The sequence below is a fragment of the Sipha flava genome, unplaced genomic scaffold, assembly GCF_003268045.1.
Source record: "Sipha flava isolate LNK unplaced genomic scaffold, YSA_version1 521_pilon_pilon, whole genome shotgun sequence".
Classification (NCBI taxonomy): Eukaryota; Metazoa; Arthropoda; class Insecta; order Hemiptera; family Aphididae; genus Sipha; species Sipha flava.
The window spans coordinates 346,077-418,165 of NW_020273477.1; the positions used below are offsets into that span (position 1 = coordinate 346,077).

General features: G+C 28.2%; 6 protein-coding genes and 1 long non-coding RNA gene across 8 annotated transcripts in view; 2 read left to right on the forward strand and 5 right to left on the reverse strand.

Moving 5' to 3' along the window:
* Window positions 1-22,785: 22,785 nt before the first annotated feature.
* LOC112690819 lies at window positions 22,786-24,324 on the reverse strand. 2 transcript variants are annotated; one of them, XR_003149253.1, is made up of 3 exons: window positions 23,903-24,324; window positions 23,621-23,792; window positions 22,786-23,136 (listed from the first exon to the last, which is right to left on the reverse strand). It is a non-coding gene; the product is annotated as an uncharacterized LOC112690819 (long non-coding RNA). The 2 variants fall into 2 exon arrangements; XR_003149254.1 differs by having other exon boundaries at window positions 23,885-24,324.
* Window positions 24,325-24,428: 104 nt separating this feature from the next.
* Window positions 24,429-25,853, reverse strand: LOC112690824. Its single transcript, XM_025564919.1, has 2 exons — window positions 24,963-25,853; window positions 24,429-24,434 (listed from the first exon to the last, which is right to left on the reverse strand). Exons 1-2 carry the CDS (start codon window positions 25,851-25,853, stop codon window positions 24,429-24,431), a joined length of 897 nt encoding a protein of 298 aa, XP_025420704.1.
* Window positions 25,854-25,865: 12 nt separating this feature from the next.
* Window positions 25,866-26,684, reverse strand: LOC112690825 (zinc finger MYM-type protein 1-like). The gene has a single exon (XM_025564920.1). The coding sequence runs from the start codon at window positions 26,682-26,684 to the stop codon at window positions 25,866-25,868; it is 819 nt and encodes a 272-aa protein (XP_025420705.1).
* A 9,573-nt stretch (window positions 26,685-36,257) lies between these two features.
* LOC112690816 lies at window positions 36,258-37,236 on the reverse strand. The gene is made up of 2 exons (XM_025564913.1): window positions 36,885-37,236; window positions 36,258-36,742 (listed from the first exon to the last, which is right to left on the reverse strand). The coding sequence occupies exons 1-2, from the start codon at window positions 36,998-37,000 to the stop codon at window positions 36,274-36,276; spliced, it is 585 nt and encodes a 194-aa protein (XP_025420698.1). The 5' UTR covers window positions 37,001-37,236; the 3' UTR covers window positions 36,258-36,273.
* Window positions 37,237-48,925: 11,689 nt separating this feature from the next.
* LOC112690812 lies at window positions 48,926-65,957 on the forward strand. Its single transcript, XM_025564907.1, has 2 exons — window positions 48,926-49,227; window positions 65,596-65,957. Exons 1-2 carry the CDS (start codon window positions 49,058-49,060, stop codon window positions 65,786-65,788), a joined length of 363 nt encoding a protein of 120 aa, XP_025420692.1. The 5' UTR covers window positions 48,926-49,057; the 3' UTR covers window positions 65,789-65,957.
* The window catches only part of LOC112690809 (nuclear migration protein nudC), a 19,569-nt gene continuing 11,215 nt past the window's right edge, over window positions 63,736-72,089 (reverse strand). Inside the window, exons 5-7 of the mRNA XM_025564905.1 lie at window positions 64,824-65,018; window positions 63,905-64,107; window positions 63,736-63,849 (exon numbers count right to left, since the gene is read on the reverse strand). Of these exons, the coding sequence (XP_025420690.1) occupies window positions 63,798-63,849; window positions 63,905-64,107; window positions 64,824-65,018 (450 nt within the window). The 3' untranslated portion in view covers window positions 63,736-63,797. The remainder of the gene's footprint in view (window positions 63,850-63,904; window positions 64,108-64,823; window positions 65,019-72,089) is intronic.
* LOC112690811 overlaps window positions 69,033-72,089 on the forward strand; it is a 7,147-nt gene continuing 4,090 nt past the window's right edge. The window contains exon 1 of the mRNA XM_025564906.1: window positions 69,033-69,397. Coding sequence (XP_025420691.1) covers window positions 69,347-69,397 — 51 coding nt within the window. The 5' untranslated portion in view covers window positions 69,033-69,346. The remainder of the gene's footprint in view (window positions 69,398-72,089) is intronic.

Here is a 72,089-nt window from a genome sequence, read left to right on the forward strand (position 1 = left end):
AAATCGAGCAAGAAATACATTAGAATCAACGTCAAACATCATAAATGAATGTACAAGTAGCATTTCACAAGCAGCAAATGTACATATATATATATATTATAAGCAAATGGACTTTTTTTTAAATTTTATCAAACATTCAAAATATATTTTTTATTTAATTAGGGAGCATTAACAGCAGATGGAGCTCTTAAAAAACAAATAAGGAGGGCAAGGTGTAAAATGCAAGTTGCACCAGATGCACTAAAAGACCTAAAAACACTTGTAATACCGGAAAGTTTTCAATTATATTCCCCTTCAGGAGGTACCACTGAACAATTTTTGTTACACGATAGCGGCCCAAGTCCAGATAGAATTTTAATTTTTAGCCTTTCTTGGAGTTTAATCGTTTTGCATCAATTAGATATGTGGTACGGTGATGGTACTTTTAAAATTGCTCCACCACATTTTTTCCCAAGTATACATTTTATTAGCAAAATATCTTGACGGTGTACACCCATTATTATACGCACTTCTACCAGATAAAAGAAGCCAATTATATGAACGCTTCTTTCAAATAATTAAAGATATGAAACCCAATTTAAAACCTGTATCGATAGCATGCGATTTTGAACAGGCTGCCATTAATGCTTTTAAAAATAAATTTCCCGGTGTTAAAATTTACGGCTGTCTTTTTCATTTATCTAAAAATTTTAGAGTACAAATGTGTGAATTATATTTAATTTCTATAAAAATAATAATAAATAATAAATTATATCTATAGATATAAAAACTATGCAGATTTTGTAATAACAGTAAAAATGGTTTTAGCGTTAGCGTTTATTAAAATAGAAGATCTAAGCAATGCAATCTATTTACTAACCATCAAAATTTTCCTTCTGAGCTTTGGAACGTTTGTGAGCGTGTACTTAATGATGAAGACAGAACTAACAACTATGCCGAGGCAGCCAACAGACGACCTAATTTACAAATGGGTGTGCAGCATCCAAACTTATGGACATTAATTTCTTGTTTGAGAAAAGTACAATTTGGACGTGATACATTTTATAATCAATTAGAAACTGGAAAAAATCCCCCACGGAAAAAAAGAAGTCTATTGATGTAGATAAAAGAATAAAAAAACTTGTAAATAATTATAACAATCGCGACAAAAACCGTGATGTGTTATGGATAAAATGTATGTTTCTATTTATTATGAAGTATGAATTGTAAACTGTAAATTGTAATATATTATACAATATTTTATACATATAATTATTATTTTATCGGACACGTTCAAAGTTGGACGTTGCTTAATTCATACTAAAAGCAAATACATAATAATTTAGATTAGCCATAAGTATATTAGTATAATAGAAATACATGGCATACGCTCTCGAAATAACTTACACGATCGTAATATAATACCCAGTGGTATAATACATAATCCGGTTTAAATTTTAAAATGTTAGCAAAACCTTTGGTAGTTTTTGTTTAACAATGAAAACGTTGTTCCGAACCAATTTTGTCTGATATATAATATAATACCAATAAACGAGTATGTGTATATTTGTATATTTGTACGAAATCACCGAGATGTCTTTGCCTTATTTATTTAAACGGGCAAGATTCCCAATAATAAATGAATATAAATGCAAATGTCGTACAATTTCTAAGTTATTACTATACACTTATTAAATTAGCTAATACAGTAAATAGTACATTCTTAAACATACATTAACATCAACGTAAATCAATTGATTACATGGTAATTAAAACTAGAAACACCAAGAATTTGAAAAATTAACTGTGTCTAAAAACGTTGTTTACCTCTCTAGTTAGACCTATATTAGACAACTGTTCAATAATTTGGAATTCTTCGTAAATAGGTCTTATGGAAGTTATCGAGCGAGTGCAGAGAAGATTTTTACGTATCTTTGCTTATTAGCTTTAAGTGCATTTTAACATTAACACACCTGAGTTCATATTTTTTTCTTCCATTTAAAATTTTAAATGCTCTTGCTGATAAACGTAGATATGCTGATATTTGTTTTTTGTCCAAATTAGTAAACGATTTGATTTCTTGTCCCGAATTATTACAGTCGTCTTTAACTTCCATGTACATCAAGCACTTATTTGTTTTATGATACTAATATCATAGTATTGTATAAATGTTAGGTAAATTACATTTCCTTACTATACTTGAGTCCTCGTGAACATTTATTTAATTAAATAAATATGTTATTGTATAAGATCAATCAAGTGCACCTGAATTTTCTTGTCAATGTTAAAATGTTCTATATGTAGACAGTGAAAGCTAAAAATCATAATTTTATTCGGGATTGTACTAAAAACGCTATGTCATCCTAAGGTATATAAATGGAATTATTAAAAGTTGATTAGTACATGACAAACTAAAAGTACACCAAAATAATGTATCTGCTTACACTTCTTTTACATTGATTTCGATGTACAGTATCAGTTTAACAACGAGTCCCTTTCTCGGTGAAAATTTTTATCTCCCACATCAATATTTTTGCACTTTTTTTTTAGCATATATTTTATTCGATCCTTACCACCATATCCTGTTGCAATACGAGCTGATTATACATTATTAAAAAGTTTGTCATTACATACCTAAATATTGAATATCTTTCTATCAACTTTCTACTGGATTAATAAGCGTGTCATTATTTCCAATATATAGAACATCAAATCGTTTTAATCTCCGATGGTGAATTGAATTTTTTACATAGACTGTTTTTTCTTCGTTCACTTCTCATAAATACGCATTGTATATTTCACGGGTTAAACAAAAAATATAACTAGAATACTTATTTTTAATTATTGGACTTACAAATATCATAAAACTTTTCAACATAAGTAATTTGAAGAAGTATGCATATATACCAAGGGTGGTGCTGGAGTTTGTTTAAGGGAGGGGCGAATAGAAACATATTTTTAAGTGAAATATGAACTACAATAACGACTTGACCATCATTTGAGCAATTTAAAAGCTCAAGAGGAGGGGTAATCACAAAATTCTCCCCATAAATTCACCCCTGGAATATTCAGTATGCATCTATGTTTTTAAAATTAAATTATGATACTTTTTTGTGACATCATGAAACACGAATAATTAGGTCTAGAATAGTACATAATTAACTAATGAGAATAATACAAAACTATCAACTTCTAAACCTTAAAATAATTATTGGCGTTTAAATGTACAACGTGTATCTATGTGTAAAATTTAAAGTAAACGGCTTTTATAGGACGAATTATGTGAATCACTGCCATTCCCGCATTTGTGCGCATCATGTGTCAACAATACTTCTTGTCCATAAATGTATGGTTATTAATATCTAATATTTCATTTTTACTAATCAGTTCATCATCCATTCCAACCGACATGATCGATCTCATAAAAATAATACAATAAGTATTCACAAAATAGATATTAACTCATCACTATGTTGAATTATGGACAACTCTTTCACTTGTATATTTGTATCTTTGTAGTGTCTTTACATTTTTACGGAGTTTCACTCTTTAAATTCATAATATCGTAGATCTCAAGGCAATATATAACGAAAGACTTATGAGATGTTGATCACAAAACAAATATAATTCATATATTTATTCAAATTAATATCATGCTATAAATCACTTGTTCGCTAAATTTAAAATAAATCCATGTATGGACCCAAATAATTGATTTTCTTGTAACTACCCCGGTGTCTTAATTCAGGTACTACTTTCGACTACTTTACACTTAACCTATTTAGGTCTTTCTATGTGTGATATTCTAAGTGATTTTTCGTTCTGCTAGTTTTATCTACTTTCGTAAATCTGTTAATCTGATATAAAACTTTTCCTACACCAAACTAGTAAAAAGTTTGTCGTTCTACACATCATAGTACTATATGTACATTGCAAAAAAAACTTCATACAAATCACCTGAATCTGTATTAGCCTAGGTTTATTCAACTTTTTTAAGTAAATTTATAAAAAAAATTACTTTCAACTGAACTTGGCATACTTCTTTGAACATGAAATGAGATCAAATGATTGTGATTAATGAACTACATATTTTATTTATTATTGCTTATCTATAAATTTAACTTTTACTGAATAAAATCAATATTTTATTAAGTTATATAATTAAATCCAATACCCATTATTCTTCATCACTTGCGTAGAGGTAAATCAAAAGGTCAAATACTCTCCCCATTTATGGTGTCTATTACTGGTAATTTATATGAAAATATCAATACTTTTTCTATTTTCATGAATACCAACCAACAAAAATATACTTAACTTTAAATAAAGTCATAACAATTTAAATAAAAACCATTTTAATAAATCATTTCTCAGCGCGTTCGAAATATAATCTTATAATACGTATTCAAAATCAGTTGAATGTAGAAAGTCTATAAAAATAAGTATTTTAATACTACCGCTTCGTAAGTTATAAGTCGGCCTGACTACTATTTTTGTACTATAAGGTTAAAGCAGTGCACCTTTTTATTACTTTAATATTTTTTTTGAATTTAAGTGACTAAACTTATATTTAAATTTTAAATTTTCATAAAACAATCGACGAACCATTCTTACGAGGTCAAATGAGAACGAGCCTATACCGTACTACGTAGATAGATAATAGTATCTAATAATGATTGATAATTTTTAAGTATTGGGAACTAAAAGTGTTGCAAACACCATTATTCCTCCACTTTTAGGTAGCGAATTACCGTAAGGTATCTTATAGATAAAAAATATTATACTAAAGTGTTGAACATTGTGAAAACGTGAATGATTTTATTTACGAATCTCGTGTAGAAAACATGGTTAGTCGGTGTACTTTTTGTTAAGTGCACTCGATGACCCTGGAAGGGATCAGTGTACAAACAATGACAGTATTATTTTATGTGACAACAAAAAGGTAATGAGTCCTTTTACTCCAGTCATCCACGTCACGATGGACGAACAATGAACGGATTGATGGATCGTGTTGCTAAAATGAATGTGCATCGTGAAGTAATCCGAACAAAGGACATTCATCCTATACAAACGGATTGATCGATCAAAGCTGTGCTCCATTTTTAAGCAAAGGTATTCTCCGAAAGGCTTTTGATACCCTACCCCATGGTAGGAGAGCATCTCGATTACATCAAGGATAAATGGCTGGTATTTTATTTTCATTTGCTCAACAATTTTCAACGAAACGGTATAAATAACTTCTTAAATATTAATATGTTCACGACTCATAAATATTTTTTCTTTGAATTATAATAATACAAGCTCGTGCGTGACGCTCAACCTTTCTATGAATGGCCTATATGAATCTATAAACATTTCTGGCTGCTTCTGTACTACAAGTCTTTAAACCTATATGACTATAACACAAATTTGATTATTTCAACCCTTTGACTTTGTCTTAAAAATCATAATTTGTGCAATATAACGCATTTGAAATTTGTCTCGGAACATTTATTTTATTGAAAGAATGGGTTACTTTTAAAGTTAAAGCTATAAGTTTTGGCTTAAACATTTTCAGACCCCGGCATTCGCGATTTGCGATTTAGGATAACTGTAGTTTTTAACGATATTTTGTAATTTATCTTTTCTCAGGCAAAAGATTATTTATCCAATTACATAATAACTTCCTTCTCAGTACAATGTAACAAAATAAAAATATACCATTAGTATAAAGTAAATGTATTTTTTAAATTACTTTATACATTTGTTCCAATAAGACTCCTTTTATGAGTGTCTCTGGTTCAAACAAATATAGAAAATTTTTAAATTTGTAACATTTTTCGTATCGTGTAAACATTTTTAAATGTAACTTAAAATAAAAATTCATAAAAGTATTGACAATACTATAGGTTAATAATTTGTCATGTAAAATTTTAATAAAACACCGTGCTTCCAAAATTCTAAATCTAATTAAGTTATATAATATTATATCTTTAAGAATTTTTAAATCAATCCATCCAATTATTTTTCAAAATCTATTTGAAATCACCAAAAAGTATTTATTTGTTGACATACTCATAATAAAACATTCCAATAATTGTATTGAATTAAGTTATTTCTATTAATTATTTTTGAGCTAAAATAATTGCATTATTTAGTGTAGAAATGTAATTAGTTTTATATTTAATAATTTTGATGTCTGAAGAATATACAATAAGTACGTCTAACGAAATGGGAAATAACTCGTTCCACGAAAACTAAATAATTTTTCACTTATGTAATCAAAATTCTTAATATCTTATTTATTTAAAAAATTCCATAACAATCATATTATTTTATCATTGAATTACATTATTTTTTCAGAGGCTAATTAGGGTAGTTTTATGAATTTTAAAACTCGAATAAATATTTTAACTAAATATTGTTAAACTAACAACTCAAATGTATTAACCAAACTTTCATTTTGCTTAATCGTTCATCTTATAACGAATAATTAATTTAAAAATTTCCACTTCATTGCTTAAGTTATCAGCTTAAAGTCTTTATTGACTTTTAATAACAAATATTTATATTCACTCAAACGCATTTAAAAAATTAGAAGAAAGCTTTTGCTATTTATTTTACTTGAATGAACACAAATAATGACTGGTGTATAACCAAGTAAATATTCATCCATAAGGTAATAAATATTTGTACAAAGTATAGATTTATCATAGTTATAATAAATTAGTTCATAATAATTCAATGGTATTTTTTTATTTATCAATCATACATTTTAAAACTAAACTGAAGGTGATGTAAATACAACTGCAAGAAAGCATTTTTATTAACTTCATGGTTCTAATAATCTATGGTTGCATTATCACTTTTGTTTTTATTGTTATTGTTACTACATTGTTTTCTTAGCCGATGTTATAATTAAAAAAAAAATTAAATGCAGAAAAATGATTAATTTTTCTTTTACAACATTTTGATGCACCTACTAAATAAAAATCAAATATATTTTTATTTTGATAAATCCTACATCACACGATTAATTTAGTCTAAGATAATATAGATTCCATTACTGTTAATAATAATATTCATTATAATATGTTTACATAAATATCCGTTTCTGGTATGTTCTTAAATTTATTTTGTATTATATTCTACTAAGTAGTACAAAAACAAATATATAAGTATGTGTATTAATTTATATGAATATTAACGTAGTGAATTATTTTAATGTACAAAACAGCTTGAAATTAGATTTTCCTGTTGTAATAATAGTCTCAGTTAATGTTTGTAGTGCATAAATCAAAACCAATAATAAAATATTCCGTTGTATAGCAACATTTCAATGATGAAGATAGTCGGTCTTTACACAAACACGACCTTTGTTCATCATAACGTGGTCTCAAAGGAACATCATACTAAATGCGTTTACAAAATCATTACTATGTTGCACAGGGAATATATGTCAAACATAAAACTTATTGATATTTTCACGGTATAATAATATTGATGATAGAAAAGCACATATATTAAACTCATTAGAGAAATACAGATATTTCGGATAAAATAATACTCTAATACTATTGATAAGCTTATAATAAACTTCTTGTTAAAGAAATACAAACATTTAGAAATGAGAAAAATGATAGGTACTCCAAAACAATTGAAACTAAAATGCATGTATTGTGATTGAAATAATGTTTTTTTCTCAATTAATTAACTTTAACGTTTTTAAACATGTTTTTTATAACAGTTACAAAAAATTAAAAAATCAATTAATATATAAGTGAATTACAGTGTCCGAATTACATAGTGATCAATGGATATGATGCTTCAAGATTTTGAGATTTTGAGATATTCTAAAAGCTTCGGATTTTAATAATATATTAAAAATATTAAACTGTGATTTTAAAAAAAACGATACAATTATGTACAAACACTCTTTTTTCTAATTTTTTCTTTCTAACCTGGAAATAATAATATTTGAATTATATACATACAAATATGCGAAAGCGGACTGTACGAAGTAAAACTGCATTGATTTATTTTCAAATTAAATTGATTATTAAGGACTATTTAATTTTGATGTTTTTTTAATTCATTAGTATAATCTTTTTTAGTCACATCTTCCCGTAACTTAGACCTTGCACGACTGCATTGACTAGAAACTGTTCAAATATTATAAATATTACAAATACCATGATTTGCCTTAGGGCATGTGGGGCACGAGTCCAAGGTCTCCAAAAAATATATTTTACATCTTTAAGTTGTAACATTTTGGCGCAACCTATCTTAACTAAAAAGTTGACGGTCAGGTTTAAATAATAAGTTATAATTTAAAATAATATTAAATAATATTCAACTCAAAATTGAAATGCTATAAATACGACGGTTATTTCTTTATATTTTTTAGCTTTTACTTTATTGACAAAACTTTATCAACATACAGTGACAGGCGGCTACAAAGTAGTTTATTATTATATTACCGTGGTAAAATAATATCGTTGATATGTTTTTGAACAAAGAGGTAAATCTAAATACACTGTTTTAAATTTCAAATGTTTATTATAATTTGGAAATTATTAGATATTGTGAAATATTAATCGTACTTTTACTTTTACATAGGCTCCTAAAATCTTTTGTGACCAAAAGCCCATGAATAGCTAAAGACAACTTTGAATATTACAATTGCAAAAGTAAAATATAATTTATCTCATTTAGCATATATTACTATAATATATGGCCACCTAACTTAACCATGTAGTTTCAGTTTAATATTTAAATTATTTTCTATTTAAAATCATAATATAAACATAAAACACAAAACCTTAAAAGTATTGCAAAATAGTAGAAAAAAATCTACTGTAATAAAGGTTTCCATTTTAGTTGTATGTACTCATACACACGTATTACCACCCTTTTGTGATTTTAAAAATATTGTATGTACATTATTTTATAGTTAACAGGCACAAGGTCATAGGTTTGAATATAAATTTAATTTTACTTGTTCCAAAGGGCCAAATAACAAGATATAAACTTCCATACGGAAATATTTGTCTTTATTAATTTTTTTTTTTTTTTTTATTATTTAACAATGAATTATACAACTATACTATTAAGTACATATAATAATAAATACAATTTTTTTTTTCTTGACTTGGAAATTGACACGAAATAGGAAGGTAATAATTGGTTTTAAAGTTTGACTGGCGGACAATTTTTAGAACGAAGAGAGAAAGTAATGTAGCTCGATTTGTTTGTATTCATTTTAATTTTCTATTGTTTGAACCATTTTTCAAATAAGTTGAGGTTAGGTTAGTGGTGTTAGGTGGTGTTGTAATTTGAAAATTGCAACTGTGGGATTAGTATCTGAAGCGAAAATACTAGTGTTGTCGACAAAAGTATTGAGAATAGTGAAGGATGATGTAGGTATATCGACTATGTAGATTAGATATAAAAAAGGAGAAAGGTCTCCTAACCTTGAGGCACATCAGCATTTACCATAAATTGATTTGAAAGAGAGTTATTTATATTTATTTGGAAGGAGCGATTATTGAGATAAGATTTGAGTGTTACTAGCCATACTTTGTCGAACGCTTGAGCGATGTCTAGGAAGATAACTGAACAGTATTTACGGAAATATATACAGTAAATTATCTATAATTATTATTATAAACCAATTTTTTAGAGAATAAATTATGTTTTGATGGAATTTTTTAGGAAATGGTTGAAAAATAGAACTACTTGTATGTATAAATGATCAAAATAAAATGTCAAAGAATAATGATTCCTATTTTAGAAACTTGCAAAATCTAAATTTATTATTTTCAAAAACATATACAGTAAAACCTGTCTAATATGGAATCTGAATCATATAGAAACCTGTCTTTTATGGAAAAATTATTCGATCCCGGAGACTCTAATGCATTTTTTAATACATCATGTCCTGAGTAATATGGAACTTGTCTAATGTGGAAATGGAAACAATATTTTTGTCATGTACCTGTTCATTAAGGAAATACCTATTTGAAAATTATCAGTTAATAAATATAATATATATTTATTAGGATTATTTTGTTGCAATATATTTATTTTCTCGTTGGTGTGTTAACTTATAATAGTGATTTTTTATATTTATAACGCCTCGGACTGCATAAAGTTTTCGTATTTAAATATTTTAAATTTATTTTTATTATTTTTTTATATTTTACATATTTTTTTTATTTTTTTTTTTATATAACTCAATATGTCAAAAATCAATAAATGTTTAACTTTAAATGATAAATTAAAATTATGTAATTGAATCTAATGAAAAAAATAAATTATCAGTAAAACTAATTTTTAATTTTTAAATATACAAATATTAAGTACATATGTATAATAAAAAGTTAGTAAAATTTAATAAATAATAAATGAGTATTTATAAAATAAAAATATTTATTGTAACTTTTTTTTTTTGTCGATCTGTATTAAATGGAAACCTGTCTAAAATGAAAAAAATATTCGGTCCAGACCGTTTCCATATTATGCAGGTTTTACAGAATTACGAAAATACCTATAAAACAAAATTAATACATTACATTAATGATAGCGGTAAATGTGAAACGCAATATTTTGTCATAAAATTACATGAATGGAGAATTATATAGTAGGTGCAAATAAATTATAACGTCACACATGATTTATATGATATTAAAATTTACAAGATAATTAAAATAAACAAATTGTAATAATTATGAGCTTTATTCGAAAACCAATCAAAATTGTATATTTATTTTATATTTCGAAAATCGATCAAATGTTCGCAAAAAATGTTCAAAATCACTACCAAATAATAAAGCAAGTGTATCTATATCATTAAACGAGTCATAAATTATAATAGTGTAAAACACGTTTTATACAAAGACAAATATTTCACTCTATTATTATTATATAGTACAAACTAGTAAACTCACTACATAATATATCCATTATCCACTTTCTTATAATAGCCAATTATTATAAAACTGTAAACTATAAATAATTCAAGAGCAAACGACATTCCGTTGGATATGTTTATAATAGCATAAAATGCGTACATTTTCGATTAATGATGGGAAAAAAAACATTTTAATCGTCTACCAGACAATCTTTTATACACCACGTGGTTTATAATTTAATTTAACGTTAAGTCTCGATATAAATTACTGCGTAACGCAATTAAGTCCGTATTACAACTCCTAGACCTAAATTTAATTACCAATTATAATTATATTTACACTAAGAAAATGGTAATATTTTATATTTAGCATAGTATTCAAGTAGGAACACGTGTGTTTTATTATTTTTGATACAAATACTTACATTTCTTATTTACTTTGTACTAATTAATATACTTTAACTGAACGTAATCAACTACCTTTATAACCATCTATACTTCTGTATTACTTAAACCAGATCATTATTAGAAAATGTAATATCTAACTCTATACAGCTAACAAAGTTCGTATCGTGACAATATAAAAAAACAAAGCAATTACAATAACACTATGGTAAAAACAAATTTAAATAAGTTTACGGATTTTAAAGATGTACAGTTTTAGGAAGTAAAATAAAGATGTTGTGAAAACGATTAAAACAAAAGAACTAAAATAAAAATAAATACTTTTACAATGTATGAAGTATAAAAAAGTTAATCCATTGCATATCACGCCATAACAATAACATTAAAATGTATACAACGCAACGATACAATCTTTTTCTCCCATGAATTTGTATAAAGTAGTCTTATTCATTGCAATATTTTTATTTTAACAATATTCGTCTTATTTGATTCATATCAAAAATAAACATACTAATATTTATCCATCTACAAAATTTTTGTGTAATGTGTAAAATATTTTTACATAAATACAATTCATGACCACTGCATTTTTACTTTAGACGAACCGCGATGTTTTAAAGTTGCAATTTACGGCATCCCCATCTAAGTTATGGCTAATAATATGCATTTTGTTAGTTTGTTATAAGACAGAAAATATATTAGCCCAAGAGATTTTAATTTTTATCATATTCCTCATTGAAAAAATAAGATTAATTACCGTCAGGCCCGTATTTAAAAATTTGGCGTCCCCGGACATATTATTTATGCGCCCCCCCCCAAATAAAAAAAAATCAAATAATAATAATATAAAACTTACTATTTCGTCTATAATCGAGGTTTTTTAATATTAAAATATAACTTATAAATGAAAGTCGTTTAATACTTTTTTTAATCAACAAATTAAACAAATTATACCATAATAAAACATACAATTTTCTTTTTTCTATTGTTTTATTTTTTTTTTTCATTTGGTACATAATTTTTAAAATAAATTTTGCTAAAATATTTTGCCACCCCTGAGACTTGACACCCCCCGGACATGTGCCTATCCATGCCCCCTCTAAATACGGGCCTAATTACCGTTATTTTGAAATAATTGACTATTGACTATAGATTGACTATTGTCGATCATTATCATTTGACCATACAACACAAAATTTAGAGAAACCGTCAATCATAATGTACCATTGTAAATAATATTATATCGATTACGTATATTTACTTATTTTTATTTACTGATAATAAGCAACTTACAAACACGCATTATTTTTACGAAGTATTGCCATCACAGAATTTCAAAAATTTGAATTTTAAGTACCAATACTTTTTAGAACGTTTGGAAAATTACGAATTATTACAAATTCATTTTTCTTAACAAAACATTTTTTTTTCTAGTATATTTTAATCGTATTTTGAACAATTCATTTTTTTCAGGTACATAAGGTAGGATAACTACGTTTGAAATTAATCATCCATTCATTTCGGGGGGGGGGGGGGGTAGAACCTCCAAAACCCCTCCCTACGTTCGCCACTGACCATTTCCCGTCGTCCGAACTATGTTTATCGAGAATCCTTTAGTTTCACACAAACGTTTTATAATTACATCGGATAATACAGGTGATATCGTATTTTCTATGAATAAAGTTATATTTACACCATGAAAATAATAACGGTCTATGAGTTGTATATTTGCAAACAAGGTAGATTATACGATTGCATTAATGTTTTATATTTTCGATCGCCTAAAATTTGTAAAAGTTTTTATTTTTAAATTTGAATCATTTGTCAAAATATGCAAAATAAGCACAAAAAAAGGTACAAATAAGCACTTTCCTGTAAAATCTATGAAATATGTAAAAATATGCACATTCAAATTTTAGATTTAAAATCATGGCATCGTGAAATAAATTTATTTCGTACACTGCTATACTTTACAATAAATAACAAAAGTATGCAAATGCTATAAGTCCCGAACTCCAGTAATAAGTCATTATAACATTGAATTTGGAAAGTATCTCAATCGTACAGTGGTGTAAGTATATTTTTATACTGTAAAGTAGGTCATAGATGAAAAATCTAGACCACAAAGCGGATATCAATATCGAGTAAGAATTAAGGTAACTAGGAAGTAAATACCCAAAACATTTCTTGATAGCTGGGCGAGAGGTTCGGTTGGTTATCGTAAAAACGATAAAGCTGTGTAATACGAAAATCAAAACGGTCTTATTAAAGTATAAACCGTACCTATATGAAAAATATTGTCTAAGAATTGCGTTTTTTTAAATCGAAATTCGAAATTTAGATTGGTGCTACTGCATGGACTAGTCATAAAACTGATGCGATTATGAAATATGAATTAATTTTTTTTGTATATGAATTACTTATACTTTAAATAATTCAAAATATTAAATTATAAAATAAAACAATTATATTTATTCGTAATTTTGAAATATTTTACTGTAAAAACCTGATTATAGTTGGTGATACAGAATGGTACTTTTTTTTTTAATATAGTAGTTATAATGCAAATTTTTGAATAGAAATAAAAAATATGTCAATTTTTTTTATTAATTACATTAATTAGATATATATTATGAACCTTAGTATTAAAACACATGAAAAAAATGTAACGGAGTGGAGTGTTTTGACCCGCACATCACTCTCCTTGTATATACTTTTGAAATTATATGACGACTGTTTTTTTGTTTTTACTTGAAGAATTTTACAAATCGAGTTTTTGCTAATTTTTTTTTTTGCCGTTTTTTCTTGCTATTGAACCAACGAAGAAAATTTGTAATTTATCATTTAACTTTTGTCGAAATCACGATTTGTAAGAAACACATAACTTCAAGCACAGTTCTATAAATACATGGTATATCTTAATTATAAATGATAAATAATTAATGTGTGCACGCACCGATGGAATGTACCAGACAAGTCGGTATTTAATTATACGTTTTATTTCTCCCCAGGTGCAAACTTATGTAGTGCAACTGAAATTCTTAAGGATTTTAAATTACACCCTTTTATTCCATCTTTAAAAATACAATTTTACTTAATACGACGTCTGATTACTTTTAATTATAATTATTATGCTTCAACAAAGTCTTTTTAAACACTCGGTAATGTTAACATGTTCATTATTATACATCGTGTATATGGAACACAATAATCTTGTAAAGTAGATACATATGTTTAACGCAATGGTCTTGTAAACACCTACGCCCATTATACTTGATTGTCGTGCATGTTTTACAGTCGACTTATGATTTCAAAAACAAAAACTGCCTCAAAAGATGTTTTCTGGTTTTTTTTTTTCAAATTAAATATGTTGTAGTCAAAACTATTTTCGAATTTTTCAACGTAATACCATTATAATTAGTTTGATAATTACACATAACACTACGTATTAAAAATGTACATAAGTGAGTAAATAAAACCTTAACTAAATATTTTTTCATTTCCCGCTAATAATCAACATAAGTTACCAATAGTTGTTTAAACAAATCAGTAGAAATACCAATGATTCCATACAGTAAATTTGTTCAGAAATTTTCTGTACAAATCCTTACTAAAATGATGAAATTGATAAAAATATTTTTTTTACTTTTCAAAAAAATGAAACACACTACATAGATATAAATATGTACCTACTATACGCGATGTATCTGATCGAACGGCCTTTTTACAAATTAAATAAATTCTTAGCTATGAAAATGTATTTCCACAATCCTACCGATTGCAGTGTATACAAACTATATATAAATAACTGACTTTCAATCTAAGCACTAAAAATTTTAACGATTGAAATTACACTGTTGAATATTATTATTGTATTTATATTTTAACTTAAACTTTTATATTGTATACAAATATTTTACATCGAGCAATACCTATATTGTTATGTCAAAACGATCATCACATGAAACCCGGGACTATACTCATTTTTATTGTTGACATAGTGTACTATTGACTTAATTAATTTAATTAATTGACTTAATTTTTGACTATACATCAAAAACGTTTTACAACACTCTTCCAAAAAATTAAATAATTAATTTCAATTAAACATGTATTTGAATATAAGATGAAATTACAAAAATCTATGAAAAATGTCCAGAAAACCAAATATCGATTTTTCTCGCCGATTATCTTAAATTTTAAAAAACTAATTTTGATTGAGTTAAAAACGTAAATAATTTTTATAGTTAAAAGTCGCTATACGTAGGTATTTGTTTACTCAACAGTTTAGTTTCAGATGGAGATATAAACGATTGCATTCTGATTAATTCACTGACTTAGACGTCACGAAGTTTTATCCGCACAAGTCCTGGGGATATATTTGTGCATATCAATAGAAACTACAAAGGATGTACGTATTTTACATAATCATTAAAACATTTTCACAATCGTACTAAGCATTTATCCAAAAATGTTTAAATATTTTTACATTTTTATTTTCATTTAATGCGCACATTAATTCCTATATTTATATAATAAATTCTATTAATTTTCCCCGTCAAAATCTTAGTTTCATAAGTTAAATTAATTTTAAAGAATTATAGTTTGAATTTTTTTTCTAATATACTGTAGTAAAAAAAAAAAACTAACGAAACATTAATATGACAAAACATAAATATTTGTCCTTTGTAGTGTGATTTTCTAATGTTCCCCTTTATAGAGGACGTGCTGTATATATACATTAGATTTATTATTTTCTTTTAAGATACTTTTTTCTATCTTTTTTCTATCTTAAAATTTGCATTTTAATTACGTTTCTTGACACGCGTACTATTAAATCAATACACGTATATTTTATATTTTAATCAAATAACTATGCAAATTATTCGATATACGTTCACACGGAAACACAATCGTTATTATACTTATTTATATATTTAAAATAATCTACACAAACTATACACATTTAATTCCGAGTAAATATTAATTTCAACGTATATTCATTACTCAGCATTATTGTTTACATTATTACTTTTATCGTTGAATTAATGAATCGTATTTGTTTCCTGAATTCAAATAAATATTTGAAATGCTTTGGTGATAATACTAATTTTTATTTTTTATTTTTTTCGTACAAAAAAATAAGAGCGTATATAAATTGTGCTATAAAAACAATAAAAAATTTGATAAAATCAAACGTATGATAAATAAAAATAAACATTACTGAAAAGAATAATAGTCATGTATTATTATTGTTTAATGTTAATAAAGTGAATGAATGAACGGCTATTATCAGTCATCAAGAGAAAACAATTGGATAGGTATCTGGTTTTTTTTCGATTTTTTTTTTTTTTAGTTGAAATACAATAAAATACTCAAAAATGATGTAAAATGATGAAAAAAACTTTTCGAATTTTCTTGAACGATGAATGAACATGGTTCGGGCGTCGCACAGCGATTACTAACTTGCTAACAAACGCGCGTACACGGTTCGACACGTTTTAATTTACATACACAATACAATATTGTCTGCGAATTTGTCAGAAACTACATGAGTTATCGGATGTCGTTATGAAAACTCGCTGTCTATTAGAAATAATAATAGATACATAATAACATTCACGAGGAATGGTGAAACGAAACAACCTGGTTAAAATTCATAAAAATCGTGGTGGCTTGTGACTTACTAACATCTCCGGAGCTTAAATCGTATAGGATTATAAACATTTCGTTGACGTTCCGGTACGCGTCATGATGTGCTCGTAATACCTTATTGATTACCTATCCAATCAACCGAGTACACTTTTTTCGTGTATACGCACATACAGACTTGAAAGTTATTCTAGTAAATGCATTTGAATAATTATTTTTTATTTTTGTATACATCACTGTTCCAAACACATATTAATATTCGCATACGTATTCTGAATATAAATAATTAATATTTTTAATCAGCTTTTAAGTGTTGTATTATTATCTTATCTTACATAATATTAATTTATAATGTTAAGATAACCAAAGTATATGGTACGTACGGAGCATCCGACTTGGGACCCAAGTACTAGGAGCTAATCGTAGATAGTATACTATTTGAGCCCCGGATTTTTATAGGTAGATACTACACTAGTTGGGTCTTGAATTTTTATAAGTACAACACTAGTTCCTAAATATTTTTTGATAAGTACTACATTATACTAACAATTTCCTTCCCATACAGACTTAGGACTGTCTATGATAAATTTAGACCACAAGTATGGTTAAAAATGTTTTTTTTAATTTTTTTTTTTTTGTTTTTGTTTTTTAGTTTCTTTTCCATTAAAATATAAATTATTAGAATCGTGTTGGTAAAAATATTAAAAATGTTAAAATCATATAATATAAATAAATATTAACGTAAAAAAACTAAAAACCCAAAAAAATACTATAAAAACATTTTTAACTATACCTGTGGTCTAAATAGATCATTGACAGTCCTAAGTCTGTTAAAATGGAAAGGAAAATGTTAATATTATTAGTATAATATAATACTTGCCAAAAAATATTCAGGAACTTAGGAATTTAGTATTTATAAGAATCTGGGTCCCAACTAGTGTGTTACCTATAAAAATCCGGGACCCAACTAGTGTAGTACCTAAAATAATTCGGAACCCAACTAGTGTAGTACCTAAAATAATTCGGGACCCAACTAGTGTAGTAATTTTAAATTCAATACCCAATTTGGATGCAGCCAGTAAGTAGTACATGTGAAGATTTTTATAATTATTGTTTTAATTCAAAGTACACGTTCTCCCTATTTAAAGGATATTTTCCAAAAAAATTTTCAAACGTTCTATGTGTATAGAACTATTAACTGTATCCAACATCTTCCAAGGTTAAGGCTTAAACAATTTATCAAATTTTGAATTCTTCTTTATGGAATAGATTTTACTTATTTAAATAAATATTTCAAATATATTTATTAGAAATTATTTGAATGCTTATTCCGAATAAATTTTAAACAGCTATTCGAATGAGTATACTAAAAATAATAAATGCCTTCAAATGTATACATATATATATATGATCGTGTCGTCAAACATGACAATGATTATTGTATACATATTTTATACAAAAATCGATCTTAAAACCTTAATATCAAAGTTTTATCTACTCGACGACGTGAATTTTGAATATAATAAATGTTAACAATGATTACCGAATTTAATCGGCTTTAATTAAATTATAATACTGCAACGGATAATAACACACGGCAAACATATGTAAAAATGACGTTCAAGATAATATCATGTGTTTTTATGAAATAAAAATTGGAGCACGTCTCATTTGATAATTTTTCAGTACTCATGCTAAACCGGATCTTTTTCAATTACTTCATTGTTGTGCGTTATCACTTTGATTTTTTGCATTATTATCAATACTATGGTAATATTAATATCAAATTGATTCAAGCAATCTATGCGGATCAATTTGATTTAACACATGCATTGTTGATTTTACCTCTGCAAAGTTTGTAGCTATACAGATTATGTATTTGGGTCTTACAAATTGTTTGTAGCAATTTTAAAACGGAAATACATGCACCATAATAAACAATTAATTTTAATTTTAAGTAATTTGAGTAACGGCAGAATTTTTTTTACGATAATAATTTATACAAATTCGTTGTTTTAATTTAATTGTTGATAAATAATGTATCCGTTATGGTTAATTTTTTCATTTTAAATTTGAAATAGAGAAACTATTAGTCCCAAGCAATTCTCATGACATTTCATACATAGTAACGTGTTATTATAACCGTGTAATTATCTAAGGTGATATAACATTTTTATTCAATTTTTTATTCACAATAAAACATTATACATAATGCATGAAATTCAGTATATATGGGATGTACATTAATACTTCCCAAATGTAAATACAAATGCAAAATGCAAAATTTCCAAATCATCGAGAGCAAAGAGTAATATTTAACAATAATTAATTAATTATACATTAAATTATGGAAATTATTCAGATTACTAGGCATTAAAACATTTATAACACTTAATTAGTTTCTCTAATACAATAAAAAGAGCAAACAACTGATAAAATAGTTCTGTTAATCATGTTATTTAAAAGCTTTTGAATCGATATCGATACTTGTAAATACACCCAAAAATATATAACATTTCATAAATTGAGAACGGCTGGGCCAATTTGGCTCAAATTTTTTTCAATTGTTTATGCATATCGGTTAATGATAAGACGCCATCAGGACAACGTTATTCTATGATTTCGTGAGCTTTGTCAACAATTCATGGTCCATATTTATGTAAAAATAGAGAGTGAACGATTTCGATGCTTGCGATTCAATCAAAAAAAGCTGCGTGCGAAAGATTCTCAAAACAATTATTAGATATCGGTGATGGGAAAGTTATTTCAGATGAAACGGGATGCATACAATTATCGACCGATTTCTGCACAATCATTGATTCGCAAAATGCTCTCATTGGCCAAATAATTCCCAATGTACACAGACAATACACAAATCATGAATGACTGGCAGAAAGATCAATTTTAGCAGCAAAAAATGTGTACGTCAACGAATTGAATCTCAAGATACAACATTTGTTACCAGGAGATATGGTGTCATACAAATTTATTGATACAGTTTGCGATGCTACTGAAGCTGTAAATTATCCAACAGAGTTTTTAAACTTATTAGATTTACCAGACAAGCCACCGCATAATTTACAACTGAAGGTTGGATCTCCGGTTATTTTGCTTCGTAATTTGAACCCACCATGGTTGTGCAACGGCACGCGATTAGTCATTAAAAAATTAATGAAAAATTTTATCGAAGCCATAATTTTAAATGGCAAATTCCGAGGTGAAAATATATTATTACCGTGAATCCCTATTATACCCACAGATTTGCCAATACAATTCAAACGCCTTCAATTTCCAATTAGATTGGCATTTGCAACGACTCTCAATAAGTCTCAAGCCCAAACGATGGCTGTCTGTGGCTTAGATTTGAGCACATCATGTTTTTCACACGGATAATTATACGTGGCATGCTCTCGAACCATCCAGTTTGTTTGTGTTGGCGAAGGATGGGATAACAACAAATATTGCACACTTTGCTGCATTAAGGGATTGATATTGTTTTTTACTAATATTGTCATAATTAGCGATATATATAATTTTAAAAGATCAATTTTAATAAATTATTAAAAAAATAAATGTTTGATGTTTTTTCATTTTTATATTTCGTCACCGTTCACAGCACTCCATACCTCTTCCACTTATATACCTTATCCTTACACACCTATATTAAATTAGTTATTTTTTTCTAACAAAATGTTCTCTAGAAATAATTTATATGACAAAACAACGTTTGTCGGGTCAGCTAGTAATTATATATAAATTACAATGCATATCATTATTATTGTAATGAGAATATTATCATACATTTTGTTTTTAAAAATTAAAAAATATAATATAAATCGATTTAGTAATACAATTATACAAAAAATAATTTGACATCTTACTTTGAAATTAGTTCTAATCTGTTGCTATTATCAATAGTATTTTCTACCACATTTAGTACATAATACGAGTACACTCAATCGTCGACATTACTAGATAGTTCAGTGAATGTTCGTAACATTGTTACAACTTTTGCTTGTTCTACTGACATATGAGGTACTAGCATTACTAGCACAGGCATAGCTTCGTCGATGTATTAGCTTCGTCGACGTCATCAATATCAGCAATGCCACGGACGTCTGTCAGAATACCAGAAACAACAACTACAACGACTTCGTCGATTCCAACATGATTTACAAACGTTTCTCCATTTTTTATCCGAGCCCATTCTCTATCCGTAACTGTATTTTCGATAGTAAATTTCAATGTATCATTTCCCTCAGCTTCAAGTAAAAATACGCACGATCTAAAGCATTTGTTGTCATTGCTATGTTTCTCCATGCTTTATCAACTATTCACATAGTTTGAAGAATATTCATTGAAGTAGATTTTTCGTCATCCACATATAACTATCGACTTACAATTTTTCTCACTATTTCCTTTCTGTGAAGCGTCTTGAACGTTTTTATAATTCCTTGGTCCGAAAATTGTGATTTCAAATTGGGATTTGGTGACAGAAATTTTACTTTAATATCGTGAAACTTTGGTATATTATTGTTGGGTGGAAAATTTTCTAATGCATGGAAGTATTATTATTCGTCATTATCACTAGTTCGAGTTTTCAGTAATTTTTCTTACAAATAATCGAGTTTTTAAAAGTACCAGAGTTTATTTCGACTTATTTCTTAAATTATTACTTATTTATACTTTTTAGAATTATCGAGGTTCCACTGAATAGGAATACTTTTTTTGATGACTAGTTCACGTGTATCTGTATGAATTCAACTAAAGCAAGATAAAGGTACCGATCTCTAATTATTATAATAGACTATCAGAAAAAATAAAAATGTTAATACTTCATATATTTTATTATTTTTGTCTTCACTTCTTCTTGAAATTTTCAAATAATACAAAGGAGTTTATCGTTTTTTTTTTTTTTTTAATTATTTAATCAGACTACGTTAAATAAGTTTTAAACTTACAATTCTAAGTTATGATAGTTTGTAACTAATTTATATTTGAAGGTGTGTCACAATTAGGTAACAATAACGTTAATATCAGTGGCATGAAGATTTTTAAATTTGTGTGGCCAGAGCGTTGACGGATGTTTATGGTTATACAAATGTAAAAACAAGAAATGCAAATACAAAACGACCTAATGGCTTTGCGCGTTAAAATGTCATGTCATTTGTATAAAACACCCGATTTTCTACCTTTTCCGTAATATATATATACCTTGTTTATTGTCATAAATAAAAAAAATAATGGGTTTTTTTTTATGATTCGTGTATGTAAAAATGTGTAATATCTGGAAAGTTTGATGACATTAGCATTGCTTTCAATTCTCTACTTGTAAAGTTTATCGATACAACACACGTAATGAAGACTCAATTGATTATCGTTTAACAAATTAGTATCTATGGTCTGTGATAACACAAATAATTAAAATAGATATTCATATTTTATACATACAAATTTGACAACATTAATTGTTTTTAAACAATCAAATACATAAGCAGAGTTGGGCAAAATTTTAAAATATAATTAGTTGAATAAAAAATTACTCGAATAATATTTTATCCGATACAAAATTATTATTTAAAAAATATATCAAACTCTTCATTTTTTTCTATTGATCTATACTTATTTTATAATAAAATGTTAACATTTTCTGAATAAAATAAGATTTATATCATGTAAATTAAAATACAATGCCAATTATTGTTTATAAATTATAATATGTGTCTGTTTTAAATTACGAATCGAATGTTTACTCAAACAAAACGAACAAAAATTATTCGAATTATGTGTGAAAATTATTCGAATAAAACGTTATCTAAATTATCATCTAAATAAAATTTTATTCGAATAACGCCCTACTCTGTACATAAGTATGTTTAATGTCGATGATATAAATTTAATTAATGTAACAAATGTATCTAAATATATAAAGTCGGGCTGTGATTAAAAATCCAAGTACTGATTTATGAGTTGAGTGTTGGCTGTAGGCAATTAGAACGACCACTGAGTTCTAGGACAATCTATGGGTATCTTCAAATTTGAAATCAATGATATCCCAATACCATCCCATCGTATTAAAAACATTGTTCTGAGAAGTTCTATGTATAGTGAACCATTGTATATTGCTTACTGGTCCACCGGGATACCACGAACATTTAGGTCGGCCATTTCCTGTCCGTAAGATTTACAAGACTTCCACATAACGGTACCTATTTGATACTGTGAGTGTATAAATATTGTATATAATGTTTATTTTGTTGACTACATTTTATTTTTTAATAGATGTTTCAAATTAGTTATAATTATACATTATCTGCAAGTTTTATCTTGAATTACCTATTTATTTAGTTGCATCTGACTGCATAGCATAAAATATAATTAAAAATATTTAAAACTGTGAAAAACGATTTTTCTTTAAAAACATAAATTAATTACATCCACTTTAATAAGTCATTATTTAATAATGTATCCGTGCAAAATAGTTACGAGTTACTATATTACTTAACAAAAAAATAATTGGATGATAAAAAAAATATATGTAAATACATTAATTTATGCTCATGTATAGATTCTAGCAGTAAAAAGTGCTACAACTTTTTTACGAGAAATTAACAGCTTTACATTTATTTTAATTTTATATATTTATTTATTTTTATTAATATTATTTTTTATTATTAATATTATATTAATTACCTATAAATATATTTTTTCGGCCTTCGAATGCGATGATATTGATCATGACTTTCAAGTTTATAAAAACACAAAGGAGTAATACAAACTGTGTCTTATCCATTTTCGTATATGTATATATTTAGTGGCATAAACGCTTGAATAAAAACAACGGTAACCAAATTGAGTATAGCACCTAAAAAGGTTTGATAGCTTAGATAATTTTTTTGTGATATCAATATGCGTGATGTATTTCATTGTACTAATGAAGCTAATAACTTTTCTTACTTTTACATCCGTACTCACATGATGCAATCACTTTTTCGCTTGTTAAATTATTGTCAAGCTTTCGCGTTGGTATATAGAAAACCAATGATATGCACAGGAACCCGTTGTTTTGATAATTCAAATAATCCCATGTGGTTGAAGACTTTGGCTTAATGAATATTTCCGTACCATGCTGTTCAAAAATAAATAGGGTACGTACAATAATCACTTGGCAGAGTTGAATAATAACTGTATTATATGTCATCCAACATAATTGATGTATGATGTGATGAAAAATAATTAACATTTGAGCCATAAAACAAAATGAAAGGTGTGAACATTTCGCCAATTTTTTGTTGTATGAACTAGTAATACATAACACTAGAACACAATATACATTAATTAATGAATTAATACAACTTTTCTTTATACGAGTATTATAGTATTTCACTTTCACGTTTATTCGACCTCACAATTATTATTACTGTAATGCAAACAGGTCTACGGAACAAAACGTATACATAGAGGGCCCTGAGGATATTTGCTGACTAAACGGCTGTTAAATTTACCACTGCATGAATAATTAATGATGTAACTATATGCGATAACTGTAATAGGATGATGCCACAAAATGTATACGTCACAATATGTCTACCTATATTCGTATGTAAGCACATCAGACGCTAAATATCAGTGCTGGTGCTACACAAGTTGACATGAGTTCTACGATTTATGGTAACCGTGGAAAATGTATCAAAAATAATAAACGTATCACTGATCATAGGCGCCGACTTTTATATTTTAGCACGGGGGCAAATAAAATATTTATACTATTGTTCATGAATATTATTCCAATTCTCTTTATTGGGTTCAGATAAATGAAAATAAAAATAAAAATTACATGAAATTATGAAAATACAATTTATTTTCTAACTTAATTACAATACATTACATTTTATGATGACAATTTTACAATCTAAAATTATATTTTTTTCAATTTAAAAGTATTTCTTCTTGTCATGCACTTATTTATGAACATATTTCCTATTTTGCTTAGGTCTAAAGATTCTGCTACTGTGTTATGGCAATTTAGAAGTACCAGATCATTTAACCTGGTCTGCGTCATGGTACTTCTGGTATAAGTTTTTAACCTCCTCAACATAGAAAAATATCGTTCGGTAGTACATGTAGTAACTGGTACTGTTAATATCAATTGTATGCATTTCCTGAGCTCTGTTAAATGAATTACTAAATACGATTTATTTTTAAAAATATTTAATATATCTGCGAATGATGAAACAATTAATCCTTGGCCTTTAATTATATCATGAAACATATCTCTATGAAGTTTTAGCTTATCAATATTTATATCATCCTTGTAAAATGTACATATTATTTCGGGTGATATTTTTGGATCAATTAAAAACATTTCCACATTACATAAAAATGATCGAATTTCAGAGTTAAATCTTAGTTGTAAGCCAGAAAGTATATGATCAATGATTTCTTTATATATTTGATTATATTTACTTTCAGGTGAAAATTCAAAGGACTTTGTTACTCCGTCTTCATATTTTTGAGGTTTTTTTCGTTTTCTAGATTCCTTTGGTGCATCTAATTTTAAATCTGACCATTCTTTCTTTGCAGATTTCCATAAAATGTGAAATGTATCTCTCAAATTAGAAATAGTATCTTCTAAAGTATTCAAAATTTGAACAGAAAGTTTAAAATCTAATGATTTACTTTGCAATACTGTATTTGTAGTCTCCATGTGTTTAAAAATACTTATCACTATTTTAAGCATTATATAAGTATCTGCAGTTTTTAATTGTTTGAAAAATCCATTTGCCTTTGAACCTGCATCATTGTGTTCAGTTTTTGAAAAATCTGACAAAAATGTCAATAGCTCATTGTAGTTATCCATAACAGAGCACAGAGAAGTATATCGTAACGTCCATCTAGTAGGACAAAATGGTCTTAGAGATGTCATATTTTTGTCTTTTTAATTCGTTTTAAACCAAGATAGTCTCTTAGGTGATTGTTTAATAAATGTAATTAATTCTCTTATAAAATTTAGTACATCTCTAGCATTTTTTACATTTCGCATACTATCTTGGGTAACAAGATTTAAAGAATGAGCTTGACAGTGAACAAACAATGCTCTTGGTTCAATTTCTTTTATTCTAGCTAGTAATCCTTTATGAATTCCAGAAACATTGCTAGCACCATCAAAACATTGTCCTCTAATATTATAAAAATCTAATTCCAATCTACACAAAATATCTTTCACAATTTTGAAAAGAGTATCAGAATCTGTTTTAGGCGTTTCGTAAAAACCCATAAAATATTCTTCGATTTCCAACGATTCTTTGTCCACTGTTCTTAAACAAAACGAAATTTGTTCTTTGACAGTAATATCACTAGTTTCGTCTAATAAAATGGCATAAAATGTGTTTTCTTTAATTTGTTTGATAATATTTCTAATGACTTCTAATGACAGCATGCTAAGAATTTCATTAATTATATCGTGAGAAATCCACTTATATTTTGTTCTACCTAACCAGTTATTTAATTCAGTCGAATCTTCCGATCGAAGTTTTAATAACTGATTTAAATTTGCAGATTCGTCTGTATGCCTTCTTAATGCTAAGCCTTGTTTTGCCAAAAAAAATACTGAAGATATTATTTTATCAAGAGCTAATCTAGATTCTTCCATAGACTTTTTATGACTATCCGATATTTGTGCATATATATTTGCATTTGTTTTAATAAAAGAGTTTTTAACTACATTAGTTTTGTGCAATTCTGAATTTTCGTGCATATTAAACCTTTCAACAGCTTTTTTTCAGTTATTAAAACCCTCGGAAATAAATACAGAAACATTATTATTACTATTAATACTCATGGATCTACACAATTTGCAAAAAGCTTTATCATCGATTTTATTATGTTCTAACCAGTCGTATTTATTTAACCAAGATGCTAAAAATTTTCTTTGTTTTGAAACATCTTTAGAGGACGAATTATTTCCACAGTCAATTTGATTATCACAATTTAAATTTATGTTAGAAGTGGAAGTAGATGAAGATAAACTATTATCAGAATTAATAAGGCTATTAGAATCAGAATTGTTTTTCGGAATAGTTTTTTTTTGTATATACTTCCACATAGACATAATGAATTATTTTGTGTCTGAATTACTTATTTGGTATGCCCTTCAAAAGTTAAATAATTTTTAACTCATATATTAAATAATATGGTCTATAAAGAAAATATAAATTACCTTAGTGTTTTCAATCTGCGAATAAAGCACGTATGCTTCGTATGGATAGCGACAGTAAAATGATCAACTACTGAACTACATAATGTAATACTCAGTATTCAGTTATCAGTACTGTATAAATGTAGAATAGTCAATATAATTTAGAAGAAATGAAAATACCATAGTATAGGTTATAAATAATTCCAACTAAAGATATTGTTATTAAGTTTCAGTTTGTGCGTGTGTATAAAGTACATATATAGTTATCACACAAGTCTTTCGTCATTACCGTGACTATTAGGCATTTCTAATTGGAGCTATATACATTATACATATATATATATATATATAAATGTACTTATACGTTATCTATAATTTGTGGTATCTTATGAGTTATGTTCAGCTATTTTTAGATAATTTGTCCTTTTGATAAACAATTTCATATCGATATCGAAATTCAATAGCTTATAATAATAAGTAATAACCAAATAATTTTTTTCACAAAAGCGAAGTGCTGTTTCTACGTTTTACCACCCATTAAAATCGAAGAACGGGGGCAACCCCCACGTTAAAATTAAAGTACAGAGGCAATTGCCCCCGTTGCCCCCGTGTAGTCGGCGCCTATGTCACTGATGCAATGCGCAGTTAGACTACTCGAAGTCTTCAATAGTGGTCAGTACATTTCTAGTGCCAAGTGTTACGAAATAACAGTGGTTGGAAGCAGGGGCGTCTCCAGACCTTGGCTATGGGGAGGGGGGGATATTATATTATTAAAATCAAATCATCATAGCATATATATTTATTTTATTAGTTTATATTACAAAATCCCTACATCTTTTATTCTAAGCAAAGCGGTCTATTATAGTTTCTACATTTAATGCAATCTCCCTGTGAATATGTAAAAGTGCCAAACCCGTTAGTCTGCTTTGGCCCATTTCACTTCTTGTCCAAGTTTTCAATCTATAAAGCAATCAAAATAAAGAAGAAGCATACTTAAAATTAAAGCAAAATCATATTATTTAATATTTTAAAACATTGTTATTACATTTACTATTAAGTGCAGTTATAGTATATTTATTAATTTTTTAAATACAGCGTTTAATCATGCAATTATGTCTGAATTAACTACTATTAATTGTTCAAGGGTAAACAAGAACCCTATCAGCTGATTTAATATTGTAAGCCAGGGTTAAGGCGCTGTTGAGCATTGATTGCGAGAACATTTTTTACGATTTTGAAAGTACATTTTTATGTTGTTGATAATGTTATAATGATAATATAATGGGTGAGAAGGTTGGTGAACTCAGTCATGTAGCTAGCTATTACAAAAGGGGAGTTTTATTCAAAATTATACACAACAAAATAAATACTTTACGTATACTTTATTGTACAAGAATACAAACACATTAGTACATTACACATGAATGTCTATTCATGTGTAATGTACTATTGTATGAGAAAGTATTTAAATATTTTATCATATTAAAATTTCAAATGTAAATTTTTTTCATATGTATCTATTTTAAATCGCGCATGATACGACATAAAACCACGGCTTTGGTTTATTAGACAAAACGATGTAATGAGAAGCCGGATCCCGGCTTAACATTTTTGTTATGTATATATTTTGTTATGATAAATATGTTTTCATCATGTTTTATAATCAATTTTTACCTTTATTAGACTTCAGTATAATTTTAATACGGTTAAGGGGGGGGGGGTGTTACTACACCTGTAACCCATGACTACGAGCCTGGGTAAAATGATTTGAAAATTATATTTTTGAAAAACCACCGATATCATAATTTTGTCGGAATTATGCGTATTTTAGTGAAGTGATTTTCAAATTTTTAATATTACATGTTGTATTATTTTACCAATTATATGTATTATTTTAAAGATTATTTTTCGGAAGTCGATTACCTTATCAGTACTTGCCTACGCCGAACTTAGACGTAGTTCCTTAATTGTACTTGTTTGGTTTAGTATTATGTATATTGTATATAATACACTACTTATATGCGTTATGAATATAACATTATAATAGGTATGCGAGCCTTGGTTTGTTTCGATTCAGTTCCAGTAATTCCACCAATAATTATTTTACAAATCGTTGGCTTTCTATTTATTGTACTGGTATAATGTATTCATATTTGAAGTATTAGTTTGAGAGTACACCTAATATCTAGCGTAGTGTTTATTTATATAAAGAATTATATTTAGTATACTTAGTTAAGAGTAGAGTTATAAATGTGACTTTTGATAGAGGGGTAGAGAGAATTTAATGCGTTGTTGACAAAAATTCTTAGAATAGACCCTGTTGTAAACCGTGCTAATATAATCACAATATATTATAAGATCAATTATTATATCAGACTGATATTACATTCTATGATCGCGAATACGTATTATGATAGCAACATGTCCAGACACCATTGATAAAAAAAAAAAATGCATGTAATTTAATATAAAATGTTTAAATTGATTAACTACTATGCAAGTCAGTCCACCTCACAGGGGGGGATCTCCCCCATCACCCCTCTCCATAAGGACGCTCATGGTTGGAAGCCATTATACTTTAAAATATGTAGTGACAATATAGTTATCACTGAAAAAAGAATGTCCTTCAATCGATGCAACAAGTTTGCAAATACCCTATAAATACGAAAATAGTATTATTTCTTTTTTTTCTTTTTTGACATTATAGATAAAAATTAGTCCATAGAGTTTTTTTTTTTATTTAAAAAATAAGTATGTATATTATCGTATAATATATCGGCCACTCAGTGGCGGTTATAAGAGGGGGGAGCGATAAATGGATCGCTTCCCCACCCTCTTAGGATTTGGTTTTTTTAAATTTAGTATATCGCTAGCCCAACAACATCTATCCAGGGCCGTGGAGAGGAATCAAGGGCCCCAGGGACAAATTAATTCAGACCCTTCTTATACAAGATATTAAACTTGCAACTAACTTCCAGTGTCGTCTTTTAAAATGTGTCTACCAAAAAGATAATGTAATGTAATCAGAATCACAGTTATTCCACAGTCTAAATGAAAATAATTATTTATAGTCTATGGGTCTTTCTTGAAAATGTTATTTATCTAGATTTTAGATCAATATTATAGTGTTCACTTTATTGTAGTCTCGTTATAACTATACAGCACACGCTATTACTGTTTGGGTAGGTTATTAGAACAATTCATATTGGTAATCCATATATAACTCGACGCCATGACCGAAACGTAGTAGATTTGGTCAGGCCTCAGGCCTTTTTTTAAGCCCGGACCCTTGGGCTATAACTCCGGCTGCCCCTCCCTCCATCTCGCCGGGCCAGCACCTATCTGCTAATTTTCGAATTTATGATTTGATAGAAAAATATTTTTTTGTTTTAACCATGGATAATATATTATCATAGTATTGTATATAATCATACTTTATGTTTCGGTCTCCCAAGACCGATATAATTATTAATATTATTATTATAATTATTATAAGATAAATTTTATAAGTCAATACATCTATATCTTTCTTTTTAATACATTCATATTAAAAGTGTGTTAATATTATTAATATATAAACATAATTATACATTTATACCTATAATCCGTATGTATATACTATGCTATATGTATATTATATGTTATATATATATATGAAATTGGATGGAGAAGGTTGGCTTTATTTTCGCCCCCTCCCCTTCAACATCATGTATAACCGCCAATGCAGCTACTGTAATTAGAACACAAAATATGGTCTGAATTTAACACTGCATTTACTAAATTCGTAGTTTTTAAGTTTCAATTACATATTAACAACTAAAAAGTTGTTTTGTAAATAATGGGTTTTTAATTAGATGTACGAGTAATTTAATTTGTACGATATATAATATTAATCTATATCAATATAAATATGAAAATGAAATTTTTGTCACTCGTGTCCTCTGACACTACTCACCCAACTTTTTTTGGTTTTTTGTTTTTGTCTTTTTAAATGCAAGAGTATATCATGAAGTAGATCCTAAGTTTAGTTTCAATTCTATAAGTTAATTGAGTAATTATTTATTTATAATTGTTTATTTTTCAATAATTCACGGCGCAACTTGGTAAAAAAAAACACATTCGCCTGGGTTTTATATTAAACTTGTCGATTCACTTAATGGGCAGTTAAATAAGAACTAAAAAGCTAAAAACTTTTTAACCACGCCAACGAGAGAAACTTGGTGCCAGTTCTAAGTTTGGGTGAAAATGAGAAGAAGACGATTATAATTTTTTTTTCTTTAGTAATCCAACCTAACATAAAGAAAACATTTATTTTCACGGGTAATTCAGATATATATTCATATACATTTATACAAGGCTAAGCAAGTTAACGATTTTTTTAACTCGTTAAGTTAAGTTATTTTAATATAATAAAGTTAAGTTAAATTAAAAGTTACTTATATTTTTTTCGTTAACTCGTTAAGTTAAAAGTTAACTTCGAAAAAAAAAAGTAACATCATTTAAAGTTAAATTACTTTTTTACTTAATTTAAGTTAAAATTTTCGAATTTGCAAAAATAAAATATTGCACATATATTAGTTTTTTTACGCTCAAGAAAATTACTGGGGAAATTTAAAATTATACATAAAAGTATTAACTAGTTATAAAAACCTACTTTTCTAAAATAAATCTTAGTCCTGAACTCATACTCAAATCAATTTACCCAAGTGGTACATCCAAAAATTAAAAAAAAAAAAACGCCATAGATAGTTTTCTTCTAACTGCCAAGATACCAATATTTTTAATTGATTCACACAAATTTTAAAAATCAAACCGACAGTACCTACTACCCAAATATATTTTCTATACTGAGTAAACATAATGTAGCCACCGTGTAGTTCAAAAGACTAGACTCAGCACAACATGGACAATTATTATCAGTCAAAATTTAATTACTTCACATTATATTTTTAGATAAAAATAAAACAAATGTTAAACATTTAATAAATATCTTAAGAAATTACATATTTTGTATAAGGGGTGTTGACCAGTTGCCCCCAACAGCTGTTATTGGGATTTTTAAAATATACCAGTTGCCCTCGACCAAATGTACCAGTTGCCCCCAACTGAATGTACCAGTTGCCCTCACATGTTAATATATACACGATTACAATATATAGCCTGTAAAATAGAGGAGGTAAATATACAAATAATAAATAAAATTATTTATAAAAATAATGTAAAATAGTATAAAATGATAAAATCAAATTTTGATATTTGCAATTATATATGATATTGTATTTTGTATTAAATAATAAATATAATATATTATACAAATAATATGGATAAAATGAAAATTATAACGATAGAAATAAAAAATTCATAATAAATCGTAGTACACATCATATAATATGAAAAAGTTAATAAAATAATAATTAAAATTAAAAAGTATAATTATTTAAAACTAACAAAACATTGCCCTTTTCACTATACACTCGCGTAATATTTTTCATCGTGTTAACAACGTCAGTGCTTTTCGTCTACTAAAATGTACCTATCAAAGACATATATATAGATATATATCGTATCATATAATAATGTCTAACAAAAAAAAAACTACTAATAAATAGGTTTAATAAATGATAATAACTAGTTTATTCCGATAAAGCGTAATATAATTGTCGTTAATATCGTTATAAATCGGCTATCCACTTAGACGCGTCTAAATTTACGGTTTTGTAAAATCCTGGCTTTGCACCTAGTAGTAGGTTATTATTCAATTATTACAATTTTCATTTTATCCATACTATTTGTATAATATATTATATTTATTATTTATTACAAAATACAATATCATATATAATTGCAAATATCAAAATTTGATTTTATCATTTTATACTATCTTACATTATTTTTATAAATAATTTTAATTATAATTTGTATATTTACCTCCCCTATTTACAGGCTATATATTGTAATTGTGTATATATTAACATGTGAGGGCAACTGGTACATTTTGCTCTAGGTAATTTGGGGGGAATTGGTATAAAAAAATGTACTTTTGGGGGCAACTGGTACATGCTCTATATAAGCTATAAACTTTTCGTACAACAAATTTAAATACCTATTATAAAATATAAAAATAACTGTACATTTAAAATAGTTAATTATATTTATAGAAGTTGTCTTTACAAACTTATGAATTATTATATTATGCAATTATTTGAAGTTTACCAATTTTCTACTGACCTAACATGGTAAATAATAAAAAAATTGAGTCATGACTACAGCAATCATTGTTGAAAGTCACCACATATCATTTAGGTAACATAAATAAGATAATCAATAACATTTATATGGATATACAGCATATATGTGTAGATATGAACGTGATGTGAACAAAACACATGGTAGTTGAATAATGAAATAATATTGGAAATAATACCACAGTTGTTTTAAGATTAATCCCCCCATCGAAATTCGCTCTCATGGTATTTACTATTTTCACAGGATATTCTTAGGATTTCTATGGGTTTATAGTGTTTATACAATAACAATGTTATAAAAATATAATGATAAAATATAGCCCATATAATGACTATTAAAGTTATTTTTCATATTATTTTCGTCTAGAGAAAATTCATATTAAAATAGTAAATTATAAATATACTAAAAACCTTATTTAACCCGTCACTGGTTGCGCGGGGTAAATAATTTCTCAGTCTAAAATAAATATGTGTATCCACTTCATTATCTGCAAAATGGATTAGTAATAATTACAAATTCAGAATTATTCTGAGTAGCTCATGAAAATCACCCATTATTCGATAATGACATTTATTTCATTGAAAACTAGTTTAGTTTGTTGTACACGCCCGTATAAGAAAAATTTATCTGTTTGGAGAATATTTACCCCACGCGACTGAACGTTTATTTCAAATGACCAAATGTAGAAAAAAAACATGCGACCAGCAATGGGTTAATAATTTGCATTACTCTTTGCACTAAAATTAACATAATTTAGATACTTTTAAATGTAATTAACTAAAAGTTAATTTGTAAAAAAAGTAACGAGTTAATTAACTTAATTAAAATTATATTAACGTTATAACTTAATTTTAACTTTTAACTCGTTAATGCCAAGCCTTGCATATATAGATAGGTAAGGAGCAAGGTAGCGAAAAACAAAAAGTTTACAAAAATAATAATAAAAATACCTACAGATACAGTCTTATTATTCTCCAAAATTTAAAAAATAACATAATTCAAAATCATTAATATTTTTCTACTTAGTTTTTTTTTTTTACTTGTCACGTGTGGTTACAATCGTTGCAAAAGATCAATACAAATGGATGTGCCCATTCGTGCTGAAAGACATTTGCTTTGATATCAACTTATTAAACTTATCAAATTATTAAATCGAGGGCAGTTCGAAAATATCGGTTGGGATGTTTATGAAAATATGCAGTTCGATGCTCTCCGCCCTAAATCCACTGATACATATTGTTATCCTTACATCTTGATTAATAATAAATTTATGAACTTAAAATATATTTTATTCTTTCAAATTTTCTCAAGTCCATTTTAATCGAAGTTTTTGCTTAAAATTATATAACAACAAATTCATACATTTATTATAAGTTGAGTAAAAATAATAATACAAACTTGGACAATCAAATTATAAAATTTAAAATACTTAAATAAAATTAAAAAAAATTTTAAGAATGTACTATACTAAATTATACATTTTCTTGATTTTTTTTAGCAGATGAATCTTTAATGTCATCATGTTCAATACTATTAGCAATTTATTTTTCGATTGCTATAATAACCAAGTTTGTATTTTTCTCTTATTATATGTATATTATATATTATATATAAATTTTAATACGATAAAATAAATAACGCACCATAACTACCAGTAATAATCACAATAGAGAAATGTTAATATACAAAAACAGTCACATAACAATTACAGGAGACTAATAATAACTCGCCAATATTTTATTTTGTATGGAAGTATAGTTTTCAAGTTTGGAATTTTTTTATTTTTTTAAAGAGACAAAAAATAACCATTAAGCGCGATTCACACTAGTACGACACGACACGGCACACGACAAAATATTATATCCATATAATTGAATACGGTAATTCACACCGATCCGTCAAGCTCCGTAACGACACCAAACGACACGACACGGCACGACAAGACATTCGAGCAAAGAATGTTTTGTCGGTCTGTCGGTCCCTGTCGGAATCAATTTAGTTGAAATATACATATTTTTATATACTCATAAAATCAAATTATTATATGATTATTATTTTATAATAATAAACTAATAATAACTCATAAAATATTATTTATCAATAATTGAGTATGTAATAATTTTTTGAGAAGTTTCAGAGTGCATTGCACACAAATTTATCGAACACTTGATTTATATACATAAAGATTATATTATATTATACAATAATAATATTATAATTAATAGACATAGTACATAGATACAGTCTTTATATTAGATTCGACTATAAAATATGGTTTATTTATAAAAATTATGGAATGAAAGTATAAATAATATGTTGTTTATATTACTCAAAATAGATAAGCACTAATCATAGTATGTACAAAAATTTTAGCAAATAAAAATAAAAATTTAAGCAATAACGCATTTGAAATTAATTGTATATATTAAAATGAATAAATAAATACATCGTTTTTAAAAAAAGGCTTTCTGAATTACTTTCATCTATTCCCAAGGAAGTTTTCCTGATGGTGAACACAGAAAATTTTTGAATTTATCACGATTTTCAAAAGCTTCTTTTTGGGCACTTTCCCCATGTCGATGTAATCGTGTAATATGTCCAGGTAAAGATAAACCTGATGACATCTCTTTACCATAAACCTCGGTGGCACCTGTTTTAATAAAATTGTGTAGAATACAAGTTGTCATCACTATGGTATCAGCATTTCGTGGTAATGCATTCAGTCTTCTACAATAAATTCAAAACTTAGCTGTAAGTTGACCAAAAGCATCCTCAAAAACTTTACGAGCTCTTGAAAGACGATCATTAAAGTTTTTTTTCTTTTGGTCTTCATACATTTGCGGTCCTGGGTAAGGTCTTAACAAATATTTTTTGAGCGGAAAAGCCTCGTCTCCTATTATAACTAGGGGCAATTTTCATTAGCATCTAGAAAGTATTGGTCATTCGGAATATTTAATTTATTTCTTTCTAAAGCTTTTCCTAAATTTGAATTCGAGAGAATTCCTCCATCACTATTTTTTCCGTATGCTCCTATATCGACCGCTAAAAATTTATATTGAGCGTCCACAAGAGCAAGTAATACTATCGAGAAGGTTTTTTTGTAGTTAAAGTAGAGTGATCCACTATTAGGAGGTGCCTCGATAACCACATGTTTTCCGTCCAATGCACCTATGCAATTGGAAAAATTCCAAATATCCCAAAATTCTTTCGCGATTCGCTTCCAATCTTCTTCACTAGGAATTGAAAGATACTCCTCCTTTAATTTAGAGATTATTGCACTGCATACTTCAAATACAATGGACTGCACTATTGAGTGCCCCAATCTAAAACTGAAAGCAATCGATTGGTAAGAGTCACCTGTTCCTAAGAACCTAAAAAAATATGTAATATAATATGTTAATTAATAAATTTATATAATTTATAATAAATTATAATATTTATTATAATAAATTTATAAATATATATGTATTTTAGATTGTTTATTTTTGTGATAAAAATATTAAATTCCCTTACCTCAAGCAAACAGCTAATTTTTGTTTTGGAGGTATTGCTTCTCGAAAGTGTGTATTTTGTTTGGAAATATTACTCTCAATTTTTAAAAGTAGAACATTAAATTGGTACTTTGACATTCGAAAATATTTAAAAAATTTGTCTTCATATAGTCTTCCAACTCTTTACACAAAGTTGCATGTTCTCTTTCCACTTTTCTTTTTTTTTTAAAAGTCGTGAACCCATATAGATCGTTTTTTGACTACCGCACGGTCAATTTCCTCTTCGTCGGCATCGAGCAATAACGCCATCACTGCCAAATCTTCAAAGTTTAAATTTCGAAACATGTTGAGAACAATTTCTGACCGTTTGACACGAAAATTGGAATCAACTGAGTGCGTGTCTGTCGTTTTTTGTCGGTCGTATGTGAATTTAACATGATTTTTGTCTGTCGTATCGTGTCGTGCCGAGTCGTGTCGTGTCGTGCTAGTGTGAATAGCGCTTAAACCAGCAAACTATTCACAACGTAATAAAAAATAATTTCTGCTACAAAATACATTTTTTTAAATTACTATTTTATTGATATAATGTACATAATGATGCATATTGAACCGACCACAATAGAAATACAATTTCACACAGGCACATTTAATTTTCTCGATATAGTTGATTTCTAACAAAATTCATACATTCTAAGTAATTTAATTAAGTCTTCCTTTCTCTCAACATTATTGTTCAATTGGTGTCAAACAAGGTCGCACAATTTTGAACTACTTCTTAAGAAACTTGAAACATTATTAATTTCAGTATAAATAAATTACATACTTGATGCAGATATTACGAGTATAGTACATAGCATATTATATGTTATAACAGTTAGTTATAATTAGAATAAATTGCATTATATATGCATATTCAAATAGAGGCAGTTTATTTTTAAATATTATGACAAGACAAGTTCAAGTTCACAACATGACGTCATAAAAACGCATATCACCGTTATATATTTATGTGATAATATATAGTAACAGCACAACGGTCTAAGGAAGTGAATTAATCTTAACTCTTTTAAAAACATATTCGTGAGTTATTTAATGACAAATTGACCAACTGTCGAAAAAATAATAACCATTTAATTTTTTATTTTAAAACATTTACATTTTTATTATTATCCTTGTTACTGCAACAACCTCGACAAAAATAAATATAAAGTGCTCACGTTAATCGCCGTCATCATTACAACAATGTATACAACATACCATTTATAATATTGTGTATCGAACTAGTCGATTTTTTACCTTATAATGAAATTGCTATTCGTTTAACATTTGTTAACATAATCTTTTTCTAACGTTATTTGTTTCCGTTGAAAATTAACGTATACAATGGTTCGCAATTATTATAGTAACGCAAAAGAAAAAAGTAAACTTTTTTATACAGTTTGCCCCGGCGATGTGAAATATAAACCATTATAGTTACTATAGTTATGTTTTCATGAATCTCACGACTCACGGTAAGCAAACACAAGGCACACAATTTTCGCTCTGGAAATTTACTCTTTCACTTTAACTATAGCGTGATAATAAGTGTATGGATTTCTGATAATCAGACCATTTACAGTAGTTATTACGAGGACAATAGTATAAGCCAGCGATCAATAAAAAATATCATAACCATCTACCCTCGCATATTCATTTTTTAATTGACATACTCGTGACATTTCAAGGACAAAATCGAGTAAAATACTCGTACACATCTTTAACCAAATCAATGGCGTCATTTTTTTGATGCGAGGGTATGTATTTAAGCCCACCACTTGGAGCACTAATTAACAGCATTTCCAGGTGGCGAGTGTATTGCTGATTTTTTGAAGAAAAAAAAGTGTGTGCATTTACATCACAAAAGTTATTTTAATACCGTTAAAAATAAACATTTCTCTTCGTTATCAAACGAATTAGTACGTTTACTATCAACATCATAAAATATAAATGTTGATAAAACATTAATAATAAATATTAACAACTAATCATTAAATATAAAGTAGTTTTGGATCCTAAGGAAAAATGTGAACAACGCTCTTAAGCCAAAGACATTTTAATAGTGTTCTAATATTTTAAATACAATAACTATATCTCTTGATGATAGTACTTACAATATTACTCTAAACAAATAAACAGTCAACTAAAAATTAGGGTAATCTTTGATTAACGAAAAATAAAGAAAACCGTTAAAATTCCACGTTAGTATATTGAGGTCACCTGGAAGTCTAAACATTAATATATAGAAGATTCATCAAAATGGAGACATAAATTATAACTCAAAATAGTGTTATCCAAATATTTAGCAATTGGAATTAGTTAGAATTTCGATGCTCATACAATAAAGATATCTGAAACAATTCTCACGTATCCCGTTTAACTGAGTACTGCATTCGAATTTGTTTAAATAGTGCTTTCACAAAGTCAACAATTTCATTTGGCTGTGAGTTATAACGGAAACGGTTTTGTCCACACCCGTTTAATGGCTACTGGAATTAAAAAAAAAAAATAGGAACCCCATCAGCCTTAACGCTATTGGAACTCTTTAATACGTGAAAGGATTAAATGATCTCGGAACAATGAACTTTCAACACATTAGGTACTGCTTTCGTATCAATTAAAAGACTAAAATCTTGAAATCCAATAAAGAAACTTAGAAAGAAATTTCCTTAACTCAAAACAGATGTGCCGTGGACTAAAAATATCGATTACGTAGATCTCGAAAAAAAAAACTAGAGGATTTGAACTCCCCAAACACATAATGAGTAATGATAATTAGAAATAGAATAATGATAAATAGAGTTTTTAGACGGGACACAATGTAACAAAATATTCTCTATAAATAGAATACAATTACAAACGCATAATGTAATAATATGAACTGTGAAACCATTTGTCAATCTTAATCAGTTATTCAATAACGACGGCGTGAAGTGAAATTAGAGGAAGATGAGGAGCCTTAGCTAGCCAAAATGTATCATAATCTTTCTGAAATTCTTTATTCATATTTTATTTGATTACATACCAACTTTTAAGCTGAATAGTGTCATTCTCAACGTTATGGATTTAATTGCGCCACTGCCCACCAGACAACTACGAATGTTATCTTTCAATATCAGTAATTCGATTCATACTTATTGGAAAACTAAAAATTATAATTGTTTATAATATTCGCATATTTTAATGGTTTCATGACTTTACTAACGTAATACCATATTTGGTTCTATTCGTATAGTATTAATATGTATAGTATAATATATGGTAAATACAAATTGTTTAAAATTGGTATCATGAAAATGTAACCTGTGTACAGGTGTTGCATTGATAAGCTAGCTAAAACAACAATCCTTTAATAAATGTACATAATATAGCCGTTTTAATCCTTCCCGCATTATATATACGGACTTGTATAAAATTAATCTCGCGCATAAGATTGTAATCGGATGTACGATCTACTGAAAGAAACACGATACAAAATAACGTCTCGGGAAAATGTTACAATTATTGGTGCCTCAATTAATTGGTCCGTACGAATACGAAAACGGAAAACACAAAGATCTTTGGATTTATTGGGCTTAATGCGCGCGTATACGAACGCGGAACTATTTAACGTCAAAATGATTTCTCGACCGTCCGCCGTAACGTAACGTAAGCGCATGCAGTAACTGTACAGCAAGGGCATATTTGTGGGGGGCGAAGGGGGAATTCGCCCCCACCCATGGCTCATATTTATTTTGAATATAGTACATTGATTTATTTAGAAAATGTAATGTGTAAACAATTAAGAATATAAATTACTAGTCTATCATTATAATATGTTATCATTATAACAGGAACATGAGCTGTAGGTAATGAACTGTAAATTATTTTTAAGTTTGTATTGAAGAAAAATTAGTTTCGACCCCCCCCCCCCATGGCCTCAACACAAATAGGCCCATGCTGTACAATCATACTGAACGCGCACAATAGAGCCATAATAATGTTGTACATAACAACCAACGCTACTGTGTTAATTAAGCAACGGTTGAACGCGTGCACGTGGCGTTGCGCTCGGTTGTGGAGAAAAAAACGCACTAACGCACACGTTTAACGAGACATTTATTACTTGTACGCGTCAGGAAAACAATTGGACGAAATTATTTCGATGTCTATAATAGTTTTTACTAAAAGCTGCTAAACATTTTTTTTTAAAATAATGATCTTAATAAAACCGTATTCTTTTTTATTTTTTTTTAATATTTAAATACCAGTCAAATTATTTGAAATAACATTAAACCGCTACCAACGTAGAGAAGTTAACTGGTATTCAAATACTAAAAAAAAATAAAAAAAATTATTGCTCTCCGGGCATGCGGTGCTGTTGCGCTAATCGAGCACTGCAATTACAACGTCTGAAACACCGGATCAGCATCAAAAAACGACGAACCCTCGCCGTGTACGTCACACAGTCCCCGCAAACCGCATTTCAAGGATCGCACGAAATAAAACGAAAATGTGCACAACTACATTGCCCCCCCCCCCCATAGGTTATTAGAATTTCAAGTTCAGTGTTTTAACTGGTCGTTTGCACAGCACAACGTAATAATAAAAATATTCGTTATCAACGAAAAAACGTAATGACGAAAAAAAAAATCTATTAGCCATTAATAATCTTGTGGAAAATCAGTTGAACGGATCGAAATCGGTTGGAATTAAAAACGAAATTATGTGTTAACCCAGCGGTTCTCAAACTTTTTTTTCAGCGGTGCCTTTTTTTGGATCCAATTTACCCACGGTGCCTTGCTGTGAACTACATTACAGAACAAAAAAAAACCTATGATAACCAATCTTATTAATTTTATTAAAATTCAACTTAATTATAATTTAATGCATTTTTAAACTTAAAAAATAAATAAATAAAAATGATTGTTATTATGATTATAATTATTATATAAAATTATTAGGTATAAGGTTAAAATGAGAATATCCGAATATACAATAGAAAATATTACATTATTTGCTATAAAGTTTTTATAAAAACCATATGGAAAAACAATTTTATACATTTTAAACTATTTGTAATGAACCGTACGTAGACCGCAGTGCCCTTAGAAAATGGTCATGGTACCCTTAGGGCACCGCGGTGCACAGTTTGGGAATCGCTGTGTTAACCCGTCACATGTTTTCATTTTTATTTATTCAGTGGCGTATATAGGTTTTCATTTAGGAGGGGGCCGATTATGTATTTGATTTTTTGGGTGGAAAGGAAGGAGAAAGCACACTATTACGAAAAAAATTACATTAACACTATAAGACTCCTCAACTGTCTTTACACCATCTACACCATCAGAGAAATAAGAAACTCAATTTTTTTAATGATTTATTATTTTTTAAAATTATAAAAACTACATTATAATAAACAAATTTTTTATTAGAGTTACTCAAAAATTCACCACATACTTTTTTAAAAGAATAAGCATATTTTATAAATATAAAATTTTAAATTATAGCATTATAATAATAATAGGTAAAAGAGACCATTCAACTAGAGGAAGAGGCTTTGAAGGTTTAGGATTATCTCAAATTGCTCATTGCCTTTCTAAAATATTGACAAATAATATTATGGTAATATCTTTGTCCCCGGGATTTAAAAATTAAATACGCTATTTTGGTTTACTCGTTAAAAGGAAATTTACGATCTATACAGTCTAACACAGAGGAAAATATGATACAATGAATATAATTGACATAAATAATTTGATGACGAAAGAAGCCATTGACAACATACTCATCTATTACTTATCTAAATTAAAAAATAATTTCAAATTTTTTTGCAGCAAGTCACGGGACATGGATTGCTAGATTTTCAGGTAATGTGTAAGAGGATATATTTTTTATAAAAGTGTTTATGTGAGAATCGAGTTGATATCATAATATGTAGAGGCTAATTATTTAATGGTTGTCATGTTGAGGCCTTTATAAAAGGAAACATTGCTAACAAACAAAGTCATGTCAATAAACAAGATTCTTTTTTTTATTATTTCGATCGAAAAGTTTAAAAAGTTATAACTTTGAATGTTACATTATAATAATAAATCACGTAAGAAAAATACATCATTATAATATGATTGATGTTCCAAGTTAATGTGATTGCAAAATAATATGATATTTTAATATCATAATAGAATGATTCTAATATATACCAATAAAAAAATAAAAATAAATTTCTTTTGTAAAAATTCTGCGCAAAAGAAAAAGAAACATAAATATATGTAATTGTTGTAACTAGATTATTTGGTTGCATTAAGAAACTATATACGAACAGAAAATAATGCAATTTTCGATGTTGAATTAAAATTATATTAAAAAATTTAAATTAAATTTACATTTCATAATTAATACTTTTTAAGAATTTCGCTATGATTTAAGAACACCAACGTGTCTATATTTAAATTACAAATAATTCTGAAAGAAAATATCTATATTTGTGTTTTGCATACTAAAAATTGTCTAGTATACGAAAGTTTCACCTGAACATGATATTTTTTAAAACGCATAATTAACCAATGGTTTATACCAATGATTCTTATCCTTTTCTCATTCATGTCACCTTTAGCCACTAGAATTAAACACCGCGTCACCCTAACATCAAAATAATAAATAATCTTAACTGTGTATTTAGAATAATTCTTGAAATAACAAAAAAAAATAAAAACAGAAAAATAATAAGTACACCTACAATTTATTGAGTTGCAGGGTTCAATAAACATTGATATTATAAAGTTTGTACTTAAAATTAAAAAAAAAAAAAGAGAAAATTTTTTAAAGATTTTTATACTTGTTATTTGTTTTATTTGTATATAATAATACTACATATCTAACGACTGTAAAATAACTAACGACCCCGGTTAAGTCGATAAAAAAATCGATAATACATCGATTTTGCGTTAATAACAATACTGCACGTATTCATTGGATCTAAATAATATAAAGATGTTAACTTAAAGGTATGCTATTTACATGACTGTTGTGGTTATAATATGGTTTTATTAAAATTAATTTTTTTCTAATTTTTTTCCTTTTCCTGTGGAGATTTCGGGTCACCCCTACACTTTGTCCATGTCACCCTTGGATTACATGTCACCCCGGCTGAGAACCACTGGTTTATACAATAATGAACATTTTGAGCAGACTATGTGACATACACAATCATACACTGTATCCATTATAGATTTCTACTAATACTTATATGATTTAAATAAAATTATGAATAATATAAAATTATATCTTCGTCTTTATTTCGTCGCTTCTTGTGTCTCCACTTATAAAATCTCCACGTTATTTTCCATACTGTGTGCGTGTGTGTTTGTATGTATGTGTGTGTGAACGTGAACACCTGTATCAAGGTCAACGAAATTGTAACTATGATATACTGCAGTAGGCACAACATGAAAAGCAATAATTTTTCAATGTTCTCTGCAAGACATTGTGTAGAACGAAATATGATGTATAATAATTTTACCATAACAATTTTAGACCTGCGTGATTTGGAAAAAATAGCTACAATGACACAATGTCCAACACTCCTATCGTACAAGGCATATAATAATGACCCCTGAACCATGTTCAACGTATTGTTATAGCAAAATCAAATATTATTTCAAATAATACTCGTACGAATGGAATTGTTATTATGCTAAATTATAATAGTGAATTCTTATGGATTGTAAGAACATTATTCTGTATATGATCTAGTACAAAACCAAAAAAAAAAAAAACAGCTATGGAATAAATAAATAATTTCAAAACTAAAATAGCTAAATATTTTTCAAACGTGCTTTAGTTATTGAATATCACAATTCGTCTGTAAACTATATTAAAATAGCAGAAGAGCTCGAAGGAATGTATTAATTATATATAAAATATTTTACTGTACAGATATCTATACAAGTTCCAGATATCACAATGATGGAACTATTTTCAACCGAAAATACTATGTAAATAACAAAAATTAACGATAGTTAGACTTCTGTCTGACTCTTAGTCAATATTTTTCAAATACTATTAATATGCTCGGGTAAATAATAAATATTATTAGTCTGCTAGATAAACCATTGCTACCATTGGTCGGTAAACTATAACTTCTCACTTGATCCGGTTATGTTATTCAAGCATGAGACAAGTCGTTTCGAATTGAGATAGTTAGTAGTGTTAGTTTTAAAAAATATGAAATCAGTGCAAATAATCCACCTGACAAGAGATTTGATGCGAGATACGTGATATTTGCATTGCGAGCATTTTGATTTTTTATCGTTCATGCCTACACCGTGAACGGACAGTGGTAATTATTTCGGACATAAGCGAAAAAAAACATACGTTACCGGTGTATCGCGATTTCCACCGCGGTCACAGTAATTGTCAAACCGGATAAGTAGCGGGTGCAATTATCAACTCGCGATAACGAATAAATAATGGATATTATTACGACGGCACGCCCCAATTCCATTATGACTTTGATACCATACGAAACCCGAGCAGTAACCATATGCTCGTATGAGCATAACTATAATTAGATGGATGAAAAAAAAACAACTGATCGGTTTATAAAATATTACATATTATTATGACGGTGGTGCGTAACGCGTCTGCAACAGCACGAAGGAAAGGGTCTCGTGTGCGTATACATAGTGATCGCATTGCCTTGCACCACCGTAGATGTGTACAGATTATAATGTGTATCGCAATACCGGATTGTGAAGTTATTGGCGTAGGTTCACTCTAACGCTTCCATTGTACGTGGTGTATACGAAGTGATTATGTTAACGCAAGACTCACTTATGATGTATGCGCACGAATATCGGCACGTTAAATAAATCATCCTGTACACAATATACAACACGTTACGTACTCGTTAAGCTACGGCAACGGTTATTATTATTTTTTTCCAACGCTCGTACGAAATCTTTTCAGTCGTTTAGGTAGGATTTTTTTCATTTTTTTTTTTTTAACCCTTGTCAACCCTGCCTACAGGATATTTTTAGAATATTTTACACGTCATGACATCGCATTATACCGCATGCATGCTAGTTGCGATAGTCCTTATAATTAATGCACCGGAACAATAATTATGTATAGATAATACATAAGATGAAATGTCATACAGGCAATCACACCGATATGACCAAATATATTTTCAAACGCAACCGCAGTGCATCAAAATATGCTTTTGAACTCTCGTGTGTAAGTTCTAGTACTATCACGACCGCCTTTCGGATACCGGCCCGAGGTTTGAAATTTTGGTTTCCACGTTCCCTCCCCGCGCGACGCTCTAATGTAGTATCCGGAACAGCAAAAAGAGCTGTTCCCGTGAAATCTATCGACGAATTCCACGTATCTACCGGTTCAACAATTTAAGATCTTGAAATCCGATGCCGTTAAAACGTAGTTGCGCTCCCTGATGACCAATCCGATCAGCTACTGCGTCTTTGGATCTGAAATAACGTGCGAATTTTTCCGCGCTGACAGGAGTGTTGAAAAAAATATTTCGAAAAAACCAAATCGACAGTACAGTACTGCGGCGTGGACGAAACAATCGTGGTATATTACAGCAGATACAGCAGAACGACTCTTCGGGAGCGCAAAAGAGGTATAATAACAATAACGGAGGCGGTGCATAGGAAAAGGCTAAACGGCGACCGTCCGTGGCGGATTTCTCTACGCGGAAATTGGTCAAAAGTTTTCGTACACGACTGTCACTGAATCGGCAATGAATGACACGGTTCTGAACGCGCATTGTAGAGCGTTTCGTGTTCGAAACATTTTATTACTAGTTTCGCACCCGCGTCCCAGGACGATCCTTTTGACGAAGATCACCATAATCAGTCGTTATATAAATAGCGTGCACCGAACGAACGACACAAAAAGGAAAACATCGATAATATTTCGACGGAAATTTTTTTTTTTAAAAAACAACGCAGATACTTTCTATATGAAATGGAAATCAGAAATCGATGACGCTTAACGATATGTGTTAAAACAACTATCGGAATTCTAACAAAACATAACGTTCTGGATTTATAAATATTTAATAGTTACGTGTATGAATACGTGTACACGTTTAGTAAAACGTTTGAAATACTTCATAAGAAGAGAATATTATCTAAACACACGTACAGCATGTACCGCAGGAATAACGTATTGTACAGTTGACGGTATATATGATGTAATGATGTGTGTGTGTGTGTGTGTGTTCGTGAGAGAGAGAGAGAAAGAGAGAATTTATATGGTACACGGTAAATGCAGTCACGTAAAAAGTTGAAAAACAAAAACCGTTTTACGTGAATTAAACGGTTTTTCTTTCGTGGGACAATATAACGTTTATATATATATATTTATATAGGTGCTCCTTAGTACGCAGTTCGAAATTCGAATATCGTCTCTGTCGTCAACGCCTTTGCGTATATTAATAATAATACAATAAATGTACAAGGTGCTGCATATACTTGTATATATATATATATATATATATATATATCAAATAACATACTGTAAAATTTTGAAACATTGCTTATAGTACAGACGCTGCTGTTGCTGCTTGCTGCTATATTTTCACATTCGACCAATTCGTTTTTACGTGGCCGGAATAGCTACAATTCAAAGTTTTTTCCTTGCAAGTCTTTTGGGAGATGACAAGCGTTACACGTATATGTAATATGCCATATATAATACATAATGCGTACACGCGACAGACGACAGACCCGTTAGACTCTCCGAAATTTATATCACATAATATATTTTTTTTTTCCGTTTACATATTTACAGTAATATTTTCTTATTATTGAAACGAATCAATATTGAAGATTTCATTAATGATTTTACTGTTACCTATGATGTTGCAATAAAAAATAATAAATATTTTCTCGATTCTGCTACTGTGACGATAAGTTTACAGATTAAATTTAGAACTTGAAAACGTTAAACTTTGCAAAATGTTTTATAAGAATCACGAAACATGTGCATTTAAACCTATCATCAAAGAAAACATAATTGATGAATGAGTTTGAAATCAAAACAATGCACACATAAATTTACAAATGCGAACAGTTGATACATAAATTATAAAAAAAAACTTTGTTGCTCTATTTTTATGTTACGTTATACGATTTAACCCCATTTTGTATTTTGATAAATAGATAATAAGTATAAAAAAAATGACCGACCCCAAATAATTGTGAGAAAGGCGGAGGAGAAGAAGAAAAAAAAGATATTACAAGTACAAAATAAAATAACGATGAAATATTCGTTTTATATAATGACATAACAATATTGAAAACAATTTGACTAATTTGCAACATCGATAACAACGTTTTATAAAATTTAATTTACCATCAAAACATTTAGTCATTCAATGCTCCTAAAACGAAAGCGGTTGAAGTTATTGTATCCGAGCGAATACATAGTATAACACGTTTTACTAAAAATATTATTTGAAATCAACGCAATGAAAGTATAGATTATTACTTAAGTATAAGTGCAGCTCATCTAGAAAGTAGCTGATCAATAACAATAATATAGTATCCACATGATGTATGAGCGTTATTGTTTAATTATTGAACGTTACACACTGGAATATCAAACGAAGATCTCGTCAGAAATTCGACAAGGAAACAAATTAAACAAAATAAAAATGTGTATAAACCGACGATGTATAAAAATGTCTGGTAAGATAAAAAAAACTAAACAAAATATATGAAAAACATAAATGCACTGTATTTCTACGTACTTCTAACGCAGACCGCGAAAGTGTTTAAAACCCGGAAGTGCAGACGCAGTGTCACACATTGAAACAAGTGACTCATCGGTCGGATTATAATATTGTAATTTAATTTTAATGAATTCCGTTCCCTATAGCATCAGAAAACGGAAAAATCGTCGCGTGGTTCATGTTAGGTAACAAAAACGTGTTATTTACGTCGTAGACGCGTTACAATTACTATTAGGTTAGGTAACTAACTTAACCTATAACGTCTCCTGACGGCTGTCGTTTCGTCGCACTATTGTTTTTTTCAACATTATTTTATGGTATACATGTGTGGTGTTGTTTTATCAACGCGATATCAATCGAACCGTCCATTGTTTTATTATTACTTTTTCTCCCGGCATGCGCACGTTTGAACGATTATGTGCTACGTTATAAAAACGTACAGCGAACCTGCCGCCGTCGGCGTCATAATATGTAATATATATTATTATCCAATCGAACGTCTATTTAACAAACTTAACGGTTTTTTAAAAAGTATTTTTATCAAGGACGTAGCCAAGAGGAGAAGGTGGAGCAAATGCCTCATTCTGTATGTATAAATAAACAACTTTATTAATATAAATATAAATATAGCGGACTGCTCACCCTGTAAGTTGTCTTGCGATACAGTTTGCCGTTCAATACAGATGTACATAGCTTATAGGGTTTAAAATATATATGGATATGAATAAAATAAAATAAAGATAATAATTAAATTAATAGAAGATAAAAGTAAAAAAAAAAATATTACAATATTAATAATTGTTGGTTAAGAATATAAATGATAATTTATTATATGCAGTGTAGTCCTACCATACGGACAGACGTATTTTTACGAGATCGTTTTCGCTCCAGGCCGTAGTTCTTGAAGAAGTCCTGCAGGAGTTTCGATGCGATTCCGCGTGCGCCGAACCAAAGCCCAAATACTTCCCACTCTCCTACTTCGTAGAGGTGGCTTAGGTTGGGTGTGGATAGCTAAAATATATATTAATTATTTAACAACATTTTAAATTGACTTATTTATGACCTAATATTTCAACTTCTTATACATTTTCAAATTTATATAATATACACTTTTTAATTGTATTCTAAGTATTCAAATGATTATTTCCTACCTAATGATAGAGTTTTTAATTTTTTTTTTACAGACAATTTTTTGTATTCAAATTTTACATTAATATTTTTTATGTATCAACATTTTTTTTTCTATTACCTCGTAAAATATACTTAAGGATCATAATACGAGATAAAAAATCTGACCTGTGTAAATATTAAAAAATATACTTAACATGTTTTGATAATTATTCACCCCCCTAATAAAATTTCTAGCTACGCCCTTGATTTTCATTTGATTTTTTTTTTGTTTTTTATTAAAAGATAATAATCATATATACTTTTTTAAGCATAATAAGTAAATTTAATTATTTATAAGTGGAAAAATAATAATAAAATTGCAAGAAAATAATAATTTTTTGGTAGCATCCCCTAAAATATATAAAGTTTGGTTGGCAATTTTTTTTATTTTATTTGAGACATCTCTTAATCAATTACTTTTAAGCATTTTAATAGTATTTTCTGGAATGGCTAACAAAGAAATAGGATTTTTGTGGCTATTTTAAAAGTTAGACATTTTTCTGAAAATAAATATATACGATTTTTACCATACTAAATGTATGCAAATAATAGATAGTGTAGTAAAATAACGATAATGTTAGATTACAGGTATATTTTGATGTGTATACTTATATAAATCATTTTTATCCTTTTTTTTTTCGAAGAAATGTTTATATCCTGTTGAACTATATATGTATATACCATTCTACTTGTAAAAACGTTCACAATTATTTAAAAAATTAAAGATGTCATCTGGTGCATTTTCAGTGTATTGAAATACACGACGACGAACAGTATCGAAATAGCAGCTGATGTTTTCGAAACTATATTTTGACATACTTTTGAAATTGGAATTGATGAATTTTGGAATTGATTTTAAAAAAAATATCGTGGTTCTATAAAGGAAAAAAGAAAAAAACGCGTTGAGAGAGAGTTTCGTTGGATAGAATTTCGCGAAAATCGAGTTTCGGCTGTGTGCAAACACTAACAACGAGGCGACGATTATTACCGATAAATAATTAATCAGTTATAATAATGGCGACAAACGATAAATGTTGTGTACGTGTATTATTTTAACGCACATCTGTATTCGTAGAAAGTGTACACAACGATCGTGTTACGACCGCGCTCGACGACCGATCCATTGTACTACGCGAAACAATAACGCGCACGTGTTTTACACGGCACCGACGGATTATTATTATGACGCCCGTACCGCGTTCGACTGTCCGCCGTTAATAAATATATGGTATATGCACGCGATCTCGTGTTTTACGCGATACGTTTACATCAATGAATTATTATAAACATATAAAATATAATTTATACGGTAACGGATCGGTTTTGTGCGGTGCGCGTGTACGGATTAACCGCGCGAAACGCGTTAAACTACACACCTAGCCGATCGTAAATAGCGGCGCTTTTCGCGACGGTCGTAGAAAAATGGCGACGCGCAGATCAACGGGTGCGCTTTCGCAGCCCAGAGACGAATTGTGTAGCTGGTACGCACGTGCAGTTCTAACAATTTTCGCGCGCGAAGACGGTTTATATCAGGGGTGGTCAACCCAAATGATCTTGCGGGCCACTTTGGAAATACATTACGATCCCGCGGGCCAAATATAAAATTATATTAGTGTTTTGCCCCAATAAAAAAAAATTTGGAGTAAACATTTTAAACAGAATTAATTATTATTACAAAATAAGTTTTCGCGTATTAATTATTTGAAATAAACAGAATGAATTATTATTGCTTTTATTGCCGTATTCTGAATCCAATTCTTTCAAGACTCTCCTTAAATCGTCGGTGCGGAAGCGCATGTGATCGAATGCAATTCACTGTTTTTATGACTACTTGCATAACATGGTTCATCGACAATACTTGGGAACAAAGATTCTGTTGGTGAATCTCAAACAGTTTGTTGCAATTAAGTTGTTAATAATACGGATTCCGCGTTGTGCAGGCATTCTAGAATATTATATTGGGACAAAAATTAATTTTTTAATGTAATTGTTTGATAAATCTCGCGAGCCGCAAACTTTCCAAGGAGGGCCGCGGGTTGATAATCCCTGGTATATATTTATAAAAACGTACCTACATATATGGAATATTTATATTTAAATTATTGTAATTGGATCGTTTGAAATAAATAAATATCGTATCTGCGAGCTCGTAAAGGGCGAAACAACGTCGCGTGAAATATATCACGTCGGTGCAATCTTCTAAATGAAACTTTGGGCGCAACGGATTTCTTCGTCCACCCGCGGGGTAGGTAGTAGAGTATAAACACTGCTCGTTATGAATATTTACGGCCGCGGAATGGCACGTGTCACGCGCGCGCAAAATGTTTTGCCAAAAAAAGTCCCGCGAGCACGTGAACACGTATTGCGCGCAATCGCCAAAATAAACAGAAAAAAAACAACGAAACGTCGGTTGAACATCGCACGTAAAACGTGCACGCGCAATACGGGACGATCCGTCGAATCCGTGTGGATCGAAGAACGCGCGTAATATTTACAGTGCTTATACGATTTTCGGTCCGAGTCCGTGAAACCAGAAGTGCACCGGTGGAAGGAAGGGGTGTCGTACTCGTAAAGTTCACCCGCTCGCGTTCTCATACGAACGGATAAACATTATGATTAGAGCGCGGATTGTATGCATTTAAAAGTATCGAAATATGCCTTATAATATGCAGTAAAAATCATGAAAATATGCAAAAAATATGCAAGAATTGTGTATTTATTTAAAATTTATAATTCAACTTATAAAAATTAATTACTTAAATACTTAATACAAAAAAATTTAGGAAATTTTCTGAACTTAATTTATTTTTAAAATTTTATTTATTATTAAAATAAATAATCATATGCATTTCAAGTTTATCTTCTGTGAAGCTGTGTTGTTTATCGGTTAACATATTTTTAAAGACTGAAAACGAATCCTCGATGTCAACCGAAGTTATTGGGGCATATTTGAAGCAAGTGGTATGTCGATAATCAACTGACACAGCAAGAGCGATTAGGTTTACGTCGTAACCGATTATTTATTTTATAACTAAATATATACGTATATATGTATATATAAATTATTATTTAGTGACTATGAAATTTATTTTTAATTTTTCTACTAGATAAAATATTATTTTAAATTTTCACTTCAATATGCAATAAATTTTGAATTTTGCCAAAATATGCAAAAATATGCAATAACCTCTAAATATGCAGAAATATGCGAAAAAAAAAATTCACCATTAGCTTCAAATTATGATGATTCGTGGAGATAACTGACAAAAATCCAAAAATATTGAAAGGAAAAAAATATGCGATTACATAGAAATCTGCGCTCTAATTATGATCAACCCGTCTCTGAACGAGTATAACGAGACGGCGCATTACACAACGTTGTGCATGCTCGGCGCGCAAACGTATGACGTGTCAGTGCCGAGGACTTGTATAACTTTACGACCGAATCCGATTCCGGGTGCGCGCGTGTGCGTTTGATTTTTCTTTCTCCGAGTTCCCGTAACGCGGTTCCGATCGATTTATTCATTAATATTGTACACATTGACGCACTTTTTTTACTCGACAATCTATATATTACTATCAATTTATAAATCGTTTTTAGTAACGGTTGCATCCGATCGACTTATTTACGGAACCGCGTTAACTAGTTGGAATTATTGGGTGGATGGGGACCAAAATAAAAGTAATCAATATCCGCCGATAAAAAAATGAAATTTGCACTGCGTTCGCGTACAATACATAATTACGTAATATTAATGATGTATGCTGATTGTTACGACTGAAAATCGACCGTTGATTATCGATCAAATTGAGCCCGCCCACCTGCCAAATCGAGGGAGGCGATCAAGGTCATATCTGGGTAGGTCCAGGGTGTCTGGACCCCCCCCCCCCCCGAATTGTCTTCAATATTTTAGGAATGTTTAAAATACTTATTTATTTTTAATACCAACATAAATATTTTCAGTCAAAAATGACTTAAGCTTCAATTAATCGTTGACTGCTTTTAATTTTATATCATAATATTATACGAAAATATATTAATTTTAACAAAAGAAGATTTAATATTTTTTTATCTTATTTTTAACTAAATATCAAAAGTTAAAATCTAAATTCAATAAAATTACAATATACATGTTTTGGACCACTCCAAAAAAAAATTTCTAGATATGGCCTTGGAGGCGATTGACCCCTAGATTTGTGGTTCCGCTTAACCATACGCACCACATTACATCAACGACATGATTTAATAACATTAGAAACTTGCAACGCATATTCTATAAAATAACTGTGGACGGAACGTAAGTAGAAGTATTTTTAAACTTAATTTCCCATGGAAGCTCTAAATATAGTAGGTATTTGATTTTAGTATACACACGTAACTCATACGCTGAATAGTTATTACTTTATTCTTGGAACCGTAAAGTCGCAACTACTTATAAAATAATGAAAATCATCAAATTAATAATATATGGAAAACAATATTGTTAATTTAAAATATTTTTTTATGTATTCTGTATTCATCCTGATACGTACAAAGCAATTTTTTTTTTCTGTAACATTTTTGTGATTAACTGTCATTAAATATTGTACATTATTTATAAATAATGCTTAATGGTACACTACATTACTACAATAAACATTAAACAACTAGGAGGTACCTATTGATAATAATGATTATAATCAGGGACGAATTCAAGAGGTGGGCCCATGGAACACGCGCTCCCCCCCATTCACCGTATTTTATACTTTATTTATTATTGTAGGCCCTTTTTCACGCACAGGCATATGGTGAAATACTGGATTATCAATATATCATGATAATATGATACCGTCGATTAAACGGATCACCATTGTATATACCCTGAATACACCTTAATATGCACTCTGAAATAATTATAAAACCTGAAGAAGTAGTTGATGCATGTATTAATAAACACCCCAGACGTCTTCAGTTTTTGTAATTACAAAAATTATATTTAAAAATATGTTTTATTTTAAATTTGTGTAATAAAAGTTTATGTTTCTATCAAACACTTGTATTTTGATTATTTGGTTATGAATAACAACAGTTTTGTTGAGATGGAAAAGTTATAACTATGTATACTTTGAAATTTTTGTTTGTAACCCCCCTCCCCCCAATAAGACATTTTTAAATACACCCCTGATTATAATTGAGTCTTCATAGATATTAGAATATGAAATATTGACCAAAAAATAACTTTTTTTTTATCTAGATAAAAATGAAATTATCTTTTATCTTTATATAGATATTTTAATTTTTTTTTATCCATTATCTTTATCTAGATGAATTTGGACATATTATCTTTCATCTTTATCTAGATAAATTTTGCACTATCTATTCCCAACACTGATCATAATGCGAAAACCGTAACGATGTATAATGATTTACACATCGATTATTTTATATTACACGGCTTGCGTAATGTTATGAGCGATGTAACAAATCGATTTACAAAATGTATTAAACTGAATTAAATAACACCTAGCCGGTATAATTTTAACGTTATATCCGGATTTATAATACTTCATGATATATCAGAACAATTATCAAGCATATGAATTACTGAAAAATCACAAATTTAGGTATCAAAATCTCTCTTGGGAAACATTTTACAAAACTTTTCTAGTGTAAATTCACCGGTCGAAAATTACCTATGTTAACAGGGAAAAAAACACATTGATAAAAAAATTAATTATTGTTCGCAAACTATTGTTGAATCTTAACCAAATGATCATTTCTAAAAATATTAAGATACCAAGTGCGATACGATCTGATTAATCTTCGATATTAAAAAGTGTATAAATTATTCACATTTATTTTGTAATTTATATGAAATGATAAACTCATGTCATTGAGACCGCAGATAACTAATGAGATTAATTTGTTAAACGTACGATTAATACGTCATATACAATGATCAAGCAAATAAAGCTCACTTAATTTTTCCTGGTTTTAAATATCATTAAACGTTTCTAAGACTTTGCTTTGGTGGGATAAAAAAAAAAATAAATAAAAAATATATGTCTCATTCGTAACGAAAAATAATTCCCCCTCCTTGTCCTGGCCTTAGATCACTCCGAATGTCGAGGTCATAGCCTCGGCGTGTCGGTGGCCTGTCCAAAATCCGCCACCACAGCACATTATGTTTCGATATAATATTAATGTGACGTGTTCATGTGTGAGAACGTACGGAAACCCACAAAACGAAAAACAAATATCGTATTACAGCACCGCGGCGATTTTCTTGGAGAGCCGAGTGGGAATATCATTCGACCGCGCACGCACTACATTATGCGTCAACCGGTGCCGTCGAAAACGCAGTTTTATGCGTAGGAACCAGGCGCGGCTCCAAGGGGAGACAACTAGGGCCATGGACCCCTCCAGGCTTTTCAAAATTTTAAATTTTTAATACATTTTTGTCCTTGTGAACTGTAAAATTCCGATTATTTAATTAAATACCTATTAAACGGAATTATTTTATTTTATTTTTTTTAAAACCATATTATGACATCAGTATGAGGTGTATATCATAATATAGGAACGTAATATATAAATATTTTATTAAACAAAACCATGTATAATGTGTAAATACAAGAGATTATTTATTGGCAAACTTGCATGTCAGGTTAGTATATTATTTAAGCCCTCTTTGCAATTTGGCGACGACTAAAAAAAAATGCCCCCCCCCTGGTAAGTCTCTGAAGCCGTGTATGGTAGGAACTGTACGTCTCTGTTAACACGTGCGACGCGAAATCGCACTATTCTGCGAAAGTACCGATCGGACTGTTTTCGATGACGAGCTCAATAGTAAAAGGGGTAAGACCCTAAGTTCACGCGCATACACAAATACCATTACACCGCATTGACGTGTTGCCATAAGCCGGATCTACACACGTTCCTCGATAAGATTTGATGCGTGACTACACCCGGTCGACGACTCGCACAACGCCCACCCCGGTAGGCCCCAGCGTACGCATGTAAAACAATCACAACGATTTACAAGTTCTCGAGTTTGGACACGAAACGATCGCAAAACACGCTGGCTACGCAATATTATCGAAACGTGTGCTCGACCGACGGCTTATAACCGGACCGGCCGCGGCCGCACATATTATTACTATCAGTTTTTTTTTCTACCCGCGGCTTTAATATATTATCGTTATACGGGCATCAACGGGACAGCTAGGATTTACTGGAGGAAGGATGCTTTTCGTGCATGAGCGTACGAGTTCGTTTATATTTTTAATATCGCTGTGATTTATCTACATATTCGTTTGATTCTGTGAAAATTGAAAAAAAAATATTCAAATGATATCGGCCGTAATTTTCTTGTTATAATCGCGGAGGAAACGGTCGTACAACTCGTTTGCGTTATCGTTGCGATTGCACATTCCGCAACGCACAAACAAAATAATGTTAAACGGTCCGCTGTCACATGTCCTATGAGTAACAACAGGAAAAAAAAATAATGAGGATGGTGGGCGAATACCCAACCCTGCCACCTACTGGCTACAAATTATAATACGGGTATGTTATATAACCGTACAATTACGCCGAACACGTACTTTAGGTATATAATTCAAATGAACTTCCTAGAAAATTGAAATGTTAAATAACAAATAAAAATTGATCATTAATAAAATCGAATAAAATATTTTATACTATATTTTGCAAATGTTTTCTAATTAAAATGGTATATTTATTTATAGAAGCTTAAAAAAAATTATTGTATATTTCAAAGGGTAGTAAATTAGAAGGGAAGGTTGGGTTCAGTGATTTATTCATGGGGGAGGTTTGGGGGTCGAGGTCCCCCCATGGACCTCGTATAGAAAATTGACGTTTATATAAAACACAAGTTTTTCTTTAACATTTTCATATTATTAGAATTTTAACTTGAAAATCAAATTCAGCTTGTATAAGCTATAAATGTATATACATACAACACACACACATGAATGCATTATGCATACACACACGCATATAATCTAATGTTATTTTGATAATTTTCAGGATTATTATACTTAAACCAACATTTTCTTCTTTAATAGTAATTGCAATACTTAGATTATGGTAGACTTTATTAAAAATGTGCCTTAAATGCCATCCAATTTATTAGAATTTCTAAATAATTGAAATGAAAATGACTTTTAAAATGTCAAATATTGAGTACTTAATTAAAAGAACTATTGAAAAATTTATATATTTTTTGTTATAAATGCCTTTTTATAATTGATTTATTTAATTTATTCTATATAGTTAGCTACGTTATATTTTACAACAAAAATAAATATCCGATGCATACAGTAAAGTAAATAGCGTTTGCTCACTAGTAAATAAGTTTAATTTTGCTTAACCCTCCCCCTTCCGCCTGATAAAACGTTCCTGGATATGCACCTAGGTGATTCGATCTAATTATTTGAACTGGTAGTTTTCATTTCATTCGGCGCCACTGCAACCGTAATACCGTATACCTTATCTAAATATAAAGATCAGTACACTTTTCCGACATTCAATTATCCGGCACCATTTGCCCAACACTACATTTACCTGATACTATACTTCCCCGACATTACAGTTGCCCGTCAATTTCAAATTATATTATAAATAAATATGTGTCAAAAATTATTAAAATTTTCAATAAAATAGTATATTGTATTATGTTATTTAAAAATTAATGCTAATTATGTTAATTAATGTTCGTACCTTTTTACATATAACGATATTATCCATGATAAAGTATTCATCTGATTTTGGTTTTTTTTTTTTTTTTTAATTTTTGTGTATTAGTATTACATACAGTAAAAACATGTAAAATATATTGTCAAGAAAATGTAGTGTAGGGCATTCAAGTGTCGGGCAAACATATCAGATCCAAATATTACATACAGCACGGATAATGCGCGACAAAACGTGACATTTTTTGCGAGTAAATCAAGGCACAAAATCGGAAATGCCGATCTCTGAGTCGACTTATCAATCAGCGGAAAGTTATGAAGGCCGGTTGTTCCGGGCCAGATGTGCGTGGGCAATAATCATTTGTTGAAAGACAATCGGATTGAGGCATAGACAGTGGCGTAGCTATAGTCCAAACATCCCTAGGGCCAAATCATATATTGCGTCCCTCAAGAAAATAGGTATAAATGACTTTCTCATGCGTATCAGTCACCATAAATCAGAAAATATTATAATAAATGTGCTCAATATTAGCTAAATAAACAACTCTGTTGTTAATATAATAACAATACACCTACTACATATTAATTTAAATTAGCTTAATGCTAGTTCATCAAAATGTATTTTTCCTTATGTAATAGTTAATATACGAATATTCTAATGATAAGTATTATGTATATATAAATATATTATATTAGCATATTATTAATAATAATTTTAAAAATGTAATTAAATCATAAAACATTTTTTTGCTTCATAATACGTACCTATAACACTTATGTACAGAATTCTTAGGAAAAATTATTTTCAATAGCTTTGTCTATTGTATTTTCGTAGTCGACCTGTCGTTTAGATATAGTACAACAATTTATGTGTCCGAAAACAGTACGGATTAAACAATATTTGCAAACGCACATGTTACATTGTATAACACGTCATACGATATCCTTATCAACGGTATACAGTTTTAGTGAGTACAGTTTTTAATTTCCTATCTATTTTATAATTGTTGGGGTCGAATGAGTTGTTAATTGTAATAAAAAAATTTAATTCGGTAGGTAGTCTGACACACCAAACACGATTTATATCGATTAATTTGACTTAATATCGGAAACAATCAGGTTAAATAGAAAATTTTAAATTTGGTGGCAATTCAAGTACCTACTTATATTCTCCATTTTAAAAAATGTACCGGAGTCAATTCGAATGCGCCTAAAATATTGGCGTTATAAAAACGTGTTGATGCTGTATACATATATTATAATAAACCTATTGAAATATAAAACATTATATAACACGATTTATTGGCGTTCTTTATCACACGCAAACAGAAGTGTACGAGTAGAGCGTAAATTTATGAACATACATAAAAATATTTTACATCACGAAATTGTTATGCATATAATTCCTATAATGTCAAGAGTTTTTGTATCGGATCGGCAACGAATTGGACAGTAAATATTTCTTGTTTAACAATGTACTTTGTTTCGAGGTATTAGTACCGAATTTCATCGGGAAAAAAAATAAACGTTTTGTTTAACTTATTTTCTGGATATACAGCTTGAGTCGCTTATAAAATAATATAATCTACTCAGATGACATATTGTATTTTCGTGGTCGAATTAGTAATATCATTGGTTATTACTAGTGTTTATAATCAATGGGAATATTTACTTTGGGAACAATACCGAATATACTATTACCAAATTATACACTCTCGTTAAATTTATAACCAATGCTATTATAACATAACTAAAGAAATTGTAAGTTTGTATCCTAGTCAATATTTCGTCAAGTTAATCGTAGGTGAATAATCCATAAATTTGAATAGTATTTACGCAACTTTCATATTTAATTATGAAAAGAAAACTTTGATACTGTTTCATTTACCTTATTAAAATCTTTGAAAAGGAAAAAATTACTTAATTAACCGATCAATTTAGGCTTAGCAACAATAGTTATTCTTATGTATTTTTATGCTTTATCCAATAGAACGGATACCTACGTACCTAACTACGTAAGTTAAGTTATACAAAACACTGATAAATTAAAATAATATATTAAAATTATATTAAATTAAAACAAAATTTAAATGTAAATAAAATCCCCAAACTTAATAACCTTGAAATTTTATAACCGAATTTTATATTCTTATCGTTTCTTATAGGTATATTTCCTCATCTAACGCTTTTTTTTCTTGTTTCTAACGCATCTACTCGTGGAAAAATGTATATATTCGTATTGGTACAGATGAATAAAGATTTAACAAGTTAATACGTGGACAGTATGTCGTAATTTCAACCGAGTATTTACTTACACAATAAAAATAATTTATTTTACCTTTATCAATAGTTTGATTTTCTATGAATATAATTATAACTTGAAAAGTAGTCATACATTTTTTTTTTTATAATGATATTGTTATATTCACTATTCATTTTTCATTGATTTATAACATAATTTCTTTTTCTCGTTTTCCGCTTTTGTCACAATATTTTCCTAATACATTTCTCTTGCACACCTTTATTATTCATCACCATTTAGTATTTTACATGAATATACCAAACGGAATGTTATCTTTGTCTTTTCCTCAACGATTATACATAATTTACCTTAAAAAAAAATCTATTATTTATACCTACCTGTTTTTTGTCCTGTTATCGATCATTCTAATACACTCAAAATTGTCTTTTCTTCTAAATTTAACATGTTTGTATAATATAATCCAATATATCAACGTCGTTTGGTAATATTATTAAACATGACTTTTACTTATAGTACCTAAACGTAATTATAACATAAATAAATATATTACATTCAAACACAGTGGGACGCAAAAATAAATACGAATAACATCAATAGATTTTTACAATGTTTTTAAAAACAATTTGATAATAATTAATTGTCATTAGGTCTGCCAGGTACAATATATATATATATATCTTTCATGTAACATGAGTTTACGATAAATTTTTACTACCGGTAAACCAATTTTATATTTATTGAAAGTCGTTAAAATAAAAAAGTTCTAAATTAGCTACACGCTACAGTTTTTGTCTGTGTACGGTGTAGTTCGACTATATTTTGTTCGTAAGTCGGTGGACGACCACACAGTACATTTTGTTTCGTTGTACGTTATTTGAATAACACCGACCGTTTTATTCGAACACCAAATTTGACCACACATCACATTTATTATTTTTTCAGTTTTCCTGTGGACGCTCTAGTTCCCGCAGTTCCGCATATTATTGCTCCTGATTCGCGAATCTTACATTTAGCTTTAACAGCTACTGCCTTGGCATTGGTCCTTAAAACTAAAAATAATAAATAAAACAGGAAATGGGCTAATGATTGACTACTGAAAACATCGCAATATTTGCATGTACATTATTTAAACAAATTATAGTTCCATCCTGAAGACTGGCACAATTACTTAAGGATGGATGAAGTAACCTACTTTGAATTACTTCAATTAATTACGCCTTTAATAGTAAAACAAGATATGAAAATCGATCACCATCATGAGCGATTGACATTGCGCTTTATAGCTTCTGGTTGCAGTTACAAACACCTACAATTTACAACCATCATATCTCCAAAATTATTGGGTGAAATTATTCCAACCATATATTTATTTATAAACTAGCTAAATTATCCACGGTTTCATACGTTATATTCCATGTGAAGTAGAAACTCGACCCACCGTCACTGTCGGGACGGTTAGGTTAGACATTTTGCAATATACGTGTATATTTTATAACATGCGTATATTCAGAAAAAATAATATTAATATATTCTATATAATAAAATAATAAAAATAATACCATAATTAATTATTATTATTATTAATTATTATTAATTAATTATAATACCATAATAAAATACTACTAAACTAAAACTAACAATTTTAAACTTAATAATCTGTTATTTTCTTTTGATGCTCAACCTTTTTTCCAGTAATATTTCGTATTTTACGTAGCCATGAGACTGGGTTACTCGTCAGTCACTGATTAAATTAAATTAAAAATAATTAAATTTGTTCGTTCACGTCGCATCTGTTGGATATAAGAAAAAAATGTGTATACGCTTGATAATCGCCACAACTGGTTTATCGCGATTGTCTCATTAACGATAGCGATGACGGATAACAGAGTGACGGTTAATCGAGTTTCTACTGCACATAAATTATAATACATCGAGTCCGTTATATTATTAATAAATTTAAAAATTAAAATGCTTAAATTATTTAAATTAAAAAGTTTTTAAAACTAACTGTACAGTATTAGTCTGAACACCGAACACGGACAAAAAAAAAAAAAAAATCAAACTCTTCAGTTTTTATTCCGTTTCTATGTATGGTGTTTTGCATATTTTTTTGTTGTCCACACACCATCGGTGTACGCTGTTCAAACTACACCGCAAACGGACAAATAAAACCGTAGTGTGTGATCACCTTTACAAGGAATAAAATTTTTATAATTTCGAAAGATTACCTAACCAGATCTGTCGTAGACCGACTGGGTCCCAGTTATTACTATTTCCCTAGTTACTAATTCTCGAATGCGTGATCACCTGTAGAGAACCAAACGATGTGGCGTGTCACGTCACGATCAACAACACAACATGATTGAATAACCCTCAAATAGTCGTCGAGATTTAATAATAGGTAACTAAAATCTCTCAATATTCTTAAAAAAATCTCTATTTGTCTTAAAAATTATTTTTGTATAATTCAATAGTTTACAAGAAAATTGATTTTTTTTTATTTTTTTAAGCTAAATATATTTTAATTTAAAATCTTGAAACAGAATATTATTTCAAAAAGTTATACGTTAATTAAAATTACAAAATTAAAAAATCAAACAGGTAGTTTATTACTTAAAATTTATAAATAATAAGTAATCAACCGTGAAAATGACTGCATCTTATACTTACATCTACACGTTTTTACGTGTCGTAAATCGATAAATAAATCAGTCGATACCAATGATAGTTTACATGTTAATAATACCCGCAATACGTATTTTAATTAAATACACAATATAAATATCGACATAAATTGATACTTCTGTTTAATTATAGATTGATGATTATGGATGATTATTTAAATGACAATTATGTGATTTTCTAAAACTAGAAAACATAAAAAAATGAAAAACCGTTATGAAATTTACAATATTTTATTTTAACCCAAAAACTTTTGAATTTATTTTTAAAACTGTAACATTATTAATATTTCAATTCTTATGTAATATTGTTCTATATATATTTTGTCTTGGACTTGAGCGCATTTAATTGAATTTACACTTGGAAAAGTCCATCTCGGGGTGTTGTTCCATAAACCTGTAAAAATATTAACGGTTAAAACAATAAAAGTGAAATCATAAAATAAACTTACTTTTGGAGAACGTTCTGTTTTTTCTGCTCGTCTGACGTAGGTAATCCCATATTTCTTTGTTGTTGGTCGTACATCATTTTCTCCACCATGGATCTAGTTTCACCCTCTAAGTCGGAAAGTTTAGATGGCTCAGGGTTGATTTTTTTAGTAGATATCTCTTGATCCGAAACCACTAACTTTGACCACCATTCCATTTTGTTCACCTAAATACGTGATATTTTTTTTTTTATCGACCGTCGTAATACGAATGTAATTATACAAATATATATATATATAACTAAATGCATAATGACGTATTTTTAAATACTGAATACATATATCGATCTAAAATAATAATCCCAGCAATATAACATTGCCTAATTCAGTGGTAGTTATAAGAAGGACGATATGTGGATCCTTTGAGATTCGAATTTTTTTAAATTTAGTATATCGCTGGTCCAACAACTTCAAATTTTTAAAATTATGATTTGATAGCAAAATATTTTTCCATTTTAACCATGGATAATATATTATCATACTCTATGTCTTGATCACGCAGGATCGATATAATTATAATCATAATAATTTTTAATATTATTATTATAAGATAATTTTATAAATCATTACATTTATATCCTTTTTAATATATAAACATTAAAAGTGTGTACTACATATTTATGATAAAATAATTAAAAATTCTAAAATATAGAGTACAAGATAAATTTAAGTAGAAAAAATATTAAGGAACAAAGATAAAGCTATTAGATTAAAAACATCCAATAATTTATGTTACAAAGAATATTGAAGCATTCAATAATTCATAAGTACCTAAATTATATTAAATTCTTCAAGTCGGTTTTATGGTAACAAAAATAATTCAATGAATATGTGTACACCAATTACGATATAAGTATATAATAATAATATGTAAATATTTTACCTTTTCAATATTAATGAGGAACGTTTTTCCATCTTCGAGCAGCCAAGTGGTTTCTTCGAGTTTGATTTCATGTTGTAGTTCATCATCCAATATCGGTGGCTGTCCCTTTATACCAACGTAAATATGTTTCTTTTTCAAATTCACAATTACATCCCGTGGTCTCAATTTGAATGCTGCTTTAGATGGAATTTTAAGCTGTAAGAAAAAATATATAGTGTATAATTTATTATATATCATATAATCAATGTGTATAGATTTTATATACTCTTATAAAGATCATTTATACATCAGTCTTGCAGAACATTTCAAGGTTAATATATAGAACACGGTTATTAAGTTATAAAAGTATCTTTGTCATCATTACGCAACATGCTTTCATTAAAAAACGTTAATGATTATTGAGATTTGATAAGGAAAAAATCTAGAATTTAATGTAAGTAAAATTTATACTACATTTACACTGCAGAAATATGTTATATTAAAAAAAAAGGATAAAAATACGCCTATTATACTTTTCAATTTTATTATTTAAAATTAATGTAGTAAAATATTTATTATGCTGATCAACTTTTTTCATTTCTATAATTTTTTTCATTTTTATAAATAATAATTAAGTTCTTATTTTTCAAAATCATAGTGGTGAATATTATACCCTATTATAGTCCTAAATTACTAAAAGGATCAAGATATTCACAGATAATATGTTTATTTTAATATCCAAAAAAAATTATCGCTGTCGCTTGTTAAGTTTTCATAAGCTCTATGTTTTAAGGTGGGTTCCCACGGCGCGTGGCTCGGCGAGCTTAAGGCGGCGTGCTTGGTGTTCCAAGCCTACTACTATGTTTGGCATATCACGAGCTTACAATTTCTACATCATTCCCACGGTGCGTAACTTGATGAGCCACGAACTTACCCGAGCCAACCAAAGCTCCTTCAAAATTAAGCCGTTGAATTTTTCAGTTTAAAATGATTAGAACTCTAGATCAAACACAAATTAATGCTGTGCAGCTGCCTATTTTGTAATTTGCGGTGAGTATTTGTAAAAAAAAAAAATTAGTTGAAAAACAAAATTAATGGTTGGGCTTCATATAATTTCAAAAACACTAGAACTTAATCGTTAGACTATTCCATGGTTTTTTTTTTTTTTTTTTTTAAATTTAGTTCAATTATAATCAAATATTATAAATATTTTATTATATAATATATTAATTATCAAATATTTAAAATTTAAAAAAATCAAAAAAATTTATATCAATATCGAATGTGTTATCAAAATGCACACAACATATAATAAAATAAAAATCCACTATTTTATACAACACATAATACTTTTATTTAATAACAATTTAGTAACTTCAGTTTCAGCGCAAACATATCGTTTTTTATGTCCAATAGAGATTCTTAAAATTTAAAAATCAAGTACTGACAGATCAACTTAAATAAATAAATACCTAAGAATTATAACCAATATCAAATGAACAATAAATCGTATACATTAAACAAAATAAATTGCAAACGTAAGTTTTTTGATTTGAAAATAATGGACAAAAATGTATGGCATCATATTTTATCATATATTATAACATAAATAATTCGTGTTTAAAACAAATAAAACAAATATGGAGCCTGTGCTTATCGTTTATTGTTATGAATAGTTAATAATAAAATTATTAGAAACCCCATGTTGATACTCTACAAATATTACAAAATTCACAGTTATGAAAATCTTAATTTTTTTATTACAATAACATTTTTTTTTTTTTTTTTTGAAATTTGTAGTTATGATTTCAAGACGAAAAAATTAATTTAATTATAAACACTAAAATTTTTTAAAATTAAGAACTCATCAAATAGGAATATTTTATCATTTTTTTTCGATTGTTATGCTAATTTAATTTAATTTATGCAATAATTAAAATTATAAAAGTCTATACAATGTATTTAAAATATTAAAACCAGAACCAACAACTATAAAATAAAAATAAAAGATATTAATTCACAATACAATTAAAATGTAATAAACAGGAGCCATTTTTAAAAGCCAAAAATTAAAACGGTTATAAAAAATATATTTAGTAAATTGTTTATAGTTAAAGATAACTTCTAAAGATATAAATAGTTCAAATAACTATATCATATAATAAGTAAATGTTACATATACTTTACTGTGCCTGCCTGCATATATATATATATATTACTAGTATGATTCATCAATTTATGTGTTGAAACTCTTCCAGTTCTGGCATTCCCAAATGTTTTTTCTATAACTATATAAACCAACACCACTACCAAAATAAAATTATCGTGACCAAAGAAGAATGTACTTCATAAGATAGAAAACGTTTTGGCCGTTTTCTCGTAGCCTTGACAGAGATTAGGAATTTCCATAATGGTCATGAAAAATCCATAAACACTTAACTGAAGAGCACAAATGACTATTATTTTACTTAGTCGCTAGGTATGTCGATATATTCTATAAAATGTATAAGAAATGTTTAAATTCATTTAGTAAAAAAAATACAACTTAAAACATAACTTTTTAACACATTAACCTGTATAAAATTAACGAAAATTATAGACAATACCAATATTTCAAAAAAATTCGTAAAAATGCTTAATATAATAATAAATTGAAACATTAAATTAGTTTATCAGGATTAATCTGATTAGGATAATAAAAAAAGATAATAATATATACATTATATATTTACAGATTAATTTTAGTGTTTGTACTTCGTAAATCGATAAGGATAAATGTATTCGTAGTTCCTATGAAAAACAGAAACTCTATATGTGAAAATTAACGACCAGCAAAATTAATAACGTGACCAGAGTTTGATAATTACAAAAAACAAACGGTCCTGAACAAACAAAAAGCCGTCTGTCCATAAATGTCACGTTTCCCTATAGGATCACGTTCTTTTGACGTGCAAAAACTAAGTAAAAGATAATTACAGTAAATTACATACTGCTATATATTTAAAAATATATATATATTATTTTTCATTTACAACAAAAATGAGCTATTACCTGTTTACATTCAATAATATTTCATAAACTTTACAGTAACTAAGAGTCAAAAATGAACTACTAAAATAATATATCAAAATTCCATAAAAACCTTCATGACAAAAAAATTCTATTAATTCTATTAATACTTATAAAATTGAACAAAATACTTTAAAATAACATAATGCATTGTTTTTCTGTACAGATTTAAAAAATCAAATTTTACCATGGTCGGTAATATTACAGAACTAAACTATATACATAAATTAAAAATAACAACCTACCTATACATAAGCAATTCTCAAAGATCATATTTATATATTTACTTACAATGGATATTTATAATAAAAACTAACAAAAATAATAGAAAGAAATAATAATTATAATAATAATTTACGACAAATGGAAATAAAATATATTGTATAAAATAAAAAATTCCTTACAGTAAAAAAAAATAGTTAAAAGTTGACAGTTATACAATCTATTTAATAATTGTTTTAAATACTTCTGTAATAAAAATATTATATTTTTAAGTCTTAATTCATCCTATTTATAAATGGTTTAATAGAACTATTGTAGGATACTTTAACTACTAAAAAAATATTATTTTTAGTAAAACCACATAAAAAACAAAACTTGTAGGTACATTTCTTCCTTAACTAAGAATCTGAAATAAAGAAATGCTATTTGAAATAAATTTAATATTATAATTATATCATTACAAAAATACAAGTAAAGTACTTCAAAATAAATAAACTCACTAATTATTTTTATTTTTTTTATTAATATTTACAAGAAAATGTTCCTAGGAGGTACCATCTTACATTTATAGCTATATTAATTATGATAATTTATGTTTAAATTACCTTATTATACTCTTCTTTTTTTTATTTTAATAAATCAGATGTTTAGAATATTCTGTTAATTATGATTTTTTCATACATTATTTCAAAAATAATTATACAGTAATATAAATACTGACACCTGTTGATTTCAATATTTGTCACATACTAATCATTGAAAAAACACACAAACAGTATATAGTAAATAATCAATAAACTATAATACCAAGATGCCTTGTAGTTCCAAACAGGTATTTTTTCAAAGTTATGAAACCTATTAATCAATTAAATATTACGAAATATCCTACAACTACTATATATTATTTAAGTTTTGTATGCAAAGAGATTTAAAATGAAAACGTAAAATACAACAAGATACTAAACTAAAAAGTGCGAGTACATATTTTTGGCGAATTTTTGAGGTCATGGAACATGAAACAACCACGGATTTGAAGTTCAATATCAGGATCAATGAATATTCCCACTCCACCACAACGTCTTGGCTATTATTACGTTAGTTATATAAAACACTCGTGCACTGTATTTATGCGGTGCATGTGATGTTGCTCCGGCCACTGGACATTATCAATAACGAGTGTTTCGTGTTGTGCACGTAGTTAATTTCAAAAAGAAAAGACCATCACGTCAGGAAGTTTTCTTTTTCAAATAACTATGAGTCCAAAACTAGACAGCGTTATTAACATTGATAACAACATTATAGATGTAAGTAAATTTCGGTTATATACTATATTTTTCACAACCATAAAAATACAACATAACTACTTTAAATTGAACACAAACTAAACAGATAATTATCATATATAATATATATCTAACAATGTAATATTATCTATAAGTACTTCATACTTTTCAAATATATTTTCAATTATTTTCAAAATTACTGAAACATATCACTGTTGATACTTAGGAATCAGGGGCTGATTTAGGCGTTTTGAGGCCTTAGGCAAAATAAAAAATGTGGTACTTTGTCAACAGTAACGTATCTATGCACCCCCCTTCCACGTATGAGTTGTATAAAACAAATTAATAATAACAATTTACTTGTATATGTTCACAAATACAAATATAATATTATATTTATTTTATACGATGAAAGTTGTGTTGAAAAAAAAATGTTCATAAAAATTCGAGACTTCCTAATAACAAGCTAAATATAAAATCAATTATTTTGAAATCATAAATGTTACAATGTTATTCTAGAGTACCCAATCAAATCTGCACTAAAAGACAAATAAAATTGCTTCTAGAATTTTTTAATTATGTGATACAATGAGCTATCCACCACAAAAGACTAGAAAAATTGCATAATCAAATTATTTATTAATTGTATACAAACCATAATATAAACTATATCGTTATATAATAAAGAGAGGTATTTATAATCGTTTATTAATTGATATTATTCAATCATAATTACTAACAATGCCAAACCACTTTTTCATATAAAACAATTAATTTAAAGAAACTAAATACCAAATAAAATATAATCAAAATGTAATAATTAAATTATTCGCATAAACATCATATCAACATTTTGATTAATTTAGCTTATTAGTATACGCATGACTGAAAAAACCTTCATGCCACAAATTATTTTAATGGAATTATAAATATAAAGATAAATTATTGGCCTAAAAATCATCGATGTATTGTGTTTTTCACAAAAATTTAAAAAAAAAATTTAATTTTCAAAAAAGATCAATGGACAATGATGAATTAAAAATGATAATGACTGCCTTAAAATCCAAATAAATATGACTTCTAAATATATCTTCTACGAATAAACGATTATAGAAAATAATATATTAAAAAAAATGACCTTGCACTGAAACCAGAACTCTTGAACTCTATTAATCCGCCTTCATATCCGGATTTATATCCGTGAGCCTAAAAATATACTTATATGTATACTATAAATAATTTATATAATAATGTAAATATTCCAAGGTATAGTTCCAGGGTATTACTTAATTACGTCAATTTGACAGGTCCGTTGTAAATCATTACACTTAACCATTTTGAGTACGGTACTTTTTAATAGTAATAGTATTTATAAAAATGCAGAGTAAATTATTCTACAAATCCGTTATTTCGATACAATTATAAATCATAATAGATATTGTTTAATGTAAAACAAAAGCGAATGGAAATATATTTTAGTACAATAGTATTTTAAATTTAAACTAGTGATAGTGTTAAAACTATCTAAAAAAGATATTTAATTAAAACAATAAATGTATCAAATATAATTTAATTAATTAATTAAATTAGTACTAAACTACAATGAACATTTTTAAAGTAAAAATATAAGTAATATAATTCATGTAGGTTCACTTAAAATTTGATTTGAAATATCGGCAAAAAGTAATGAATCCATTTATAAACACTTACTAATATATATCACAATGATAATAGCATGTTCACACAGAAAAAATTGATAGCGATTGGCAATGAAACATATTTCACGTAGTCATAATTTCAAGATACCCCTTTTCATTTTCAAAAATGGTGATACTGTAATACCGATCTACTATTGTTATTTATTTCATAAATAACTTATAAAAACAGTTATCAGAGTAGGTACATTATAATAAGATAAATTATGTATAATCCCTCTACACTATATATATATATATATATATATACAGAGCATAAATTTAACAAATAAATGAAATTTCAATATTACATAATTATAATTATATAGATACAAATAAAAAATTTTGTAATAAAAACAAATTATTATACTGATTTTTATTTTATTTCATTACATATACATTTAGATATGGAATATACGAGTTAAAGAATAATAGAATTGGAACACATTATACGTATATTTTGCAACAGTTTTACATTTAAGTACAGAATAAGTCATTATTATACGGTATTTATGTAAATATAAATATATATATATACAGTGGAACCTCGATAACTCAAATTGGTCGGGGGAAAAAAAAAATTCGAGTTTTCAAAAATATTTTATTATAAGACACACAAACTTTATTTTATAATTTTATTTACTTATACCAAGTATAATACATGTATGTTTTACAATTTTCAAAAATGTATTCTACAATAAAATAAATAAGTAAATAATAAATAAAATAGGACTATTTTTAGAAGAAATTAAAGTATCTGTTAAATTTTCACTTATGTTGAGCGCAAAAAGAATTTAGTCTAGAATTTCTGGTTGTTCATGAATATATTTACATAGTATGTTTAAACCATCTAATGCCTGGGTGGCAAAAGTAGTTAAAGGCGATGGCAATTCCATATCATCAATAGTATCCAACTTCTCTTCACTTAACTCATTGGACATTTATTTAGTATTTACTATCGTAATTTATGAACGTGCACTATTTATACAAAATTTAGAATATAAATATCGAAAAATTGG

Excerpts from the sequence above, each read along its gene's own strand:
- LOC112690816 (XM_025564913.1), bottom strand. The coding sequence starts at position 37,000 with ATGTCAAAGTACCAATTTAATGTTCTACTTTTAAAAATTGAGAGTAAT. Across the intron at positions 36,743-36,884 it reads AAATTAGCTGTTTGCTTGAG|GTTCTTAGGAACAGGTGACT; the intron begins GTAAGGGAATTT and ends ATATTTTTTTAG.
- LOC112690825 (XM_025564920.1), bottom strand. The coding sequence starts at position 26,684 with ATGCACGAAAATTCAGAATTGCACAAAACTAATGTAGTTAAAAACTCT.
- LOC112690812 (XM_025564907.1), top strand. The coding sequence starts at position 49,058 with ATGTGCTACGTTATAAAAACGTACAGCGAACCTGCCGCCGTCGGCGTC. Across the intron at positions 49,228-65,595 it reads TGGAGCAAATGCCTCATTCT|GTGGGTTCCCACGGCGCGTG; the intron begins GTATGTATAAAT and ends CTATGTTTTAAG.
- LOC112690824 (XM_025564919.1), bottom strand. The coding sequence starts at position 25,853 with ATGACATCTCTAAGACCATTTTGTCCTACTAGATGGACGTTACGATAT.